The sequence below is a fragment of the Delphinus delphis genome, chromosome 16, assembly GCF_949987515.2.
Source record: "Delphinus delphis chromosome 16, mDelDel1.2, whole genome shotgun sequence".
Lineage (NCBI taxonomy): Eukaryota > Metazoa > Chordata > Mammalia > Artiodactyla > Delphinidae > Delphinus > Delphinus delphis.
The window spans coordinates 12,563,270-12,635,358 of NC_082698.1; the positions used below are offsets into that span (position 1 = coordinate 12,563,270).

General features: G+C 41.0%; 1 protein-coding gene across 3 annotated transcripts; it reads left to right on the forward strand.

Moving 5' to 3' along the window:
* The first annotated feature begins 13,776 nt into the window (after window positions 1-13,776).
* Window positions 13,777-45,502, forward strand: FAM204A (family with sequence similarity 204 member A). Of its 3 annotated transcripts, none has more exons than XM_060033994.1 (8): window positions 13,777-13,815; window positions 20,124-20,365; window positions 20,900-20,987; window positions 21,349-21,379; window positions 21,568-21,667; window positions 31,395-31,484; window positions 44,901-45,007; window positions 45,310-45,502. In XM_060033994.1, the coding sequence occupies exons 2-8, from the start codon at window positions 20,132-20,134 to the stop codon at window positions 45,359-45,361; spliced, it is 702 nt and encodes a 233-aa protein (XP_059889977.1). In that variant the 5' UTR covers window positions 13,777-13,815; window positions 20,124-20,131; the 3' UTR covers window positions 45,362-45,502. The 3 variants fall into 3 exon arrangements, with proteins under 3 accessions (XP_059889977.1, XP_059889976.1, XP_059889978.1); XM_060033993.1 differs by having other exon boundaries at window positions 13,779-13,815; window positions 20,127-20,365; XM_060033995.2 differs by having other exon boundaries at window positions 13,779-13,815; window positions 20,127-20,314.
* Window positions 45,503-72,089: the final 26,587 nt, after the last annotated feature.

The following is a 72,089-nucleotide window of genomic DNA, read 5'->3' on the forward strand; positions in this document are numbered from 1 at the left end:
GAGCTGATGGCAAAATTCAGTGTACTGATTGTGGTAGTGGTTACATGACTATATTCATTTGTCAAATCTCATAGAACTTACACTATAAGGGGTAAATTTTATTGTACTTAAATTCTACGTCAATAAACTTGACTGAAAAAAAAAGAATGAAGGTGAAATAAAGATGTTTTCAGATAAAAGAAAACTAAGAAAATCCATTGCCAGCAAAACTTCTCTAACAAGACATGCTAAAGGAAATTCTTTAGAACGCAGGTAAATGAAAGCAGATATAAACTCAGATCCACAGGATGGAATGAAGAGCATCGGAAATACTGCATAGGTAAGTAGATGTCAAAAACTAATTCCACCTCTTTATTCCTTTAATATACATATATGGTTTAAAGCAAACAAATACTGGATTGTGGGATTCACAATGTATGTGGCTGTAGTGTATGTGACAATATCAAGGATGTGTCCAGAACAGTAAATGGACCTGTATAGTTGCAAGGTTTCTACATTTTTCATGAACTGTTAAAATACTAACTTTAAGTCGTCTGTGAAAAATTAAGGATGAATATTGTAATCCCTAGAGTGACCACTAAAATATAAGACAAAGAGGTAAAAAGAAAAAGCCAGTATATAAATTAAAATGAAATCCCAGAAAGGACCTAGGAAGTGTGCTTGGGGAGAGGGAAGACGTTGCTCTAGGGATGGGCAAGGCTCGGAGCTGGGAGGGCGAGATGGCAGCGTCTGTGTGGCTGAGTTTCTGATTTGTTTGGCTGGACTGAGAACATAACCACAGAGTAAAATGTACTTTTCTTTCTTTTTTTTTTATTGAAGTATAGTTGATTTATAATGTCGTGTTAGCTTCAGGTGTACAGCACAGTGACTCAGTTGTACATTTGCATATATACACACACACACACATATACGTATATTCTTTCTCAGATTATTTTCCCTTATAGGTTATGGCAAAATATTGAGTAAGTTTCCTGTGCTATATAGTAGGTCCTTGTTGAAAATGTGCTTTTCATAACTGGAATTAAATAAGTAAATTTACCCAAAGTTTATATAGAAAGCAATTTGAAAAAAATCCCAAGACAGAACCTAGCAAGGGTACGATGGTATGAGGCAGATCATTCAGGATAACCTCAATTTAGCAAGTACGTGGTTTCAAGTGTTTATTTCCAAATAGTTACAGGAAATTCAGAATAGTCATTTCATTAGAGACAGACAATATCCTAAATGCCAATTAGATTCCCAGGTCATAGAAGATAATATCACATGGTAATAAAAAAATCAAACAAAATAATAATAATACTGAATAAGAAATGATTCTCCCTTACTTTGAATGGTGGAAACTTTGGAAAACATTCTGAAGGGCTCTTCTGGACACATTCAAGGTGAGATGCTAGTTCTTTAATTAGTTACTTCACTTTAAACTTCCAGCTTTCTTTTTCTTCGCCAGCACATCATCACCTTGTGCTTGGCAATCAGGATGAGCGTGGTGGGTAGCAGTGTTTTATGTGTCACACACACACACACAAAGACGATGAAGAATAAGACATCAAAGTTATTGAGCTAAAACTGGAAAAGAGGTTTCCAAATGGGGTACCTGTATCTACGAGGAAGAGATTAGCTGATGTGGAATTTCTATCCTGTGAACTGCAAGAAACAAAGGGGAGGCAGAGCACACTTTTTCCGTTCTCTGCACCAGAGGAAAATGTGTCAAGTCAGCCTCCAAGCAGACCACCAGGAGGCCACCTACATGACCACTGCTCATCTGGAACAGCACTGCTATTTTTTAGAATAAATTGAGGATGTTGTGCTGAAGGTAGAAGGGAGGTGAGAGGTGGCATACAACAGGTTGTTTGTCGGGGGGAGTTCCTAGTGAAGGGTATCCTCAAAGGCTGGGTTGAATTCATACAACTGAATGCAGAACATGAATGGGTAGAAAGCAGGGAGCAATAAAAGAGCAAAGGCATGAAAGCAAGAATGAAAGGGAATGAATGAATGAGTGAATGAATGGAGAAAATATTAGACTTGATGATCAGATTTGTCTCTTATCCTCCATTACCACTGCTTTTATCCAGATGCTAATCATTTATTCCATAATGGTCTTCTAACTAGGTGCCTTTCATGTTGGCTCAACTACTTCCAAATACATCTTTCATATTCACAAGACTATAACATGACTCTCCCTGGAGCACCTGCTTTTTCAAATTACTCCCTTGATTAGAATCCTCTCATTCCCTCCACTGTATCAAGGTAGAAATTGTGTGTTTGGCTTAGGGAAGTCCCGAAGAGTCTGACCCAAGCTGGTTTCTTATGTCTTACCTAAAGCACAGCATTCCTGCCATTCTGCATTTGTTGACGTGATACTCCTAAACCACCGTCCCCATTTCTCTCTTTTTTTAAAAAAATGTTTTAATCATATTTTAAATGTTTTCTACAGATAATTATCTCCTAATAAAACATAATTGCAAATAACTTGTAGTTCCACAAATCTACCACATAAAGAAACTATGCCTGCATTGCAGAGAAGGAATCCAGTCATAATGACCACCTGAATTCATAAAAGCACATGGACACAAATGTCAGGACTGGAGATGGCGCTTTCTCTTCAGCAAAGCCTTGTCTTCTCCACACATGAGGTCCTCCTTCCTCATACTCACACATCACTCCTGCTTACCTCTAATACAGTCCTCATCACACTGGACTGAAGTTGCCCAACTATGTGTTTTCTCATTCCATGAGGGTGGCATTCAGATCTGCATTTGGCAGTATAATATAATATATATATATATATATATATATATATAACATCTTTATTGGAGTATAATTGCCTTACAAATGGTGTGTTAGTTTCTGCTTTATAACAAAGTGAATCAGTTATAAATATACATATATTCCCATATCTGTTCCCTCTTGCATGAGCTGTTTATATATTTTGGAGATTAATCCTTTGTCCATTGATTCGTTTGCAAATATTTTCTCCAATTCTGAGGGTTGTCTTTTCATCTTGTTTATGGTTTCCTTTGCTGTGCAAAAGCTTTGAAGTTTCATTAGGTCCCATTTGTTTATTTTTGTTTTTATCTCCATTATTCTAGGAGGTGGATCAAAAAAGATCTTGCTGTGATTTATGTCAAAGAGTATTCTTCCTATGTTTTCCTCTAAGAGTTTTATAGTGTCCGGTCTTACATTTAGGTCTCTAATCCATTTTGAGTTTATTTTTGTTTATGGTGTTACAGAGTGTTCTAATTTCATTCTTTAACATGTAGCTGTCCAGTTTTCCCAGCACCACTTATTGAAGAGGCTGTCTTTTCTCCATTGTATATCCTTGCCTCCTTTGTCATAGATTAGTTGACCATAGGTGTGTGGGTTTATCTCTGGGCTTTCTATCTTGTTCCATTGACCTATGTTTCTGTTTCTGTGCCAGTACCATACTGTCTTGATTGCTGTAGTTTTGTAGTATAGTCTGAAATCAGGGAGTCTGATTCCTCCAGCTCCATTTTTTTTCCCTCAAGACTGCTTTGGCTATTTGGGGTCTTTTGTGTCTCCATACAAATTTTAAGATTTTTTGTTCTAGTTCTGTAAAAAATGTCATTGGTAATTTGATAGGGATTGCATTGAATCTGTAGATTGCTTTGGGTAGTATAGTCATTTTCACAATATTGATTCTTCCAATCCAAGAACATTGAATATCTCTCCATCTGTTGGTATCATCTTTAATTTCTTTCATCAGTGTCTAATAGTTTTCTGCATACAGGTCTTTTTTCTCCCTAGGTAGGTTTATTCCTAGGTATTTTATTCTTTTGGTTGCAGTGGTAAATGGAAGTGTTTCCTTAATTTCTCTTTCAGATTTTTCATCATTAGTGTATAGGAATGCAAGAGATTTCTGTGCATTAATTTTGTATCCTGCAACTTTACCAAATTCACTGATTAGCTGTAGGAGTTTTCTGGTGGCATCTTTAGGATTCTCTATGTATAGTGTCATGTCATCTGCAAAGAGTGACAGTTTTACTTCTTCTTTTCCAATTTGTATTCCTTTTATTTCTTTTTCTTCTCTGATTGCCGTGGCTAGGACTTCCAAAACTATGTTGAATAATAGTGGCGAGAGTGGACATCCTTGTCTTGTTCCTGAACTTAGAAGAAATGCTTTCAGTGTTTCACCATTGAGAATGATGTTTGCTGTGGTTTTGTCATATATGGCCTTTATTATGTTGAGGTAGTTTCCCTCTATACCCACTTTCTGGAGAGTATTTTATAATAAATGAAGGTTGAATTTTGTCAAAAGCTTTTTCTGCCTCTATTGAGATGATGATATGGTTTTTATTCTTCAATTTGTTAATATGGTGTATCACGTTGATTGATTTGCATATATTGAAGAATCCTTGCATCCCTGGGATAAATCCCACTTGATCATGGTGTATGATCTTTTTAATGTGTTGCTGGATTCTGTTTGCTAGTATTTTGTTGAGGATTTTTGCATCTATATTAATCAGTGATATTGGTCTGTAATTTCCTTTTTTTGTAGAATCTTTGTCTGGTTTTGGTATCAGGGTGGTGGTGGCCTCATAGAATGAGTTTGGAAGTGTTCCTTCCTCCGCAATATTTTGGAAGAGTTTGAGAAGGATAGGTGTTAGCTCTTCACTAAATGTTTGCTAGAAATCACCTGTGAAGCCATCTGGTCCTGGACTTTTGTTTGTTGGAAGATTTTTTTTTTTTTTTTGTGGTACGCGGGCCTCTCACTGTTGTGGCCTCTCCCGTTGCAGAGCACAGGCTCCGGATGCGCAGGCTCAGCGGCCATGGCTCACGGGCCCAGCCGCTCCGTGGCATGTGGGATCCTCCCAGACCGGGACACGAACCCGTGTCTCCTGCATCGGCAGGCGGACTCTCAACCACTGCGCCACCAGGGAAGCCCTGTTGGAAGATTTTTAATCACAGTTTCAATTTCATGACTTGTGGTTGGTCTGTTCATATTTTCTGTTTCTTCCTGGTTCAGTCTTGGAAGGTTACACTTTTCTCAGAATTTGTCCATTTCTTCCAGGTTGTCCATTTTATTGGCATAGAGTTGCTTGTAGTAGTCTCTTAGGATGCTTTGTATTTCTGCTGTGTCTGTTGTAACTTCTCCTTTTTCATTTCTAATTTTATTGATTTGAGTCCTCTCCCTCTTTTTCTTGATGAGTCTGGCTAATTAATGGTTTATCAATTTTGTTTATCTTCTCAAAGAACCAGCTTTTAGTTTTATTGATCTTTGCTATTGTTTTCTTTGTTTCTATTTCATTTATTTCTGCTCTGATCTTGATGATTTCTTTCCTTCCTCTGACTTTGGGTTTTGTTTTTTCTTCTTTCTTTAGTTCCTTTACGTGTAAGGTTAGATTGTTTATTTGAGATTTTTCTTGTTTCTTGAGGTAGGCTTGTATAGCTATAAACTTCCCTCTCAGAACTGCTTTTGCTGCATCCCATAGGTTTTGGATCATCGTGTTTTCATTGTCATTTGTCTCTAGGTATTTTTTGATTTCCTTTTTGATTTCTTCAGTGATCTCTTGGTTATTTAGTAACGTATTGTTTAACCTCCATGTATTTGTGTTTTTTACCTTTTTTTCTCTGTAATTCATTTTTAGTCTCATAGTGTTGTGGTCAGAAAAGATGCTTGATATGATTACAATTTTCTTAAATTTACTGAGGCTTGATTTGTGACCCAAGACGTGATCTATCCTGGAGAATGTCCTGTGCGCACTTGAGAAGAAAGTGTAATCTGCTGTTTTTGGATGGAATGTCCTATAAATATCAGTTAAATCTATCTGGTCTGTTGTGTCATTTAAAGCTTCTGTTTCCTTATTTATTTTTATTTTGGATGATCTGTCCATTGGTGTCAGTGAGGTGTTAAAGTCCCGTACTATTATTGTGTTACTGTCAATTTCCTCTTTTATAGCTGTTAGCAGTTGCCTTGTGTATCGAGGTGCTCCTATGTTGGGTGCATATATATTTATAATTGTTATATATTCTTCTTGGGTTGATCCCTTGATCATTATGTAGTGTCCTTCCTTGTCTCTTGTAACATTCTTTATTTTAAAGTCTATTTTTTCTGATATGAGAATTGCTACTTCAGCTTTCTTTTGATTTCCATTTGCATGGAATATCTTTTTCCATCCCCTCACTTTCAGTCTGTATGTGTCCCTAGGTCTGAAGTGGGTCTCTTGTAGACAGAATATATATGGGTCTTGTTTTTGTATCCATTCAGCCAGTCTGTGTCTTTTGGTGGGAGCATTTAATCCATTCACGTTTAAGGTAATTATCGATATGTATGTTCCTATGACCATTTTCTTAATTGTTTTGGGTTGGTTATTATAGGTCTTTTCCTTCTCTTGTGTTGCTTGCCTAGAGAAGATCCTTTAGCATTTGTTGTAAAGCTGGTTTGGTGGTGCTGAACTCTCTCAGCTTTTGCTTGTCTGTAAAGGTTTTAATTTCTCCATCAAATCTGAATGAGATCCTTGCTGTGTAGAGTAATCTTGGTTGTAGGTTTTTCTCCTTCATCACTTTAAATATGTCCTCTCAGTCCCTTCTGGCTTGCAGAGTTTCTGCTGAAAGATCAGCTGTTAACCTTATGGAGATTCCCTTGTGTGTTATTTGTTGTTTTTCCCTTGCTGCTTTTAATATGTTTTCTTTGTATTTAATTTTTTAAAAATTAATTAATTAATTTATTTTTGGCTGTGCTGGGTCTTCGTTTCTGTGCAAGGGCTTTCTCTAGTTGCGGGGAGCAGGGCCCACTCTTCATCGTGGTGCGTGGGCCTCTCATTATCGCGGCCTCTCTTGTTGCGGAGCACAGGCTCCAGACACGCAGGCTCAGTAGTTGTGGCGCACAGGCCCAGCTGCTCCACGGCATGTGGGATCTTCCCAGCCCAGGGCTCAAACCCATGTCCCCTGCATTAGCAGGCAGATTCTCAACCACTGTGCCACCAGGGAAGCCCTGTATTTAATTTTTGACAGTTTGATTTATATGTGTCTTGGCATGTTTCTCCTTGGATTTATCCTGTATGAGACTCTCTGTGCTTCCTGGACTTGATTAACTATTTCCTTTCCCATATTAGGGAAGTTTTCAACTATAATCTCTTCAAATATTTTCTCAGTCCCTTTCTTTTTCTCTTCTTCTTCTGGAACCCCTATAATTCGAATGTTGGTGCATTTAATGTTGTCCCAGAGGTCTCTGAGACTGTCCTCAGTTCTTTTCATTCTGTTTTCTTTATTCTGCTCTGCAATAGTTATTTCCACTACTTTACCTTCCAGGTCACTTATCCATTCTTCTGCCTCAGTTTTTCTGCTATTGATCCCTTCTAGAGTATTTTTAATTTAATTTGTTGTGTTGTTCATCATTGCTTGTTTCATCTTTAGCTCTTCTAGGTCCTTGTTAAATGTTTCTTGCATTTTCTCTATTCTATTTCCAAGATTTTGGATCATGTTTACTATCGTTATTCTGAATTCTTTTTCAGGTAGACTGCCTATTTCCTCTTCATTTATTAGGTCTGGTGGGTCTTTATGTTGCTCCTTCATCTGCTTTGTGTTTTTATGTCTTCTCATTTTGCTTATCTTACTGTGTTTGGGGTCTCCTTTTTGCAGGCTGCAGGTTCGTAGTTCCCATTGTTTTTGGTGTCTGTCCCCAGTGGCCAAAGTTGTTTCAGTGGGTTGTGTAGGCTTCCTGGTGGAGGGGACTAGCACCTGTGTTCTGGTGGATGAGGCTGGATCTTGTCTTTCTGGTGGGCAGGTCCACGTCTGGTGGTGTGTTTTGGGGTGTCTGTGGCCTTATTATGATTTTAGGCAGCCTCTCTGCTAATGGGTGGGGTTGTGTTCCTGTCCTGCTAGTTGTTTGGCATAGGGTGTCCAGCACTGTAGCTTGCTTGTCATTGAGTGAAGCTGGGTGTTGGTGTTGAGATGGAGATCTCTGGGAGATTTTCATTTGATATTACGTGGAGCTGGGAGGTCCCTTGTGGACCAGTGTCCTGAAGTTGGCTCTCCCATCTCAGAGGCATAGCACTGACTCCTGGCTGCAGCACCAAGAGCCTTTCATCCATATGGCAAACGAGGTTCAGATGCTGTAATTCTGTTTCAGCTGCTCCAGTTCCCTGGGTTTGTTTTTGTAGGTCCTCTTCTTTTCTTGTGTTTCCTACTTAGAGAAATTCCTTTAGCATTTGTTGTAGAGCTGGTTTGGTGGTGCTGAATTCTCTTAGCTTTTGCTTGTCTGTAAAGCTTTTGATTTCTCCATCGAATCTGAATGAGATCCCTGCTAGGTAGAATAATCTTGGTTGTAGGTTCTTCCCTTTCATCACTTTAAGTATATCATGCCACTCCTTTCTGGTTTGTAGAGTTTCTGCTGAGAAATCAGCTGTTAACCTTATGGGAGTTCCCTTCTATGTTATTTGTCATTTTTCCCTTGCTGCTTTCAACAATGTTTCTTTGTCTTTAATTTTTGCCAGTTTGATTACTCTGTGTCTGGGTGTGGTTCTCCTTGGGTTTATCCTGTATGGGACTCTCTGTGCTTCCTGGAGTTGGGTGGCTATTTCCTTTCCCATGTTAGGGAAGTTTTCAACTATAATCTCTTCAAATATTTTCTTGGGTCCTTTCTCTCTCTCTCCTCCTTCTGGGACCTCTATAATGCGAATGTTTTTTGATTTAATGTTGTCCCAGAGGTCTCTTAGGCTGTCTTCATTTCTTTTCATTCTTTTTTGTTTATTCTGTTCCACAGCAGTGAATTCCACCATTCTGTCTTCCAGGTCACTTATCCATTTTTCTGCCTCTGTTATTCTGCTATTGATTCCTTCTAGTGTAGTTTTCATTTCAGTTATTGTATTGTTCATCTCTGTTTGTTTGTTTTTTAATTCTTCTAGGTCTTTGTTAAACATTTCTTGCATCTTCTCGATCTTTGCCTCCATTCTTTTCTGAGGTCCTGGATCATCTTTACTATCATTATTCTGAATTCTTTTTCTGGAAGGTTGCCTGTCTCTACTTCATTTAGTTGTTTTTCTGGGGTTTTATCTTGTTCCTTCATCTGGTACATAGCCATCTGCCTTTTCATTTTGTCTATCTTTCTGTGAATGTGGTTTTTGTTCCAAAGGCTGCAGGATTGTAGTTCTTCTTCTGTCCCCACTTCTCTTCATCTCATGCCTTGACATCTCCACTTCCATCATCCATCCATCCTCTCCACAAACATTTACTGAGCACCTACTGCAGGACAAGTACTGTGCCTTCAAAGGAGTTCACAATCCATCAGGGAAGACTCACCTATGAAAAATAATTGTATTTCAGTGTGCTGAAGCCCTAGTTCTGCTGTGTATCAACTGTTATGAACACACAGAGAAGAAAGGCATGAACAGTATGAGTCAGGAAAGGTTTAACTTAGAAGGTAATATTTGATCTAGGTTTTGAAGAATGAAAAGAAGTTCAACAGCTAGAAAAGAGAAAGGTATTCCAGGCAAAGGAAATAGCACATTCTGAATTCCATTCTGGGACTTCTGTAGTTTCTACTTACATCATGGACCTCATAGTTTTGGTACTTATAGTGTAAAACGTATCATTTATAACCTCATTATATGTCTTGGACTACAAACTTCTTGACACGTCAGTTCATATACTTCATTTGTATTCTTCTCAAACCTTAGCAAAGTGCTAAGCATTGGGCACATAGTAAAGACCACGAAGATGTTGACAGAGTAATCTGATAATCTGTCAACATTTATGTACTCAGTTTTTTTGTGTGTGTATGTGTTCCCATAGAACTTTATGGACATTAAAATTTGGATTTCATGTAATTTTCACAAGTAATGAAGTGTTATTCATCTTATGATTTTTTAAAACATTATCTTTAGAGCAGTTTTAAGTTCACAGCAAAACTGAAGGCAAGGTATAGAGATTCTTTCCTATATGAATTGCCCCTCCCCCATGACTGATATCCCCCACCAGAACGGTATATTTGTTACAAATGATGAACCTATACTGACACATTGTAAATCACCCACAGTCTGCATTACAGTTTGCTCTTGGTGTTGCACACTCTATGAGTTTGGACAAATGTATCTATCATCATGGTATCAGACAGAGTATTTTCACTGCCCTAAAAATCCTCTGTGTTCTGCCTGTTCAATTCCCCTTGCCCCAAAACACACACACACACACACACACACACACACACACACAGTTTTTATGTGTAAGGGAAGGGAACTAATGTTTATTGACTATTGACTACATGCTAGGATGAGTGTCAAAAGCTTTACACGTGTTCCTTCATTTAGAGAGATTAATCAGGCAATGGGCTGTTTCGGAGGATGAAGGTGTTAGGAAAAGGGAAAGTAACATAGATTTCAATGCAGCAATCCAGCAATGATTGAAGAGGCTGCCTCTGATGGAATTTGATCACTCACTAGGTACTAAGAGAGATGGAGAGAGAAGACACATTTTGCTCCCGAAGCCTCTCTTTTCACAAGCTCCCACCCGGTACACATCCCACTGGGTATTAATGCTGTCTACACTTTATTGACTGCACTATGCTGGGATTTATCAGGAACTTCACTGTAAAAGGAGTAGCGTGTGACAGCAGAAAGAGCAGGAGCCTCAGAGTGCAGTGAAACATCCCCACCTTAGTTTTGCATGTTACTAGCTGTGTGACATTAGGCAAGTTTCTTAAAACTCTTGAAGCCTTAATTTCCTTGTCTGTCAAAAGGAAACAATAATAAATACACCATAGGTTTATATGACATTAGTTGCAAAATACCTAGCACCCAGAAATGCTTCCTCTCCTATCTTCCTATGTACAACCTATTGGACCTGAAGAATTTGAAAGTACCAGACATGATGAATAAAGAAAAAGTACTTTTCTTTGGCAACATCCTATATTACAGAAATTTTGTTTCCTCCAATATCAACAGTTGCTGATGTCATAGTGTTAGTTGTTCAACATATTCTTGGAAGATTAACATTGTTATTGATGCTTCAATTTGTAAATTAAAAACAAAATTCAGATAGAGAAATTGTTACACAATTCCTAAAGTTCAGAACTCTCTTGTTTCTATTCTTTCACATAAGTCACTAGACTACTTTTTCTTCAATGAGGCATTTTGTACAGATGGAAATAACTATTCTCTTTCTCAGTTTCAGCAAGAAGCACATTTATCATTTGTTCAACAAAGTCATATTCACTTTTTACAACTGAGAAATATTTAAGGGATTTCATTATATTTGGGGAAATTTTCAACAATCAGAGATTTAGCAGCTGTCAAAAAAGACCTCCACAATTAATCTTTTATAATATGAGTGTGACTTGTAATCTCTACACTAAGGATAAAAATTACTAAATATAAGGAAAAATGATTCATAAACTATAATATTTCTTGGCAAAGAAAAACTGCTTTATGCTTTTTAAGATGTTTGAAAATTTAAATGAAACTTACATGTTTGAAATTAGTGCCAGATGCAACGCAATTCAAGCACAATTCACTAGCTGCATCACATTCACTATGATTTAGTAAAAGATATTCAATAATTCTATGTTTCATAGAAATCTCACAAATACAAGTATTTCATTCACAAAATGCATGGTTTGGCAGGGTTCCAGGACAGGAATTTGCTGGAGGGAAGGTAAATTTATTGATTAAAATAAATCAAATGACTGACATTTCCTCCAGAAAACTGGCAAAATAATAATATTCAGAGACTGAAAGTCTTACAAGCAAAACTGGAAGAAAGGTCTGAGCTATTTACGTTTATTATAGGAATCCAATAATGTCATAAGAGTAAACAATCAGATATTTGAGAATTCTCCAGTTAACATTGAGAACATTTTAAACTACATATTTTTGGAGTAGGACTTTCCAGAAATCTTTGATGTGAAATCTGGTGGCTGTAAGTCTTTGGAGTACTTATAATTATATTCCCCCTCTATCCCTTGCACATTTATATGCACTAAACAATGAGTATTCTTTGATGGAACATATGTAGAAACAATCCAGATAGTTCTGAAACAGGCCAACAATATTTCCTTCCTACCTCATGTCTCAGTTCTTCCCCTTCTGTGCTCTCTTTCCCCATTTTGGTTACACCTCCACCATCAACATTTGTTATGGACTGAATGTTCGTGTACCCCTAAAATTCATACGTTGAAATCGTAACCCCAGGGTGGCTGTATTTGGAAATGGGGCCTTTAAGGAATTAAGGTTAAAAGAGGCCATAAGGGTAGGGCCCTGATCCAATAGGATTAGTGTCCTCTTAAGAAGAAACAAACACCAGAGAGCCCTTCCTGCCCCCACCCACCCCCTTCTCTCTCTCTCCTTCTCCCTCTCCTTACACGACTGCACAAAAAAGATTTTATGAGCGCACAGCAAGATGGACGCTGCCTACAAACCAAGAGAAGAGGCCTCAGAATGAAATCTACTTTGCTGACACCTGGATCTTAGGCATCCCAACCTCCAGAACTGTGAGAAATAAATTTTTGTTGCGTAAGCTACTTAGTCTGTGGCGTTTTGTTATGGCAGCCCCAGCAGACTAAGATAGCAATTAAGAGGCAACAATGTAGCAGTCACAACAGCATTTTCCTACACATCCTCTCTTTAACTACTTTTTATGGATTGGATTCAGGGAAAAACACTATTGAGGGGCTGGACACATTTGGCCAGGAGAGTTTCATACAGATCCTCACACCACTCAGCCCAGCTTCTAATCGAGCATCGGAGAATGTGAGTGTGAGAAAGGACTTTAGTAACCCAAACTTGTCATTTCAGGTTTTGCTGTGATTCTGGGGTCATAGAAAACTACTCCATACACCTGGCACATGTTCTGGAAAACAATGGGGGTGAGGTAGTTGATAGTTAAGCATTACACTTAAACATCGGTTTATACTAAATTGTGATATGTTATTGAGTGCAATACAAAATTCTTTCACATTTTTAGAATGCTTCAAAGAAAGGTATTACTGATAAGGCTAAGGCCAATACCAACTGAAAATTACTGTTGGCAAGGTAATGCCTTAAGGGGTTTATGTGTATTTTGTTACATAATCGTTACAACACTAGAAAAGAGGAATGTATTCTTATTATTATTACAGAACGTTATTTCAGAAAATGGAAGCATTTCTAAAATAGCCCCACTCCCATCACGGTCATATTATGCTGTTTTATTTTCCTCATAGAGCTTTTTTTTTCCCCCTGTTTTTTTTTCCCTTGCTTATTTTCTATGCTTCCCTAAGCCCCTTCTCAGAGCCTAAGACAGTGGCTGCCACGGAAAAGGAGCTCAATGAGCTTTTGGCCAAGGCCACATAGCTGGTCAGTGAAGCAGCTGCCACGATCACCAAACGGTAAGCGCCACTAGAGCAGAAGTAGGGATCATTTTGCTCTAAACATAGGCTGGCAGGGTGCCTGCTCAATAAATATGTACAGAAAGAAAAAAAAGTAAGGAAGGGAGCGAGGGGAAAAGGATGTATGAATGGAAACGTTCCCAGAAGGGTCTAGAGAGCTTCTGCAGTGACTTTCCGTCCTTGGGGAATGAACTCAGTTCAAGGTCTAAGCCAGCACTTTCCTCACCACGGAGTACGGGAAGGAATGGAGAAAGAACAGTCTTTAAAAACGTCCAGAAGAAAGAAGAAAACGACGAGAGAAAAGCTGGGAGAAAAGAAGTAGAAAGAAAGGAATCAATCCCTTCCTGCCTATTTAAAAGCATAGCTGAGCGCGGCCGGTTTCCATGGCGACCCCAGGCCAGAAAGGCCTTAGCCTATTGGCTGGGATTCCGGAGCCAATGAGAAGGCGCGATGTTGACGGGTCATAAGATGGCTACTGGACGGCCGGCTACGGACCGGTGAGTAGAGCTGGTGGTTGGGCTGGCTCCTGGGCGGCCCGGACTCCGGTGTGACGGACCTGGGAAGGCCGGGTGCGGGGAGCGAGGGAGCCAGCGTGAGTGGCCTCACAGCCTCTCCGCGGAGCCTTCAAACCCTTTGGCCGGGCCCGCGGGAGAGTCGGCGGAGCTGGCCTCCGCTTTGCTTGGACCCGGCGTCGCAGCGCCTTCCCCGTCCTGTTGGTGGGAGAGGGGTTCTTCGTCCCACCTCAGCCAGAGTGAGAGGGGACGAGGAGACAGACTTTCGGTCCGGGAAACAGTCTCTGGTTTACAATTGCTGTACCCGGAAGACAGCTGCAGTCAATGGGAGTGTCAGCAAGCTAGACGTCCTACATCAGAATCTGCAACGCTTAGTTCTGTGCTGGGAGGGGATTCTTCCCGCTCGGGGATCGGAGTGTGACCCTGCTGCCGGAGAGCCTGCAGAGTTACGGGTTGTGCAGCCAAACAGGAAAAGATGTACCTTTCTAGAGCCACCCTATTGCTGTCTTGCACCATGTAAGTATTCTCACAGCTGCATCCAATTTGAAATGAGCCTCCAAGTGTTATTGGTTACTTGTAAATCCTTCCGTGTAGGGTTTTGAGTCTGGGGAAGTGTTGGCTAAACAAAACACTCACTTTGATGAAAACATATGCATACATGCAAAATCCTGCTAAATAGTTTATCAGGGTAATCAGATTGGTAACTTAAATCCGAAGTCAGGCCTGTGATTCAGTTGTACTTTCTCTACCTTTTTGAGAAAAGGGAGCGTATTTATTTCATAAACATGAACAGGACATTTACATTAATGTTGATGACAGCATGCTTAAAAGTATTTCAGTTAAGTAACTAATTCCCAGTCACAGAAACTGATTATTGTGTAAATTATTTAACACAATCTTGAGATTGGTGGGTGGTGGCTTGTGACTGTCATACAAGTAAGATTAAATTCAGATCAGACAAGATTCAGATTTCTTTATTTCTAATTGAATATAAAATCTGGGAAATAAGACAGCTTCATTTGGTAAAAATGGAATTGAAATTCTGGAGTATTACAGGCAGGAGACATTTACCCAGTAAACTGCTCAGATTGAGTTTGGGTTATACACAGTTGCCTGGACTTCCAGAAAATGTGACATTATTACCCAGACCTCTGAATGTGAATTCAGGCGATTTAGCCTAGCATTTTACATAGCTTTCTGCCCTTAGAAGGTGAGAAGAAAATTCTCACTGTTAACGAATGTTAACAGAATTACAGGCTGGAGACATTCTTCAGACCCATTCTCTAATCTGTGTCACCAAGAATATATTACTATTTAAAGTCTGTTCTCTATAGAGTTTTCAAGCTATAGAGTTCTATTTTTCTAAGATAAGTGGATTACAGTGCATTAGGTGAGTCCGTTACCTCATCGGTTTAGATAATAATTCCTAGTGGAAGGGTCATTGGTGAGGATTAAGGGTAAAACGGTGCCTGTCACATTGTTTGTATGCCATGTATAGCGGTGACCTGCTTTGTTTTTCGTTTTGTTTCTGTTTCTTCTGTCACAATTGGGGTTTCTTTCCCTTTCTGCAGAGCATCTTTTAGGTGTTCTCTCTGAAGTGCAGAGTCTTACTGAAAACTAGCAAGCTTGCCTGTGGTGGCTGGGTTAGGAGAGAACCCTTATCTTCTGGGGTGTTGAGGTTTAATTAGTATTGTTCTGACTGCGAGAGGATGGAGTGTTACAGCAAAGAATCAGGTGATTCTGGGCATTTGGGCACGTATAATACTGAGATCCATAAGGAAACATTTTAGAGCAGCAGGACATCCCAGAGATCTGATCACACCCTTCATGTTATAGCTTAAGAATAAAGACCCAGACAGATGCAGTGCCTTCCCCACAATTTTGTTGTTCAGGACCAGGAACCTATCTTCTGACTTTCAAAACAGTGTTTTTTCTGCTGCTCTACCACTGGTTCTCAATCTTTTCACAACCTAGAACCCCTTTTATTATAATTTGATATCTCCATGGATGCTATATTTTGAAAGATTGTGTCCACTAAACTATATTCATTAAATTTGTTCTTGTTTTTTTTTTTTTTAATAAAAATCAGGTCTGTAGCTACCTATCAGAGTCTCTGCTGAATGAATGTGTGGTGAAGAATAATGTTTCATTGAATTTAAGTCTCCTGACCTAAAGGTGGATGATATTGTTTGAGGGATAATAAAATATATTGGGCTTTTTGAATATTGAAATTAGCTTAGAGACCTCCATTACTGTCTTCATAAAACTTTGGGAAAACCTAAGCTGAGGAACTGCTGAGCTGTGTCGTGTTCTTCTAGGTGCATTGCCGTCTGCCCAGGTGTGCTAAGTGTAGTGACTGTGTTTGGTTTCCACGGGCAAAAGAAAGCCCAGCCATTGAGACGAGGATGATACATAAATATTTTTTGTTCATCATAAATCATGTCAGCCCTGGACTAAAGATGTGTTCTGCATAGCATACACAGAATTTTTTTTGTAGAATAATTGTGGAATTGGAAAAATCTCTCCAATATGAAATGGAGAGGCTGATACTCAAAACCATAGAGAAAAAAGGGATTCTGAATGATATACATCTTCTTTGGGGCTAAGTGATAAAACTAAAATATTTGACGTGCAGGCTAAAAACGTGAAAATTTATGTATTGATACACGGAGTGTTCTATAGACCTGGCGATCATCTACACTAAAAAACTTGTTTCTTGTTCTCTGGTATGCTACGTCTCTTGAGAATGGCTGAGTAATTTTCACATGTGAAGGGTAATTTGGAGTGATCTGCTTTAAAATGAAGGAATGCACTCTGGAAGGTATGAGGTGAGCAGCACTTCAAAGAACTGGAGAATCACAATCCAGACGAACACAACAGAAGTAACAGGGGGCCTGATAGGACCAGTTGGTACCATAGTACAATACAAATGTATGAATAACATGTATGTGCTTTGAGTAGAAAGACAGTGTTTTGGAACCTAAGCCTAAAACAAGTCACGAAGCAGCCACTCCATATTGGCTGACTTGCAGCCAAGCTGCTGTTCAGGGGGGCACTTTGCACGCTCCTCAGTGAATGATCTGTGTTTGTCCGTGGCCACCAAGTTGCCCTGGTATTTGTGTGTGTGTATGTGTTTTATGGTCAGAGGAGAAGGGCACTTCACTTTACAGATATTTAGGAATTAAGTTCAGAAACACACCTTATTTGAACTTTGCCTTGCTTTATGGATTTGGACATAGAGTCCACTTTTTAAAAGTTATTTTAATTTTTTTCCCCTGTGGGCACACACAAGAAACTATCATACCAGTCAGTGGCATCCTGAGGACAGTTCTTAATGCCACATCAACAAGAACTTACTAAAAATAGATGATTTTGAGAAAGTCCAAAAGTGATCAAAAATGATTGAGGGCTGATGAGGAAAGGCATGCCCTGTCCATGGCAACTGGCACTGCTTCCCAAGGTGAAACCCATTTGGGTGCCCAGAGCACAGAGTCACCCTGTGGAGATACTGAAGCAGTGGCCCAGTGGAGGAACTGTGCCCATCTGAGCGGTCACAGCTGAAGTCTGGGCTGAGTGGTACTTGGCTGATGGACAGAAGCTTGCCATTTGTATAGAATGTTGGTTCCATGAGGTTAGGCATTTTTGCCTGTTTTGTATACTGCTGTTCCTATGTCTTGAAGAGTGCCTGGCACACAGTGGGCATGTAAAAGATGCTATGGACAGGGAGGAGAAACAGTGGCTTCGAACGTAGAACCCCAGTTGGTGCTAAGAAAGCTAACTCTGAAACTTGTTACTGTCCTTGAGTCCTGAAGTGGGATAGTGAGCCTGAAGGTATATTATGTCAGTGGCAAAGCCATGATGGAGCTTATTATCACTCCCCTCCCCCTGCTTCTCAAAACAGTAGAAATATTTTTATTAATAGCACAACACCTGTTCTTCAATACTGGCATGTTTTACACTATGTCCTTTGTGCTAACAGAATATCTCAACATAACCTCCATTCCAACTTTTAAAATCCTCAGGCCAGATTTAGGGATGGATCCAGGTTTTATCGGGCTTGGAGCTTATGTAATTTGAGGTCTCCTCTTTAAAAAAAGGAATACAGATTTAAAATATAGAAAATCAGGTATAGTGCTTTGGAAGGACCTGTGAAAAAGAAGAGCCTTGAAGCTTAGGTTCCATTTATCTTCCTGGTAATTTGCTTCTGGTTTTATTGCTCCATTCGGAAAAAGACATCAACATTTTTAATTGAAACTTCAGTCAGACTGTGGAAATCAAGGAAGTAACTGACTTGCATCAATTGCTAAGTGAATGCACCTTAAACATTAGAAACTTCAAAGCTACCTTATGGATGCTGCCACCCATGATAGAAATGATAAAAATGCAGTACCTGGCCACAGAAGTAATAATAATGATGGCAAAAAGAACTTAGCATTGATCAAGTCCCCAGAACCTCCTAAACACTGTGTTGAGTGTTTCAGTAGCTTATCATGTTTCATCCTCAGAATAACCCTGTGTGCAATATAGTTATTCCTGTAAAACAGATGAAAAAACTGAGGGTCAGAGGTGTTAAAAATGATTTCCTCATACCACTAATATATGGTGGAGTCAGGATTACAGTTGGAGTAATTAGATGTTAGAACCCTTCCTCTTAAAAAGCCAAGAGAATGTTTTGGTGAGGGTGTTTCAGAGAGCCAGCAACTATGAGGCTGGACCCAGACTGAAAAGTGAGAGCTGATTCTTTGGACTTGGGAGGAGGTCCTTAAAAGTTATCAGGCATCCATTATTCAGAGTAATGCAAAATGCCGTGATACTTTGTCTCAGAGACAATGCTGGTGGTTTTCTTACTAGGTTAACGCAATAGGGGGCAGAAAGGTTAGCAAAAAAGATTTCCATCTTTCTATTTTATTCCTTTAAGTTGATCGTAAATCTTGAGCAGTACAGCCAACTTCTGTATTCTAGGCCTCTTTTGAATGAACTGGTTTTGGCTCCTTATGTATGCTAAAATAGACTGTGTCGTGGAGATTAATAGCGAAAATGTACTCAATTATAATTTTAGCAAATGATTACAACCTCAGTTTTTAAAAATCATTTTTATTAGACTTAACAGTAGTTAATGGTTCTCTCTACCAATGGGCTGTATAACTAATGATAAGAATTACCCTGAACTTTAACTTTTTTCCCAAATACAGTATTATTTTAAAAAGCTGTATGTTTTTGTTAAATTGTTAGGATTGTACTCCATTTAGTATTACTTTAGCAAGCAGTATAAAATGTAAAACTAGGACATCCTTTTTACCACCATACTTTTCTCAAACTACCTGCATAGCTTAAAATTTTTCCTTTGAGTAATACGTTTCCTACTCTGTAGTCCCCTGAAGTTTCGTGCGTTCAAATACAGGCGAAACATCCAATTTTATTTTCTTCTCTAACTGTTACAGCTTGAAATATAGTATTATAATTCTTAAGTTGCCTGCAGTGTATATTGTTAGGCTCTTAACATTCTTGAGCAGTGAATGCTTTTACTGAATTTCCTCTTTTCTTTGGACAAGATTATCCATATATTAGAGAATCGAGGTTCTATTGTCATTAAGTCATTCATCTGTAGGTGTGTCTTGTAACAAACTTGCTGAAAATACACTTTTTAAAAATTTATGCACACAGGGCTTCCCTGGTGGCGCAGTGGTTGAGAGTCCGCCTGCCGATGCAGGGGACACGGGTTCGTGCCCCGGTCCGGGAAGATCCCACATGCCGCAGAGCGGCTGGGCCCGTGAGCCATGGCCGCTGAGCCTGCGCGTCCGGAGCCTGTGCTCCGCAACGGGAGAGGCCACGATAGTGAGAGGCCCACGTACCACAAAAAAAAAATAAAAAAGAGAAAATTTTATATACGCAGGGCTTCCCTGGTGGCACAGTGGTTGAGAGTCCGCCTGCCGATGCAGGGGACACGGGTTCGTGCACCCGGTTCGGGAAGATCCCACATGCCGCGGAGCGGCTGGGCCCGTGAGCCATGGCCGCTGAGCCTGCGCGTCCGGAGCCTGTGCTCCGCAACCGGAGAGGCCACAACAGTGAGAGGCCCACATACCGCCAAAAAAACAAAAAATTTATACAAGCAAAATATTTAAATTATCTTAATATGGCGGATACATCCCACTTTATACCAATTAAAAAAAAAGTTTAGATAGACTGTTCCCAAACCCTTGGTATAATTATTAGGTTGCTGGGGTATCTTTTAATGGTTTTAAAATTCTTTCCATGTCTACTTTATACGTCTTAATTCATTTTTTTCCCTTTAGCAGAAAAGATGTGGAGTGGGCTGCTACCTCCTGGCCTAAATGAAAGTGATGTTGAGTTGAATTCTGATGATGAAGCCACAGTAGAGAGCTCTGAACTTAACTTAGAAGAAGATAAAGAAGATGGGACCATTACAAACACAGAGGTCTCAGATATCCCTACAGATGGACCAAAAACTGAAGCAGAGGCAAATGTAAATGCATATGAAGAGTGTCCCTCTGGAATTCCCTTAAATATGTGGAATGTAGGTTTTCTCTGACGTGTTCTTATTAAAGCCTGTACCTGTGTGTTTGTGCATGTTCCTGTGTGTGTCTCTGCTGTGGTCAGAATGTATATGTTCTTGGGAGGTAAATAGGTACGGAAGATTGACTCAGAATAATTTTATTACTCTGTGGGTCTGTGGGCAATTCACTGGCCACTCAGATACTTATGTTCATTTTTGTTTTGTTTTTCATAAAAAGAGGAAGGAAAAAAACAGTTAGTAGGATTAGCTACTTGGCCTAACATAATACAGTCTTAATCTCTTTGTTGTCTATGAGCCATTGACTTTTACCCTCAGATTATCAGATTGACTTATTTGGAAATAAATGAAGATAAAAACTCAGGTTGTGAAAGTCTCAGACAATAGAGTATCTCAAGAAGAACTGAACTAGTTTCATTAAATTTGTATTTTTATAAATGTTATAGTTTTTTATTACTTAACATGTTATTTTTCAGATGTATGCTTTGCTTCAAAGCATATTTGCTTCTCTTTCTTTTTTTTTTTACTTTTATGTAGAAATTTCAAGAACTGCATACAAAACATTCTGAACAGAAAATCTCAACTTCAAGATCCAGAAAGAAAAAAAGAAAACGCTCCAGAAAAGGTGTTTTAATTTAGGTTAATTGTCAATAGTGCTAATATTAAATTGTGACCAATTGAGCTAAACAATTTTTTTTTTTGTTTTTTGTTTTTTGTTTTTGCGGTACGCGGGCCTCTCACTGCTGTGGCCTCTCCCGTCGCGGAGCAACAGGCTCCGGACGCGCAGCCTTAGCGGCCATGGCTCACGGGCGCAGCCGCTCCGTGGCATGTGGGATCCTCCCGGACCGGGGCACAAACCCGTGTCCCCTGCATTGGCAGGCGGACTCTCAACCACTGCGCCACCAGGGAAACCCTCAACAATTTTTAATAACCATAATTTTGAAATAACCGAATACTTGGTATTGACACTGTGAATTATTTTTCAGGTAAATTGAAGAATGAAGAAGAATCTCAAAGGTAGGTGGAATTTAAAATATCTGTCTGTCCTAGATAGTATTGTAGAACTTGTACAAATAGTTGAACTACTTAACCTCTGAAATGTAAGAACTAGTAGATGTAATATAATTGTAGTAACCAATTAAAAACAGTAAATGTAAAAGTGAGTACATTTTGTAAAACATGAGTTATTGTCTCTCTTCTTACAGTGAACAGTCCTCAAGTGAAACCCAGTTGAAGGAGCTTACTCAGTATTTTGGAGTCAACGATAGGTTTGACCCCCCTGTTAAAAGGAAAAAAATTGAAAAGGTAAGATCTTTTTTATTGCATCTTACATTAGCCAGTGGGAAATGTTTGTAATTAACCTTGCCTAAGGTGTTTCTCCTCATTAATTCGTTCAGTGAAGAAGTTAATGTGTGCAAGATGCTAGATAAACAAGTAAATGTATAGTTACAAATCGTTAAAAAAGCTGTTAAGAAAGAAATGAACAGGGTATAGTGAAGAAATTAAAATGGAAACTCCACTTTAGCTGAGTGGTCAGGGAAGTCCTTTCTTAGAGGGTCCCGTCTCACTAAGACCGTAGGATAGGAAGGAACCATCTGTATAAGGAATGCTACTGTAGAGGTGATAACCTGGGTAAAGATCCTAGGGGTGGAAGAGTCATCATAGAACATTTGAGTAGACGTAAGAAGGTCAGCCTGGCTGGACGGGGTCAGTGAGGAGGAGGGTGGGTGGCCCAAGGTAAGATTGGAGAGGCAGGCAGGCAGGGACCAAACTCTGTAGGACCTTAGAGGACAAGGTAAGGAATTGGGTTTTAGTCACAGTGCAATTGAGAGACATTCAAGGGTTTTAAGTTAAGGGAGTGATGTGATCTAAGGTACGTGTGAAAAGATTGCATCTTACGTGGAAGATGGACCTTGGGGCAACAAAAGCAGATGAGAAGAGGACAGTTAAGAGACTCTTCCAGGCATGAGATGATGGCGGCTTGAACAAGAATGGTGCTGCTGAAGATAGAAAAGTGGGTAGAGTTGAGGTACACTGTAGAAGTAGGATCAACAGTATTTGCCTCCTGATTGCTTATGAGGTGGTGGGGAGATTTAGGATTATGAGGGCAGGGAGAGAACCATTCAGGGTTTTACTTAAGCAGTGGTGTGAATAGTCATGTGAATTACAAAAATGGGAAAGCTTTGGAGGGGAGGTTTAGAGTGGGGCCTAATCCAGAGTTAATTCTGGGGCATGGGTAATAGCAAGCAGGAATAGAGTAGACTGTTGGTGAAACGAGGCGGGAGCTTCAGGAGAGTCTGAGCTTGAGATGCATGCTTGGGAGTTGTCAGGCTAGAGATGGCGTTAATATTTAGTAGAGGCTTGAATGAATGAATAACTTATACATTCACTTAGGGGAATGTTGACAGACTCCAGGAGCATGAAAATTGAGCTCTGGGCCATAGGGACAGAGGCACAGAGGCCTGCTGGTTGAAGCCCAAGGATATTGTATCCTGCATGTATAGACAGGATCATTGCTGTATACTACTGTGTATAGAGGTGATTACCATTTTCTGGTTAATCAGTATTTCTTATGAAAAACCTGATTTTTAAACCCGTCATTGGGTGGAATTGCCTCCTTGAGGGCACATGCATTAAGAAACTGACACAACAGAGTTTTACATGCAAACCTTTTGATTCCAAGTTTGCCAAGAATTCCTGTCACCTAATCCCTAGAACACTGCGGAATTAGAACCAGGATCACCTGCTGCTGCAAATAATTAGAGCTGTTGAGCAATCTCCTTTTTCCAAATGTTCAAGCAGGTGCGGAAATGCTAAATTTCTGACAAAGAAAGAGCACTGGTAGAGGTGAAACTGAAACCCAGGCTTTATTGCGCCATTCTCAGTTCTCCAGCTTCACTGCCCAAGGGGCTGGTGAGCATTTTAAAGTGTGATTGCTGTGCTCTTGACTCCTGTGATTCTGGTGGGCTGGGAGGAGGGATCTTGCAAGGAGGATGCTCTTGACGTACCAAACCTGTTCCAAAGCCTGAGGGAGGAGGCTTATGCTGATGGCAGCGGTCCACGGGCCATCTCTGGCCCGCCTGCTTTAGAGTCCCAACCTCTGACTGGATTGTTCTTTTGAAGGAAGAAATGGTTAAATGTTGGTTCTCATAGGAAATATTTTTTAAAGTTTTATTTGTGACTTAGGTGGTCTTTGATCTTCAACTATTTACAGTATTTGTTGTGTTTTCTCATAACTGTATTGACTTTAGAATGTCTGAATTGTTTCTTAGTGAAGTTAAAGCTATGAAATTCAGATTTTAGCCTTTCTAAAAAGTAGAAGTTTTGAAGGCATTTTTTTACAATCTATCTGTATTAGAATATTTTTATTTCCCTACATATATGAAATTGTACCTTCTTGATACTTGGAAGATAAGGCCAACTTATTCTGTGTCTAAAATTTGGAATTTGTGAAGAGTAGCTTTAATCAAGGATACTAGGATTTCATGTGCAAAATCTTTTAAACAACTCAGTTTTAGGAACTAGTGTTCTGTTTCGCATTGTACATTAGACGAATTCTAGAAAGAATTATAAGTCAAACACCATTTTAAAAAGGAATTTCTGTTTAAGGGAAGACCACTCTAAACCCTTTTATAATCACCTGTTGATCTGTTTCATAAGTTTGGCTTTTCCTAATGGTAGGCATTCCTCTGTATGAATGGCATCTGCCCAAGAAAGTCATGGCATCACCTAAACAAGGAAACTGATGCTAGCCAGGCTTGTATCTACCCAGGATGTTGCCAGCACTTAATATTCTATAAATAAGTGCAAGCGTAAGAGGAAAGGAAGGATTTGGTGAAGCCAGATTATCTCATATTCTCTTGGTAGTTCAGCTTAACTGCATGCCAGCAGGTTCACGCTCATTCTTTGGTTTGGGATCACTGTTTCACATGCGACCCTTTTGCTGTCATGCTAAAGTCTCTACTGTGAATCCAACAGAGTAAATAGACATTAAAGAATGTCCACACGGGGGGCACCAAGATAAATGCTAAGAATAAATGTAAGTTCAGCAGATAATAGCACTGCCCGAGAAATCTAGAGAGGATCATGAAAATCCGTGATGCAGTATGGACAAAACTAGCATGGATTTATAGTCCATTATTTTACTTCTCTGGAGCAGAGGCTGATCTGTTACCATATCTCAGAGACCCTTTTTAGTCTCTTTTCGCTCAATCACTCAACTCTCAAGAATGGTAAAACAAAACAAACTTCTTACATCTATCGTGTAGTCCTTTTTCTTTTTTATTCTTTTCCTTCTTTTCTTTTTCTCTTTCTTTCTTTCTCTTTTTCTTCCTTCCTTCCTTCCTTCCTTCTCTCTCTCTCTCCTCTGCTCTCTCTCTCTCTCTCTCTTTCTTTCTTTCTCCACTGCCAAGCCAAAACTGTTGCTCAACCAACGATGTGTATTTACAACACTGCTGTCACCTGCTTCCCTGACAGTGCAGAGAGACTTATATTTTTTAAATGTAATCTTCCTAATATCCAAAGCTGTTTTAAAGTGTTCTTTGTATTAAATACAGCTATAATTGTGTTAATGGCAGCAGTTCTGGCGCTTATCAATAATTCTGTAATCATAACAATTATTTTGTGTCTGTGTGGGAATTTCTTTAGAATAAATTTTACTCATTAATTTCATTATAAATGTCTCAAGTATTCTTTAGTTGAATCAGTTTGATTAGTCAGCAGTCATTTTTGAAAGTAGTTTTATGTATACTTAATGGATACTTTTTGGCAAGAAAAACCAGAGGTACTTTTAAAATTTTTGAGAGTAACTGCACAATGTCTTTGATAATTTTTGGTTGTTTATGAGAGGAAGCTGCTATTGTATAGTACGGCTTTTTTCAAACTTATTTTTTTAGCAGAATACTCTTTCTTACTAGAATCTTACACGGAGCGCCAATACAAAGATCACAGGCTGGTTGCCTTGAGTAGGTGGGTGTTGGGTGGGTAGGGTGGATGGTGGGGTGTAGAGAGGTGCCATGTTGTTCCCCTGGGATCAGGTACAAACCATTCTCTCGTCATCCTTATGTGATCCCCGTTGGGTGGGTAGTATGGCCAGTATTATTCTCACAATACAGATGAAGAAACTGAAGCCTAGCATGATTTGTCTAAGAAAACAGAGCAGGTTGAAAAGTAAAATAGTCCCAAATCTAGATTTTTCTGAAGTAACAGTCCAACTTAGTTTTTTACTTACCTGATTCAAATAATTTAGGTAGGCGTGATTTTTATGTAAAAGTAGTAGCACTTAATTCTTAGTTCTTTTTTTTCTTCCTCCTTTATGGAGAGATTACCTAATTTTTTCCCCTAGGTATTTAGGTCTAATCATAGAACAACAAACTTGAGTGGACACTTCATTTGTATTAAGGTTTGAAAATTAAATATGTTATCTGAATAAATATTTAATAGCAAAATTTCTCTAGAAATATATTGTTACAGTTTGACTTAAAGAGCTTTAATCGGTATGTTAAAAGAGACTTTACTACACACATATGGATGGTTACTCCTTAGTGTTAAACCTAATACCCATAAATTTCTTAGATATTTATAGTACTGCCTTGACGTCTGCAACAAAACTGTTAATAAGAGCTTACTTATTGCCTCATGGGAACCTGTCAGATACTGGGCTTAGATGATTTTCCACCTGGGACCAAGTTGCCATCCCTAAGTTTGTCTGTACTGAGGTATATCTGAAGCTAAATTTCGATTCCTGCCAGAAGGCCTCTTAGGAGCATGCTGAGGACCTGCAGAGTATCAGCAGTGCTTCTGTGCCCCCTGCCACTCCTGTGGTATGAAAGATGCCCTAGATAATTCCAATAAAGGTTACTCTGGGGTCCAACTTAAGACTTTTAGAAAGCTTTAATACTCAAATCTTATTTCATGAGACTACTTACTGACTTAAAGTTGAAATCTTGGGTCTTATACTTGGGTCTGAGCCCTTGACAAACTATAATGAGGTCTGTAGTAATATAGAGCTGAACCTTCTTTTTGTTTTAATGGTATCCTGATAGATATAATATAAATAGCTTATTTATTGAATGAGTTCTATGATCTAAAAACTTTGCTAGGTATTTTACTTTTTTTTTTTTTTTAAACCTTTACCATAACTTTGCAAAGAATGTGGCATTATTCTCATTTTACAGGTGAGATAACTGCAACCTTATAGAGGTTTAGGGACAAAACCCAGGGTTTCTTGGCCAGTAAGTAGAGGAGCTATAATTTGAACCCAGGTCTGACCTCAGCAACCATGTTCTTTGTAAACTATTACTAACTTTTAGTCTTAAGGTGATGGAAATGTTTTACCTCAGGGTTTTTTTTGTTTGTTTGTTTTAACATGAGCATTTTGAAAATATTTGGAATGTTAGTATCTTCTTATAGAAGCAGAGAGTTTGGGTGTGCCTATGGAACCAGAAATTTTTCAGAGCCAAAAAGAACTATTATATTTTACTTAAATAAATTGCTAAAAAAAAAAGAAAGAAAAAAGAAAAGGGAGGGAAAAAAGAAACAGTCATGTGTAGTGAAACTTCGTTGAAATAAAAAAAAAACTTTTAAAAGAGCTAAAATCAAAGTTGACCATGTAAGTGGAATTCTCGGATTTTATTTCTAGGAGAGAATTTTGGTCATCCAAGCTGATTCTCTCATTTTCTTTAAAGAAACGGAGCCTTATGAGTTAAGTACCTCCTTTGCCTGGCGCTGTGACTGTGTCCTCTGACTCCTGGTCCAGCACTCTTTCCACTATATTAGATGCTGCTTGGAATGGCTGGGGGAATGGGAGTTAGTTGATGGTGGAGAGAGAGATTTGTAATTTTAGCTAATTTATTTTTAAGTGGAAATTATACCTATCGGCCCAGCAGTTCATATAAGTTTCCAGAAAAGGGGAATGTTCTTGTTTTCCACTTTGTGACATTAACCGTAAGCTGTGGCTCTGTGGCAACCAAAGGGAGTTAAGTTAGCCAGTTGCTGCAGCGAAATGCCTCGCTAAATAAGCAGACTGCTGGTTTAGTTCCTGGGCATTGGTGGTAAAAAGAGATCTGCATTATCCTAGGGCCTGGAGTAAAGGTGTACAGCACCCAGGTCCTAAATAATCTCAGGAAGCCTAAATAATTAGAGGGAAACAAGCAGACCTATTATGTGGAATAAGCAGGACAGGCTGGAGAATGGATGCTGTTAGGTTGCTGAGTTGAAAGTGCTGGAGAGAGACGTGGCGTGCAGGCACGGCAGCAAGCAGGGAACGGTTAGGTACTGGGCATCGGAGAGGGTGCTGTGGGGTCAGCGGGTGTATAGGCATGAGGGAACCTGCAGAGATAGAGAAGGTAACATTCGACATGAGACTTACAAGGGTGGTTAAGATTTTTCAAAGAGAAACACATCCAGAGGCACAGGGAGTATGAAGAGACTGGTAGATGTGGCCAGAGCATGGGAAGTACAGCCTTGCCCAAGATGGGGCTGAGAAAGCATTTGGGGACCCTGTTGTGAAGGGATTTGGGTGCTATTCAAAACGAGGAAAGAAGTGATAGTGTTTGGAGCTGGGTAATGACATGGGATCTGCTTTAGGAAAACACAAGACTGGTTTGACGAGGGTTGAAACCTTACAAACAAGAGGTGGTGAGGCCCTGAGGAAGCACAGAAGGGAGACATGAGAAACACTACAAAAGCAGAGTGAAAATAAGAGCCAGGGATCGGAGGCGTTGAATATAACGGAGGATTCTCTCCGGGGTGACTAGGGGTCACCCCTGAAGGAGAGTCGGGGCAGGAATTGATGAGCTTGCTTTTCCACATGATAAACATGGAAGACCCTGCCTCTGCAAGGCCTTCAACATGAAGATGACTAGCAAGCAGCTGGAGACACAGGTCTTAGTACGGGGGAGAGGTCAGGTGTTTTGAATTATTTAGAGATACAAAGCAGCTTATAAGAAATAATTGAAGGCCTAGGATCGAGTATAATACTGAGGAGAGGGAAGAGTAAGAAGAAAAGGGGGTCAATCACAGAACCTTGAGGACTGCTATAATTAGGGGACAACAGGAGGAGATAAGGGGCATCAAAGGAGAGTTAAGATAGACATTTGGGGAGATAGTTTTAAGAATGAGGATGTAGTTGACATAAGAGATGATGGGAGGACAAATGGTATCATTTATGACTGTAGAGGGAGCAGTTTCAGAGGCATGATGAGGACAGAAGGAATAGAGAAGAATGGGAGATGACACGGGACAACTGATATACTGCTTTCGAGAGAGATGAAGTACCGACATAAGAAGAAATCAGTTTGAGGGAGGTGAGCTGTCATCTCATCCAGCCCCTGGTCCAGATTGGGGAGGACAAGCTTATTTATAGGATGAGAGAAAGATCGAGAAAAGAGAGAGAGAGGAGAAAATTTAAAGAGAAGGGTTCTGGATAACATGTAAGCAGGTGGAATTATGATGAGCACAGGAGGTGGGATAAGTCTTGGGAAGAGAGATGATTCTTTCTTGGAGACAATAAGGATGGAAGAACAGAGTAAGTGAGAAGCGGGTGAGAGGAAGATTATAGAAAGTACATACGTACCCTTGGTTATCCTCTTCCCTCTCTCCCACCACCTCAGCCTCTCATGAAGTAGGGGTAGAGTTATAATCTGCTGAAAAGGAAGGAGGTAGGGTTGAGGGTATTTGAAAAAATGAAAAAGACATGCAACAACTTCTTAAAGGAGTGTGGGAACTTTCAAGGGCAGAACTGAGAGCCCACACAGCTGAGTTTGAAAAGGAGCATTTAGTAAAGCCAGTGAATTGAGTCATTTGATTTTCTCTGACTTTGCTGGGACACCTAGATGTTAAAGTAGTGGAAACAAGTGGTTGGGAACAACCAAAACAAGATGTGATGTTGGAGAAAGTTGCTTAGTAGCCTAAGGTATTGCTTAGGTCAGTGGTTCTCAAACTTTAGCCTGGTTAGAATCAATGAATTTCTGGGCCCCAACCCCAGAGTTTCTGATTCAAATTTGCATTTTTAACAAGTTCTCAAGTAGTACTAATGCTGCTGGTCCAGACTCAGACTTTGAGAACTTTTGGCCTAGAGTCTAGTTTGAAAAGGTTAGTCATGGGTTGCAGGCCAGAGAGGCAGGATAGGAGACTCCAGGAAGGGGCTGAAGGACTGTGAGAATAAATACGATGGTGACAGAGTATGGGGTTCCAAATGAAGACAAGGCCGGTTCACTGGCTCCGAGGACTTGGGGTAAGTGGAAGGACAGAATCTTGTGTTTAGAGAGAATCCTAGATTGTAAAGCTCTTACATGGCCTAGAGCAAGCGTATTCAAAGTATTGGGCTTCCAGGAAATAAAGAACTTGTGCCTGAGTGTAACTCAGTGTACTACTTCCTTCTTAGAGAAAGTCTTGTTGTCCCCACCCCACACCCTTCCTCCCCTAAACAAAGTCAGCTAGACAGACCTGTGCGTAGTCACGTAATTGATTTGCGCACTGGCACAAGCTCAGTTCCTAGACTGGCATCACTCGCAGACCTGACCTGGTACACAGACCACACTTGGAGAATCCCTGGCCTTGAGTGTAGATTCTGGGGTGGGGTGTTATTTAGCAGGCGCTGAAAATGAAGGATGTTGGAAGAGTGAGTCCAGGACGTTGTTTGGACTATCAGGAGAAGAATTCTGCAGAAATACAAAAAAGAGAAATTTCTGGAGACTGGTGGATGATCACAGGACCAGAATGGGAAAAGGACAGTAGAGCAGCACGGCCTGGGCTCTGAGGCTCTGAGAGGCTATTGAATGCCAGTCTCAGGCTCCAGTCGGGAGCAAGTAAAAGAAGCCTAATCATCCTCCAGGCCCTTGGGTTGTCGAATGAGGGATTGTGAGAAGGAACAGTCTTCACTTTAACGCAGACATCAGTGACAACCTTGCTGGTCTTTGTTTCCAAAAATCGTTTTAGGCAGATTTTGTGTGGGCATTTTTAAAATCTTGTTTCAATAAAGGCTACATGGGAACAAAGTTTCTCTTAGTTGACTGATATAATCAAGCAGTATACTGCTGGAAGAGACATTCCCTGGACTTCTTTTATTAGGTCAAGGAGGGAGAAGTCCATTAACTGAAAATGTGGAAGATACACTAGATAAGCCATCGTCGGGATAAAATTTTCTTCTAAGAAGCATATATTAGACTATTTTTAAAAAGTTATATTTTTCTTTAGTAACTATTTCCATAAGCTAAAACTCAGTTATTTAACTCTAAGAAGCATCTTTCCATAAAGTATGATGTATCCTACACAGCCTGTTTGGTGATCCCATGAAAATTTTCATTGTGATTTCCTGAAGTATCTTCAACTAGTAAATAACATTTCCATAGGAAAGTACAATCATTCTTATATATAACTTTCTTCCCATGTTTAATATCCAACTTAGTACCCATCCCATCGTCAGAGACTAGGAGGGGCTGTTGAATGAAAGTCTCAAGTTACAGGAATAGGCCATAGTGAAAAGAGGCAGAGGAAAATGGTGGTTTAGAATACAGGCTCTGGGCAAACCTAGATTCATGTGATGGTGGCTTTAACATTTACAGACGCTGTGACCTTGGCCAAATTAGTGAGTCTAAGCTTCTGTTTCCTCATGTTCAAAACAGGATAACGGTATAATGTCATTGAGTTGTTATGTGGATTAAATGAGCTTTCTTATAGTACTAAGCACAGGGTGTACCACATAATAAGCATGCCATAATTTCTGACTTATTATCATTAGCATTATATTGTTATTAAGGGAAAGCGTAGTCCTTAGGGTCACAGAAGTTTGGATTTGCATCTCCTTTTTCTTAGTTCAAAAAATGACCTGACCTTGGCTAAGTTATTTAATACCTCTGAACCACCTTCTCATCAGTAAATGGGAGTGGTACCAACTACCGTATACGATCATTGTGAAAATTAAGTAGTCTAAATATGTAATGTGTTTGGTGTGGTCCTGTGACGTAGTCTTTACTAGCAAATGTTTGCCTTTCTCTCTTGCCTCTAACTTTTAGGTTTCTTTTCTTTCTAGTCGGGCCTTGAAAAGAGCATAGACCAGGCTGTGGAAGAGTGGAACATTGAGAAGGCTGAGGAGCTCAGCAATCAGCTAGCTACTCGAGAGGTGAGTCAGCCCAACTGGTGACACTCTTCTGTGCTTCCAGATCTTCTAAAATGAGCGTATGTTCTTTCTGTGATCATGAGTAAGTTCAGTATTCAAATATTTGACCTAAGATTTTCCTTTCTGTCCGTTTTCTTCCCTCTTAAATCCACCTTTTATTTCGAAATGCTGGGTTTTATTTTTGTCTTTAATGTTATTAAATTATTCTGATCTAAATCTTGTGCTGGAAATAATCCATGATTAATATTCAACCCCTAGATTTCATCTAGTTCAGAGAGCTTTTTGCCAGTTATGATTAAAAGGCTAGCTTTCTTTTTCCATTTGCATCTTTAACTCAGTTTAACTCTCCCTGAGGGCAGCCGTGTGTTCTAATGTCACACCTCTCAACATGTTCCTAACCCTTGCTCCCCAGAATGCTTTCTTACTGCATATTCTAAGTAGTTGCCTCAACCCTAAAGAATTTTCAGCCTTTTTTTTAAAACCTATAGTCTATAGTGTAAAACTAATAGGTATATTGAATATTCTTTTTCCAAGTACCAAGGCATCAGAAGGTTCTCACTTGCACCCTCTGGGAGGAATATTCCTCCAATTAGGAATGACTGCCAGGTATCGCTAGGTAAAGTCACACATAAAGAGCTCATAATTGGCATATGTTTTTTTGTCGTTGTTTTGTAAATCTTTTTTGTCCTAGTTTCTAGGAAGAAAGCTCTATCAAAGCTTTCTTTTTTAATATATCCCTACCTTCTTTGCCTCATTCTTAAACTATAACTACTCCATGGTGTTTAATTACATAGAGAATATCATCGGTCACCTGTGTAAACTCTTGGCACGTGCACTGATCTTTCTTATTCACATTTTTGTGAACATTTTTTCTAAACTAAGACTAGTGGTGAAATTACTGTTTCAGTAAATTCTTCTATGGAAACACCATTCCACTCTTACATCCGCTGATGTCAAAACATCTACCACTGGTGGCTGTATGTTGGCTTGTTTGTTTTCTCTATTTGGTTGCTGGCCACAAGTATCTTGTGGGATTTATACTTTCATGTAGGGGAGAAAACCAGTTCAGAAGCAAGGCTTAGGGATTCACAGGTTATCTTTTTTTCCCCCTAAGCCTTAAAATCAGTTGTCACATTAGATATTGATACTTCCATTTATAATGTTTATGTATATGTATGTGCATTTATTAATGGCTAATCTAAAGAAACTTAGGAAGCTGTGCGCTTGAGTTTGGGACCTAGGTGAGAAGCAGCGTAAATGGCAGTTATGTGACCTTTCAAAAATGTGAGATTTTAAAAAAGGGTTTTTTTTTTTTTTTGGTAAGATTCATTCATCCCTCCTAGCCTATGATATTCTTGTGCTTTCAGTTTGAAAATTGCTCTTTTCATCTTTAAAATAACCATATTTTGATTTCATTGATTATAGCATTCATTGAGTATAATAGCATTTTATTATTCTCTTTCCAAGTAGAAAGATTCAGGTATTACATTTGAATGCAGTGAATTTGATGGTGTGTTGAATGGTACCACAAACTCAGTAGGATTTCAGTGTTAGCTGTTAGTTATTGTAGTGGCTTCTTCAGTCACTAAGTTTCCTCAGATCTTTGCTTTGCTAAAGGAAGAAAGAGTAATGCCAGCCCTGGTCTATAACGTTAGAATGTGGGCTGCCCGTGATCCATCCATGGCTGGCTATTTTTCTTTTTGTCTTTTTTCTGTTTTTTAGCACCCATACCAGAGGCCAGGGGAATTCAGAGAGAAGCATTTACTTTACTGCAGCACTGTGTTCCTTTTAGGTAAAGTTAGTAATGCTAAAATTTTAAGAGTTGAACACTTTGATTTTTTTTAAAAAAATCTTTTATCTTGAAATAATTTCAAACTTTCAGAAAGTTGCAAAATTTGCAAAATGTTAACAGTTAACATTTGCTTTACCATTCTTTCTAATTTATGTACCTTATTTAGATTTACCAAATATGTCACTGATTTCCTTTATAGCAAAAGAAAATTTTTTTTCTGGTCATGTCTTTTTAGTCTTCTTTAATCTGGAATGTTTCCTCAGTCTGTCTTTGTTTCTCAGGACCTTAGTATTTTTGGAGAGTAGAGGCCACTTATGTTGTAGGATGCCCCTCAGTTTTTGTTTGTCTGATGCTTCCTCATGATTAGATTCAGGTTATGCATTTTTTGGCAGGAAGATCACAGACATGATAGTGTGTCCTTCTCAGTGCAAGATATCAGGAGGCATGTGATATCTATTTGTCCAATTTATTGCTTATGTTCCTTTGATTATTTGGGTAAGGTGGTGTCTCCAGGTTTCCCCTCTATAACGTTACTGTTCTTCCCTATATAATTATGAGTATCGTATGGAGAGATGGGAGATGATTTGAGACTATAAATATGCTTTTCCTCACTGTTCTTTACTTGCTAGTTTCAATATTCACTGCTGATTGTTTTCCTGCTCAAGACAATTATTATTACAGTAAGATCTTGAAAACATTATTTGATTGTACTTATCATCTTTACCTGGCAAATCAGATCTAAAATGTGCCTTCAGTGAGATACCGGATTCTAGAATCTTTTATGTATCTATACTAAATCTCTCGGTAACCTGGTCAATTGGGAATTGGATATAGTTTCCCTAAGTGATGCGCTGGGAGGGCTGGGGTTGCAGTGGCCTTGCGTCCACCAGGGTTGCATGTTCACTCCCTCCTTGTCTGCCTCATCAGTGGCCACGCGTGAGCTCTCCTTTCCCTGCCGCAGGAAGCTGTTTGTCAGAGGGAACAGAAGTAGTGCCTCCGAGGCCTCAGAAATCTGTGTTTCCTTTGAGAATACTAAGTTTCTGTGTTTTGTTTTGTCAGACTGCTATTTTAGAAATGGGAATTGCATAACACTGGCCAGGTATTTTCCATTTTAAGAGTTGTTATTTCCTGCCACACTTCATGACATATGAATGAGATTGCTTTAGGAATTTATACTATTTTTAGCACTTGTAAGGATAGTAAACATTTTCCCCAAGTGTTCTTTTTACTTGCATACAAGTATAATGCTTTGTTCTGGTAAAAGAAATGTATGTAGTGTGGGGTTAAAGAATTCTGATTAAAAGGAAAAACAATAATTTGGGCCCTATTCTTTTACATGTATAAGTGGAAAAACATTTGGAAAGTTTTTGCTGGTCAGACACAGACATTGGAGAGATACTGATGCCGTGTTAATTAAACACCCGCGAAGAATAACTAAAGTAATCAAGATGGAATTCTTGAATGAATAGTTTAGTTTGAGGTTTAGTTTCTCATGTTTATCTCCTTGGTGCGAATCACTGTGGATATGAAAGATGGGATTTTGCGAAGTAAGTAATTGTGAGTTTGGGGCAGAAACCCTTTATGAATTAAATGTATATGTGCATGGTAGGTGTCCTTTTGGAAATCAGGTATATGGGTTTTTAATCAGTACCGTTTTCTTCTTTTTAAGAAGCAGTGACTGGGACTTGCTGATAAAGCCTTTGCTCAGAGGCACAGACCCCAGAGTTCTTAAAGCCTTTTCCAACCATAATAAGTGAAACTAATTTTCGATGTTTAACATTTATAAGCCTGTGAAACCAATAGGGCGGCATCAGTATTGAGAAAAGTGAAGCCAAAAGAAGAGCCATGTCTGAGAATGGGCCTTGAAAACAGTTCCTCAAAACAGGGCAAAACAAAACAGAACAAACTGGCATGCCAGAACAAAGCTGTCAGTGCACTAGCATTATGACACAGCAAGCATATATTTTTCCAGAATCATATTCCCTTAAATTAATGATGACGTTAAAGATGTATTTAATCTGGTTTGGGGGATGGCTCAGGTTCACATGTTGGAAAGCTAGATTGTGCTATCAAGTTTGGTTTTGCCGTGTAGTAATGTGGTTGCTTTGGGACTGTCCCTCCTGTTGATTAAATCCTTCTTTGTTGTTAACAATCTTGGAGGAGAGCTAAAGTGGAAAAGTCCTGTTGATTAAATCCTTCCTTGTTGTTAACAGTCTTGGAGGAGAGCTAAAGTGGAAAAGTACACTTGGGTTTGTGTCATACTGATGAAACTGTTCTAATTTGAAAACAAAAGTTCTTTTTTTAAACAATACTATTTATATATATATGTCATACGTGTACATTCACACACGCACATGCACACAGGTGTCTGAGCACATTCGTAGCTCGTTAACCTCAGGCCTGAATTGGAAGGACATTCCGTTCATTGATAGTGATCCTCGAAAATGCCGTCCTTTGGTGCTTGCCTTTTCTGGCACACCATCTTCGTTACAATCCAGATCATACCAATTTGTAGAAACCAGGAGAAACAAGTATCTCAAAATTAAGTGCTAAAGCCTAGATTTAATAAAGTAAGCTGCACTTCAGCTGAATCTCCCATTTTGGAAAGAGAATTTTTCTCTAGGCGTCTTTGTGGTAGCCTGCTGTAGATAAAAACCAGCGTGGTTTGGCAGCAGACAGTGAGTTTCTCCCGTCGAATGAGTCACACCTACGTTAGCTACATCTGTTGCTTTCAATTATAGCTGTACAATGTCAGGGCAGAAATGAGCGGGGAAGGGAGGTGGCCTGTGAATTTGGTTTGCGCTTTGTATACCTCATGCCCTTAAAGGTTGCCTTTTCTGTAAGTGACTCAAATAGGATGGCCTTCGGCAGCACCAGCTAAACTTAATTCCTTGAAAACATCAGTACATACTTCATGTTGTAATGTTATAACCATTTCGTATAACTTAGAATAGTCATTAAAAAAATAATTTGCAAGGTTTTAATATTCCCATCTGAGATATTTTGGTTATAATCTGCTACCATCTTTGCTAAGGCCAAAACCTTTCAGTTTGGAGTAATGAATAAAATGTTTCACATTTTAAAGCTCTTTTGCTGCAACTTCTGGATGGAGGCCTAAGGCAATGACTTCAGCCTTTAGTGCTGTTAAGTATAGTATTTATTTAGAACCTAACCAAGGTATCACAAGTATAAAATGATTTTAAAAAAGTATCTCACTTTGATAGTATTCTTTTTATAGATATAGATAAATATTACATTGGCAGTATGAATTAAACTGAGAATTTAATTTTAACTTTATTAAATTTACTAAATAGACTACCTAGATTTTTGGATTCTAAACATAGGTAAACTTAATAATGTTGAAATAGTAATAGTTTGTTAATATTTAAATAACAAAGGTAGGAGTGGCCTTTTTAGAAACTAATGTTTGAATTGATTGAGTTGTATTCTTTCCTAGCTCAGTACATTAAATACTCTCTAAATTTGGGCAGATTATTAATTTGCCTAAGTTCTATTTTTAGAGCCATTTCCTAGAAAATCTGAAGGCATTCTCATTGGAGAGGGATACACACACACACACACATACACACACACACACACACACACATATATATTTGAGGAGATAGCATCTGTATTTTATGTTAACATGTGAGAAGTGGTCCTTTCTCAGAAATATTTCAGATGCTACAGCACTTGGCCCTAGCATTCAGAACTTTTCCAGTACCGTTCGTTGTTAGGCTTTAGCTTCCCTGGGAGGATTCTGGCTACAATTCACCCTTTTCATTTTGGTTATTAATTTTATGTCGATGTACATGCTATGTTGTCTGATGGAATAAGAGCTTGAATTCACTGCCCGCCCCCCCCGCCCCACGCGCAAAAAAGAAAAAAACCCTGCCCCAAATAGTACAATTTTGACAGATTTATCCATCAAAAAGTACCTGGAGCATTCTCATATCTAGAGTTCAGAATTGAAACATCTGTTTACATTTTTGAGATAGAGATGCTGCCAAACTTGATCAGTTTGAAGTTACTTCTCATCAGTGCTGTTTTCAGAGCTTCGGTATTTTAGGAAGGGTGTTTGCATCACACACAAAAAAAAGACTAAATTGAAAGACATTATAGTGAAGCAAGTCGTGTGGTTCTAAACTCTTTATTCTGTATTCCAGAGAGCAAAATTGTTTTCTTCCTGTTTTTGTGACTAGTTTTAGAACTATCGTAACAGCCATGATTGCAAAGGTAAAACGATTTGTTCAGGTATGAAGCTGAACGTGTATTCCAGTTAGCTATTGTAAGAATTTATCATTAGAACCCATGAAGGCTGGCAGGTGCTTTCTATTTTCTTAATTATTGTGTTTTCCAGCCACTGAAGGTAAGGTAAACAAAGTAAAAATGCATTAAATAGTACTCATTTGTACATATTAAGAGTTTAAAATTAAATATCTCCATTTCAACATTTTATTTTTACAGAAAGGAGATTTCCTTTTTTGCTAGTACCAGGGGTGTATATGAAGAATATATTATTTCAGACAAAGTCATCTAATGCCTGCAAACTCTGGCAAAATTTGTTTTATGCCCCTATTTGAAATTTTCCTACGCTGACTTCCATCCCTTACTTTTTCTTTCTTTCTTTCTTTTTCTCTTTCCAGTTAGCAGAGTGTAGGACCAGTTTCTTTGTGGTATATTTCACTGATTAGCATTGGGAGAGAATCTAGGACACGAGGGAGAGAAAACCCTCACTGAACAGGCTCTTGTTAGTTGGCAGTGATCAGCCACCTGGGGAAGCCGGCTGCGCTCTGCCTGCCGCGGAGGGAGGGGTGGGAGGGGTGTGTGCTTCCATTTAGGATCATCTAGAACTGACTCACTTTCATTAACTTTGGTCATTTCTCAGTGGTTTTTTAATTTAGATGTTCCGCTGTGTGTCATTTTGTAGTCTGTGCATAGTATGCGGGACCTTTAAATGGTGATTTTAATTCTTTGAAGCCTTGTTCTCCTTAGTTCTTAAAAGTAACTCAGTTATTTCATATAGATGAACAATTAGCACATCGTATGGAAAATCTGCTATGCCTATCCAGGTGAGGGAAGGCCTAGTTGAATTCCTTTACGTGGAACCTAAAGATACGTTCTTTCCTGTAAAAAATGGTGTACATCCTTGAAGTTGGAGCATTTTAGAAATGCTCCAACTTCAAGAGAAAAATAAAAATGGTACCGAGGGATGGGTTTTCCTCTCAGGCTTCTAGGTGTGCTTTTTAGATCTCATTGCACTGAGGACATTTTCTTTTAACCTCTGGGGAATGATTGGGTGATCACCTAGAATGGTGTTCCTTATACTCTCTTTTAATTATGTTTATCTGTGCTTTTAACAAACCTTAAAAAAAAAATTCAGATGTTACAAGTCTAATTAAAGAGACAGACAAAGCACAGTTTATACTGTAGATTTTTTCTGCAGTTCAATTAATCAGCATGTTTTCTCTTTTAATTAAAACCATTTTAGTAAATTAAAGCCCACAGCAAAACACATATATAATTTGTTTGTAATTAGCTCTTAATTGGTGGTAGTTGAAGCTTAGCACCCATGGTTTCTTTCTTCATGATTGCCATTTTATTAGCAGCCAGTCATTAATTAATCTTTTTCTAATTAGCTTATAAAACTGTTGATGGCACATTATTGTAAATGTGATTTTAAGTTCAAAGCTTGTTAATAAGCTTTCTTACTTAGAAGAACAGAGATAAAGAAATTGCTGAAAACAGTACTACAGTTCTTTAAAAAACTGTCTTTCTGATGGGGACTGTGTAAAGCATCTAACAGCTTATGGTTAATTTTTTAATGCTTTTTTCCCTTATGAATGGAATAAGTTGCTTGAATATAAATGTCTCTATCCAGGAGTGATTTCAACAGTATAACATCTTTTCTCCCCGCTTTGGAATACTGTAATCTACATATGATTTGAAGCCTTAACAGTTATCATTAAACCAGGTGTTATATAAACTATTCCGCTATGAAATCAGAGTTGAGGATATGAATCAAAGTCTATCTTCTCATACCTCATGGACCAAATACAAAATTTTTTTATAAATTGCAAGATGAATCATACACACACACACACACACACACACACACACACATACGCATATATATGTAATATGTCTATACAAATATATCTTATAATGTATTTTAAAAACAGGGTTTGTTGGGTTATGCTTTGAAATAAAAACCATTTGGATTTAACTGATAATGAAGTTGTAGGTATAAAAATAAATAATAGGTGTTTGTACAGTTGTGCACACAACATAGATGTAAGTAGTACACAAACATGCAAACCTGTGTGTGCACATTTTAAGATGACAGTGAAATTGGGCTGTTTCCTCTAACAGAGAGAAAAAGACTTGATTTACAGTCAGTGTTTAAATGACTGGATATGGCAGAGCTTATTTGCTGTCCTCAGAGCTTTGGCATCTCAGGTATGACCGTGGAGAGAAAGGTACCGATCCGAGTGGAGACATCCTGAATTTACTATAGCACCTGCCATGTTAAATTGTGGTTTGAGTGAAATACATTAGCCACATCATCTTCTTTATTGAAATATACTAGCGATTTCATAAAACTCCTTAACTGCATGGTGTTCTGAGCTGTTAATATTTTTGCAAAGTTTTGAAAGTTACTAAAAAAAAAAAATAAAGCATCATCAGTCCTTGGAAGTGCTTTTTCTTCTTTGCTTTTTGAACTTTGCATGTTATTCCAACTTTGGCTATTTCTCTGCTTGTTTCTAAGAAGGCATTTTGTGATGCCATGCAGGAGACACTAGAAAGGGATAGCTGACAAGGAAAAAATTAAAAATTGGATAAAAAGTAAATGAATAATGTCATATTACCAAAAAGATGAGAGGCTAATTTGTGCCGACTTTTTGCTAATTTTGTTCAAGCCTCAAAATGAGGAGCTGTCACCCGTTCTGTGTAGCACTGATGACAGTGCCAATGATCCATGAAATAAGCTGCCGCTGGCTTTGTTCTGATAAGAATGAACAAATCTGCACAATGTTCGGCTCCCAGAATCTCATTTTCATACTTGCATGCAGGCGAAAAGAAATAAGCTGTTTGCAGGCTTGATTAATCAGACATTGGAGGGGTTTTTGTCTCTTTGATCTCTTTCGTCTCCTAGGTAACTTGCTTGACATTAATGTTGAGCTCGAGTAAAGACAATCATGAATTGTCGACCAAACTGATATAGAAATTAAAGACCTTAACACTTTAAGTGCTCCAGTAATGGTTCCGCTTTACTTCAGAAAACATCTGTTTTCATTTAATTAAAGAACAAAAGAGAATGGCATAAATATTTTTTCATAGAGACCTATTATTCCATCAAAAGTTAAAGTATGATAATTGGTATTTTTAAATAAGTGCCTTGAAAGTGTTCAGAAGGGAGGAAAACTTCATAAATCTGTTACAAGCTAGTAATTCAAAGGTGAGTAAAGTATTTTATGAAATGGATAAGAAGTTTACAGTGATGCTAGATTAAGCTGTTTGAATCAGATGCTTCAAATGATTACCGGCAAACTTCAGTAGGGCAAGGTTTAGTGAGAAAAATGAACTTTATTTTGCGAGTTTGTCTTTTAAAAATCTCTACTGTGTTACAAGATGTGCCATTATATCTATTTTACAACCCAATATGATTTGCGCATGCTAAACCTGTAAAATTGAAAGGAATTAAAAAAATGTCGCCGGGTGCATTTGCTTGAGGTTATGCAGACGCTTTTACAAATCTTCCAAGTGGCTGTAAAGATGAATGCCTCAAGGGTCCAGCCAGGGCCCTGCTTTTCCAACCAGCTAAAGCCCTTATCTTAAATCCAAGCAAAGTACCATTAATCTTTTTGAAAGACCTTTTATGGCTTTTAATATATCCCAAATTAGAACATTTTACACCCTTGGTTCCTGAAATATGGTGATAAAAAGCCTTTAGAGCTTAATTTTCCTTACCGTTTGCTCTGACCAATTTGCAGTTCTTTGTGATAATGTTTAGACACCTTAATTAAAATGCAGCAAAATATTGGATGTTCTATATGGAAAATGCTGATACTTTGGCTACACATACAAGAAATTCTGTATATATTTTTGTTTGGTTAAAAAAATTTCTTCCCACATTGTGTTGCTATAGTTATCTGATGACCTGAAACAGTTTTTTAATATAAAAACCATTGACCAAGCTTTTGTGATGTTTACATTGGGCACGAAGGTGCATTTTTCTTTTTAGAGAAGCAGAAGGGGGATCCTTGTGGGCCTATATTGTTTGTTTGTAATACGGAAACATAGCACGGTATTCTTTTATCTTCTGGAACGTGGGCTGGTCATCTTGCCTGAGAAAACATGTTTCTTCTCAACTGTGTCTTCTATAGAAGATCTCATGATCCTTCCATATTTCCAAATATTTCCATTCTTTTTACTTTCTCCACAGGAATAAGTGAAACATTCATTTTAAGCATGGGAAGGACACAACATTGATAAGACTTTTCATCATCATTACAAGCTAAAAGATTCTTTCTGTAAAATGCATAGACCAGGCTTGTTTAATGTTCATCAGTTAAAGAACATTTCATTGAACCTAACACCAGGCAAAATACAGTTAGAAAATATACCTTTCCTACAAACAGGTCTGCTTGAACGTATGGCCTACGTACCTAATCATTTACTATATTTAATTAGTCTACAAAGCGATGGAGCCCTCTCATGTAAATACATGTTTCTTACATTGTAATGAATTCTTTTTAACAAGTTTGTGCTATGTCTTCTGTGGCATATGTGCTCTCAGTCTTCACTGTGATGCTGATTGTGCTGGGTTTGTCCTTCGTGTTGCTAGAAAACTAAAATCTTTTACATTGTAAGAGTATATGACCACGTTGAAGAGGCCCCACTTAAATCACATGACCACGGTCAATGTCCAGACACACTGAGATGCTCTTTGGTTTGTCTATCCCCAAACCAGAAAATCCATACTGGGAAATTTCAATAAGCTAAAACTGTAAGCTGCGTCTTAATTTACAACAGTTTTAGGAAATAATTTTGTCACGGGGTTAATGGTACATGGCAAATATAGTTCAGGTCATTTTTGTTTCATGCTCAAAAGTATAGGCTCAATTTAAATATAAGATAAACTAGCTGAGTGGAACTTTAGTTAGGGGGTGATCCTGGCAAAACTATATCATATTTCAAATTTGCATATGCTGTCTAAAACATAGGAATATAATTAGATAGGCAAATACTGAGTTCTGTGTTTTATCTTTGGGAGGTGGGGGACAGAGAGGAGACTAAATATCCTACACGAATGTGGAGAGACCCAGTGTACCTCTTAAACCCAGGCGGCAAGCTGCATGTTATGACAGTAGACAGTTCATTAGGTGCATTTAGTGTTCCCCTGATGTCCCCAGCACCCCTGTGGCCAGCCGCCTCGCAGCCAGGTGGAATTGTGAGTAGTTCTGACCAGACGGCTTTGAGCAGAAACGCTGTGTGTCGCTTCTGCACTAAAGCATTAAGGAGCCAGTGTGAGACCCTCTGGCCATCTCCTCCTCTGCCACAGCGCCTTGAAAGCCACGTGCTGAGATGTTGGCACCACAAGATGGGGAGACCTGCCAGTCACAGCTGACATTAAGTGAAACACGAAATAAAAGTTCAGCCCCTGAGATTTGGGGGTTTGTTTGTTACTGCAGTTTTGACTAGCCTAACCAGACAGGCGTAACTTGATGTTTTTACATTTATGACAAGTGAATGGTGTTTCAGTTGATAGGAAATCCATCTTCGTGCTAAATGATTCCAGAGCATTCTTCCAGAGCTTCGTTTTCTCCTTAGACGATGATGCTACAGCCCTTTGATTCTTAACCTTTTTTATAGTTGACTTATATGAATTTTTCTGTAATAAAGAACTGGAAATGAAAAGAGAGCCAAAAGAACAGGTCGGGGATTGAAGCAGTCAGATGTAACTGGCAACCCCTTCTCCCCAGCTGCCCCACCCCCCGCCTGCCCCGAAGCCCTCTTTTTAACAGCTGTATCTGCAGCGCCTGCAACAGTGCCTGGCAAAATAATGCATTTGTGCCCTTGTGATATTGATTGAATGAATGTCGTCCTTGTGAAAAAAGATGCTGCTGCTAGTGTTGGCTTGAGTGTCAGGAAGGCTCCGAGTTGGTCTGCTTTCCCAGGTGGGCTCACAGCCACAATCGACCCTCCTTCCTTCAGTGGCTTTCCTTTTGGTGTCGACTACCTCAGCACGCCGGCTTGATTGTCATATTGCTTCCATTTACTTACCTTCTTTATGTGTATTCTTTCCTAGACTGAAAAATCAGATCTGTATTTGTTCTCATTTATAAACCCCGGTCAGTGCTTGATGACTGCTTGTTTGTTTTATTCTAAAGGAAACTGTTCTCCAAGATGAGCTGAAAGGAGTGTCGGGCATGTCAAACCTCACTTTCCTAAGTCGGCTTCTCTCCTTCCACACAAGCCCCTGACTGCCTGCCGTGCCTCACTGTTGGCCAGCAGGTCCCTAAACCTTGGGCTGTAATACTTTGACTTGGGAATAGCTTCTGGGTCCTTGCCTCTTGTCCACAAGTCTGCTGGCTACTGAAATGCAGTAGGCTGTGTATAGAGAGAGAAAAGGAAAGAAGTACCAGGAAGAGATTTTTAGGCTTTGTTGTTTAACCTGGGTTCTTAACAGATACTTTTGAGCCATCCATATAGGTGGGCATTTTTAAAATCAGAGCCCACCAAAACTAGGGGATTACCATGCCTGTCCTGGAGACGCTCACCGAGGAACAGCTCTGTGGCCAGAGAGCTGTACCATAGGTTATGGCACAGAAGCTGAAGGGCTAGAGAAATAAAGAAATAAAGACTTTGTTGGGTTGAGTTAGTGAAGTCTTCCGGGGGTGGGGTGAGAGGAGGCTTTGTTCTGCTTCAACCTTCTAGCACTGGGGCAGATGGGTGTAAGGGGGGAGCATGCACGCACGGGCGACTGGCAGAGGGAACACTTCGGTACTGTGGTCCTGGTGCCCCGCCTCTTTGCCTCTTGGCACCCCTTGTATTCCTTTTTCTATCAGTGAGTGACAAGCGATTGCCCATCACACAAACTGTGTTTATGAAGTAGTAATTAGCTTTCCTGTGTTTTATTAATCACATCTATGACTGCCAATCTGAGCTTCTGATCAGCGTGAGATAACGGGTACACCCATACTGAGTTTCTGTAATTCTAGCCCAGAGCAAAGAAACTGGATGTCTCTGTCAGCCTGTGCAGCCTTATCGGGGTAAATTCCTGTCTGGCCTACTGAAATGCTGAAAGCGCTTCAAGATCTTCATCCACAGCGCCCGTGGACCCTCGACGGGCCGTAGTGTGGGAAGGAGTTCCATCTGGGAGACTGGGAGGCTGGTACGGTTGGGATAAAGGTCTGTGGGGGGAGAATAGCGGCTAGCTACATCTTTGTATTTGTTGTAATGCGGTGGTTTTGGGGGCCGAGCATAAGAATTTCTATTCTTAGCATGTCTAAAGCAACGCCGACATGGGTTTCATACCCACAAATTCTCGAGTATTTGTATCACTGTAATTCTTGTATCAGCTAGAATATTTATTTTCACTTTTCCTCCTGTGTAATTCTTAGCTTGGTGTAAAAATTGCCAAAGCGATTGCCTGCCACAACTTTGTAAAAGCCAAAAAGGATGCTGAAAATTCACAGGTTGCTCGGAAAAAGAAGAAACTTGCCTGGGGGTGAGTTCAAGATTTTTTAAATTAGTAATTCTACTAAATTCATAGGAATTACAGAAATCCTGTGATATATTTGGTGAATCCAGTTTGTGTGTAATTGTTATTCATTTTATTCTTTGTATCTTTGCTGCATGTTTATCAGATTATAAATATGGAGGCATTTCTTCCTCCTGTTCGATGTTTATTTTGTAATTGATGGAGTATGTGAAAACTTTTAAAGTTTATTTTACTTTGGCGCTTAGTAAACATGTTACTTTAGGAAAGTATTTAGAAATAAATTGGGATTTTCGTATTCTTCATTTTAGGTTTGAAGCAAAGAAGAGGTGGGAAACCAAAAGCAACATGGGATATATGTGACTTGCCAGAGTCTTCAAGACCTTTGAGACTTCACTTGAGTCTTCAGTTGCTTAATTTACTGGAAAGATTTTCCTGTTCATGTTAACTATGTTGGAAAATTGATGGAAATAGAAAAAAATAAGCATAAAATTTGGAAGTTGATTATCAAATCTTTTTTCAGTCTTTTTCTAAAGAGTTCATCCTGCTGAAGTGAATGAAATGGAGCATTCTGTTGTTTGTACAAGAAATCTAAGCATACATACAGGAAAAAAAAAGATAGGATTTTATTTATTTATTTATATAGACCTCCAGTATAAAATCAATTTTACTTTTCATCCACTTGGTGTAGCATAGCCAATGAGCTCCTTGTACTTTCTTATCTGTACTCAGTGTAACTGCACTTATTCTGGAGCTGTGTTTTTAAGATTGGCATTTGTTTATAATGGATTAGTCATAAGTGCAAGAAAGATACTGTCTTCACAAATGACTTTATCTTAATGTTATAAAAGTAATTATTGGTTCTTTATTGGAGACAGTAGAGTTGATATTTCACAGTCACATAATAAAAGCAATTGATTAATTTTTGTGTACCTTCAGATTAAATATCACAGTTTGTAAAAAGGACAGAATGTAGTATTTAGAGGATGATTTAAATTCAAGTTCTCTGCCTGGAAGTGTCTTCCTAAATCTCTCTCTCAGCCATGTCGTTCTTTAAATTATGAGATAGTTCTTAGAAGAGAAATTGGTATAATAGTATTAGACAGTTATAACTCAAGACAGTGTAACTCTGAACCTTCTAAGAACAAACATGGTTTGATTATTTTTTCTCCTCTTCCCCATCACTCCTGGAGAGACTGAGTGAGTGAATGAGGATAACGGGGATTGGTGCCCTGGGAAGTGGTTTTCACTGAAAGTGTGTTTCGTAGTCTGAACTAGAAGGGGCTTTGAGAAATTGTCACAAGCTGATGGACAAGACCACAGCTGGATGTTGTGATTTGGGGGTAGGCCTAGGTATTTTGGCACCTCCTCTTGGTGCCCAGTGGAGGTGAAGGACTGCTTATTGTGGCTTTCATCAGGTCTCTTCCCTTCTTCAGCTTTCATCAGAGGTGTCTGCTGTCCGACACAAACTCTCTAGGTTGATAATATAAATTCAGGAACATAGAAAATGAGTCATGATGATATTACTAGTAGTATTATTTTGTTATTTTTGTTTTATTTTATTCTATTTTTCTTTGTGGTACGCGGGCTTCTCACTGCTGTGGCCTCTCCCGTCGCGGAGCACAGGCTCTGGATGCGCAGGCTGAGCGGCCATGGCTCACGGGCCCAGCCGCTCCGCAGCATGTGGGATCTTCCCGGACCGGGGCACGAACCCGCGTCCCCTGAATCGGCAAACAGTAATCAAATTTTACTTATTTGTGGTGGCATATTTTTTTATTTACTTACAAACAGTTAATCAAATTTTACTTATTTGGGGTGGCATATTTTATTTTTCTGTGTTCTGGAATAAGTGAGCAACTAATTGCTATTTACGAGAACAAAAATAGTATCTTGCTTCCACTTAGGTGACAAAAGCCAGTATAATAGAGAAAGCAAGATTTTAAGAGATTGTGTACCTTCTTATAGAATTCATAATGGAGAGAGAGACTAAATATTGGAAAATCTAACATTTTATGATTTAATATTCCCTGTTGGGTTCTGTGGATATGATCATACCCTGCTTAGCTACAGCATCTTATTTCAAACTCCTTATAGGTGAATACAGACTTAGAGTATAGGAAATTTTCCTCTGAAAAAATGCTTCATGGGGGAAATATCCGCTACACAATCCAGTGGTTTTGTCTGAAACATGAAAAATGTTCGCTTTGAGCAGGCAGGTAGTATGAGTATTCTCATGCATAGGGCCCCAGCACAGGCACCTCCCTGCAGTCTCTGCCCCCCTTTCCCCCTGGATCCACTTCCTTAGAGCAGTGAGTGACCCCTGCAGGCACATCCCCACTCTGCTTGTGCTGAGGCCTTGCCGGAGTGGCCTCCCTTAGGGTCTGATTTGGGAGCCCCTGAACCCAGAGTTCCCCTGACCCTTCTTCTTCCGCCTGCTCTGGGGCCAGAGGTTGCCCCCTTCCCGCACTCAGAGGTCCCACGTGGATGGGAGCTTTTTCCCTGAGTAGATGGCATTATGGTGGAATCAGGTAGCAGGGGATTCATTTGATAAGAGGAGCCATGACGCCTAAGGCCCCACTCTTCGGGGCCTGGGTTTTGAAAGGCTCTAAAACGGTGCAGCCGAGGAGGGGGTGGGATGGGAAGAGGGTTTGAGGGAGAGGAAGGGACTGGTTTTCTTGGGTTAACCCTGCTGGCATGTCATTTGGGAACACTTTACTTTTAATCTGTTTTAATTTGAATTAGACATTCTACTCATTAAAGCATTAAAATGGGGACATTATTCTTAGAAAACCCAGGTTGCCCCCAAAGTGTAGTCATTTGTCCTTTCCGTCTGGTCACAGTGAAATAAAGATTCTTTTTGGATCAGTAATAACTTCAGTTCCCGAAGCTTTAACCTGTACCTTTACTACCACCAGAATGACTGAGTTAGATTAGTGATGTAAATGTCAGGTATTGTTAACTGAGATTAATATGTTTCAGGCCATGGGTGTGGCATTAGTGTACTGCAGTTTACTGTTTGAGTGCTTCAGGCTAAAACGCCTTACTAAAGAACAGTAATTTTGAGCTTTGCAGCACTGGTTCTGAGAATTAAAGTTGATAGTGCATTCTTCTTTGGGAGCCCTCAGGGTGTTTCTGATTTTCAGCAGAACATTCTATTCTTTCACCAAAAGAAGAGTTTGAATATATAATCTCAGGTTTGCTGTAATTAGTTCTGATGACAGACTTAAAAACCTTGGCCAAAACTGCAAATCAGTAGTTAAGCAGGTTTTTGCGACTGATCATAAATCTCAAAACTCCATATTTTAAACGTGCTTATTGTTTTTTAGAGAGACAGCTGAGGGAGGAGCAGGCCAAGGACAGGAATAAAATGTTACCTGAACTTGACTAACAGCTTAAAACCGCACCTTTAAAATCTCCTGATTTCCCTGATACCTGTTGTCTAAAATGTTATCTAAATATTTTAATAACTTAGCTTATTCTTCGGTAAGACAAGTTTGAACTTAATTTTTAAAATATGAAGGTTGATTTTCAAATGTTCAAATTTTCGTTTGTCAGGTAAAGATACCACATTTTTAGAAAGGTATGTCCTGCTACACTATAAAAAATATATGAGGTTAATATTTAAATAAGATGCCAGTTGTGAGTAGTTTGTTTTAAGAGGTAATGTGTGAGGAAACGAGTATAACATTAACGTCAGGCCCCATTTTGGAAAATGAACTTAGTGAAACCCGGTAGTCAAATTCAGAACCAACCAAAATACTCAAGTTCTTCCACGTTGGCAGACGTCGCTTTTATTTTTAGAATCTGGCAGAGCAACAAATGCTTTGCATGTCAGTTTAATGTTTTTTGAAGCCAACTGTTTATTCATTGGCTTAAAATTTACACTCTAGTAAAGTCTTAGCCTTGACTTTCACGAAACAAATAGTAATATTTGGACAAAATATGTACACGAAAATCTTTTTCCAAGACCAAATGTAGATTGGTGTTTGTGGTATCAGTGCTTTCTAACATGGTAATGGATCTGAAAATGCTTTGAAAAGTCTAAGTCGTTATAAACCCAGGGCATGCATTCCAAGGAATTAATTTTGATTATGAAATAATCAGAGCATCTTTCTAGGTTTTCAGATTTAAATTAGTGAGAGACTTTCTGCTAGAAAGTAGACTCTACATGGAGTAAATTTCAATGAACTATCAAAAGATTCTTTTATCAATTTATTTATCCTTGACCTTAGTAGCATACTGAGACAATGGGATCCATTTTTCCATTTTTGAGGTTGGGGTGCTCTGTAGACTTTGTTAAAATGAGCAGAGCTGCATTCTTTAGTTTTTATTATCTTGTCCTCCCTCCACGTTTCTCACCTTAAAAGACACACGACACACGCGCGCGCACACATTCAGTGTTGTAGCTGTAATCAGCACGAAGACATACTGGGAAAGGGATTCTCAACTCCAGTCGAGAACATGGCAGCATGTAAAAGATCTAGATGCCATGAAGAAACTTAGGAAGGAGTCAGACTGTTGTGCTCTCGTGTTAAAATGAAGTGTGCAGTTTCTTCAACAGCATCTCCTCCTAGTCTCCTGTGAGTATTCTGGAGATATGTGTTCATTTTGCTAAAATTTCTCCAGATACGGCAGTGGTGCCACGCTAGCTCTTGTGACCATGATCCCTGGAACACAACTACAGGCCTTTGGTGGGACTATCTATTAAGTGCCATGTGATACGCTGGGTTTTTAGATATGCTTGTAAAATCAAGAATTAGCTGAGGGATAATTATCTTTTTATTAATATTAGTAACTCCCTTTGTAGATTCAAGTAAAACATAAGAATTTTCCAAGTAGGAGGAAATTTAGAAAAAAATTGAATTTTGGTACATGCCTTTTATATCCAGACCAGGTTTCTTAAGGAAACACAGAATAAAAGGGACTGAGATGGGAACGGAGGGTAGTGTCCAAGAGAAGCCTTGGCTCCTGGGTGCTCCTGCCTGGGGTTCCTCCTGTGTCCTTACTGGTGTCATTCTAGAAGGCCCAGCCCACATCTCCTCCGGGGCTCATGGGCTGCCTCTTGCTGAATTGCTGCAGGGGGCCAGCTATGTGACGGGTATGGAATGAGGTAATCTTTTCCCACTTCTAATATCTGAAAGGTGTGTCTGTCCAGTTATTACTTGTTCATTGAACTGAAAGGTTTAGAAACCAACATCTGCGGTACAAGCTGTAATTATTGATGTCTGTTTCATATTCATCTGTAAGTTCTGACATTTGATCAAGAAGTTAATATATCACTTCATCTTCAGGCTGCATATGCCTCAGCTATAAACGTTTTATTTTTTGATGGATAGTATCTAATTATGACTGCCCAGAATAAAAAGTGTTTTCATTTGTGAGTGATACTAGAAGTAATTATGAATGTCACAAGGAGTAGTGAAACAAGCCTTGCGTTTCTTTGAATTCCTCCCTACTTGATATCTGAGAGACATTCACTGAATGTTAGACACTAACTCGTGCTGATGCAAAAATGAATAAGCACAGTGTGATTGGGAAGCATATATAAAGCGTGTGTTGGACAACTTGATTTTTAGGTAGGCTGTTAACACAAAGGAGGAATCTACATGTAATAAATTAAATAACTTAGACGTAAAATTTTTAGCTCTGTGGGTATACGTTCTCTCCAGGGTGTGAAGTCTGCTGAGCAGCTGCTTACGGTCACTCACTAGCTTAGCACTCACCTCACAGTGAGTGGGATTGACACCCTGACTTTCACCTTATTTCTTAGATTCATGCAGAGGTGAGGGTCACCGATGGGGTGAGACTAGGGGGTGAATGCAACTGTTTTGCACAATACTCCCTAATTTTAAGCTTAAAGTTTTTCTTAGGCTGTAGCAACACGTCCTTTATACTCCAATGGCTGTGTCACAGTGCCTGCCCATGTTAGGGAAATGTTAACTACTACAAGAAATATGTCCCCAAACTACAATGACTCAAACACAATAGCACTTTATTTCCTGCTCAAGGGACAAAGGAGGATGTTCCTGTCACCGGGGGGCTCTGCTCCGTGCACTCACTCAGAGATCCAGGCTGACAGCAGCTCTCTGACTTTCTCTTCCTAGCAACCCTGGGGGGTCACCATCCCAGTCAACTGGAAGGGAAGTAACCATAGAATAGCAGTCAGGGGAGGTGATGGGCCTGGCCTGGAAGGGGAATACATTACTTCTGCTCACTTTGTACCAGCTAGAACCTCATTACTTCACCTAACTGCGAGGGAGGCTGGGAAACGTATACCGTTTCCCAGGAAGGGGAGGAAATACATTTAGTAAAGAGCTAGCGGTGTCTGCCACGTGTGGCCATCGCATGTGACCTTGACTTGTAGTAGCCAGGTGTTACTGAGGCATGATGTTGAAAACCACAAACTGCTATTTGTGGTTTGATGTAAGCATTTTGCTTGGATGTGTTCACAGTGCTGAGCAAAATAGCCGCTCAGATTGCCAGGCAAGGCGCCTGGTAGAGGTCCCGAGCATCTCCCACAATGTATGGTAAGTGCTGAAGTAGAATCACATTTCAACAAGACTCAGATGAGAATGTAGTTGCCACCCGTGGAAAGTCAGTCGAGGTCATGGCAGAGGCGATGCTTAGTTTAGGTCGAAAAGGATAAAACTGGGACTTCATACAGGAGACCAGTTGAAGCAAGATCATCCCAGGCAGGAGGAGCAGCATGGCACGTTGGAGGTGCAGCGAGGAGTTTAGCAGTGGGGTAGCGTGGGAGTTTGGAGGCCGAGCCGGAGAACCATGGTGCTGGAGAGGGTGGCTGGAGCCCCCCTGCGCACAGACAGTGAGACGCGTGGGGGAGTTTGGACTTGTGTCTCTAGGGAGTGAGGACACATCAACTCATATTAAGCAAGCAAGAAATGCATGTTTGCATGATGAGAAATGGGTTGGGAGGCAAACCTGAAGATAGGTCAGTTAGGGTATTTCAATAGCCCAGGGAAGAACTGATGAGAACCTAAACCAAGGCTGTGGGAATTGAGGGGAGAGCATGAATGTCGGGCGTGTTCGGGGGAAGACTTGACGAGACTTGCTGACTCTTTGCACAGGGGTGCGGGAGGGTTGGGTGCCTATGGACGGTGATGTGGGATGAGTGAGGCAGGTAGCAGAGAGCAGGAAATGTAGGTCGTATTTAGTAATTTAGTCGTATTTCGTCGTGTGAAATCAGACATTTAGTAATAGGTCATTTTTAGCAATGCTGGTGATACTTAGACTCACTGTGGCAAGGTTCATGTGGAACTTCCTTCCGGAAGGTCAGAAGAGAAGGTTGTTGCAGAAGACAGGAAAGAGGCTTATTTGAAAGGTGGTGTGTCAACAGCAACAAACACTGCTGAGCCGTCGAGTAAGATGACAGCGGCTTCAGAAGGCCCTGGTCATCTTGGCCAAATCAGAGATTTAAATCTGGATCACAATGATTGCCACCTCAGATCAGGTTTCTAAGAAGCAACGTCTCAGATGTCTTCTGAAAGTGATGTATAAAGGTGTGCATGTCTGGAAAAACCTGTAAGGGAGAGAGTGAACCCGATGAGGAAGGGAAAGAGCTGGTTAAGCCTTGGCGCCTTATGGCAAAGGAGACAGCCTCTCCTGCCCTTATCCCAGTCGGCCAATGGCTGTGGGCCTTCCCTGGGGCGTCACTCCCCTGGGCAAAGCGGCCTCCCTCAGTGGAGGGCAGTTCTCTCAAAGAGGGACAGCCGGGCACTGGTAGCAGCTGAAGCAGCAGCTGGGGGATGGATAGGCCCACCCAGTAAAGGGAGATGCGGGGAGTGTGGATGCGTGTACGGGACAGGACAGACAGTCGTCGTCATGGCAGTTGGGCCCAGCTCTATCCGGGGGAGATTCTTTGGACAAACGGTGTGGGGTGGTAAACTTGAGGTCAGAAGGGTTTACGTAATCCCCACCTTGCCTGGTGTCTTGATTACATGAGAAATAGAGACGCCTGATAGTGCTGGGTAGAAGCCTGCTGGATTTGAAATCATAGGTGTTGTGATTATTGATTCCAATAATAAGTGAAACCCCTTAATAACCCTCCCTGAGATAATATGAAAACTGAGCTGCTTAAAGATTTAAAAAACTCGTGAGCGCCTGCAACTGTGAGTACACGGTAGAAATTGAAACCATCTACTACTATAAGACATGTGCTTAGGGCTTCCCTGGTGGCGCAGTGGTTGAGAGTCCGCCTGCCGATGCAGGGGACACGGGTTCGTGCCTCGGTCCGGGAAGATCCCACATGCCGCAGAGCGGCTGGGCCCGTGAGCCACGGCCGCCGAGCCTGTGCGTCCAGAGCCTGTGCTCCGCAGCGGGAGAGGACACAACAGTGAGAGGCCCGCATACCGCAAAAAAAAAGATATGTGCTTAAATACCAATATATAGATAAATGTATGTACATATATTGATACATACAGATATAGAGAGGAGGAGCTCCCGTAGTAAGTTCCGTGGAATCTTGGTCCATTAAGAAGAACAGGTTTCTGTGGTTAAATACATTTGGGAAACACTGCATGTTAGCACCACTGTGACCTTGACGGTGCACATCATCAGCACATCAGGGCCTCTGAGAGGTCAGTAACCTCCCGCTGCTGTTCATCACAAGCTTCTCAAATTTGTTTAACAATGTGATCTTTCTTCTTTTCCACCTACCACTTATTAACAGTCCACGTGAATGAATCCGTGTATTTAACGCTCCGGGAAACACAAACCTAACTGTACAACACCTAGAATGGTAACATTTTAGACTATCTAACACTGCTTTTGCTTCCGGGAACCCTGTCTGGGAAGAGCCTCTGTGCTTTCCCCCTCTGTGTTTGTGCTGAGCCCCTCCCCTCCCCCTGTCTAGCCAAATCCATCCTTTATTTGAGGCTCATCTTATATCCTCATTCTCTCAAGTTTTCCTTGGTATCTCCCCCCAGGGTGTGGAAATCACATTCTCTGAACGCTTATGTAGATTTCTGAGTTCAACCCAGACCTACTGGATCTCTGAGCATGTGGTTTGGAACTGTTTTTGTTTGATTTTCAAGGTCTCCAGTGATTCTAATGCAGCTAGACTGGCGCAGGATTACAGGCCAACATTTTATGTGAATGGAAAGATGGTGGATGGATGGATGGGTGGATGGGTGAATATATACATACCTGGTCCTTCCAGTTGAACCATTTGAAGTCTTGTCTTGATGTCCGTATTAAATATACATGACTCATTGAGAATATAAGCCTTGGAACTATCGTATTGTTCTACTGAAAAAAACTTTTAAACATGCTGAGAATCAGTACTGTATATGCTCCTGCCTCAAAGAAACACCTTAATTCTACATACATCATATAAAAGTCTTGCCGGTTGAAAAGCTAAAATGTTTTCATTACACGTTCCATACTCTGGGGAGCATCCCTCTAAGGAAGCCAATACATATTATACTTTTTTATAGATGAGGAAACTGCGATGCCGGGAGGCTAAGAGAGAACTCTCAGTCTGTGCCTCTCTCTAGCATGCAAGAGCTGGGATTAGGGCTTAGGCCAGGCCTTTGCTCTTTATTCCTCTTCCAGTGATTCTTCTTTTTCTTTTGTGGTACGCGGGCCTCTCACTGTTGTGGCCTCTCCCGTTGCGGACGGAGCACAGGCTCCGGATGCACAGGCCCAGCGGCCATGGCTCACGGGCCCAGCCGCTCCGCGGCATGTGGGATCTTCCCGGACCGGGGCACGAACCTGCGTCCCCTGCATCGGCAGGCGGACTCTCAACCGCTGCGCCACCAGGGAAGCCCCAGTGATTCTTAAAGTGTGATCCATGCACTACCAGCAAGCAGAAGAATCACTTGTTAAAAATGTGAACTCCAGGGTCCCTCTCTGGGGGTGGGGCCTGGGATTCTGCATTTTAATAAGCTCCTCTGTGATTAACGCACATTAATTCTGAAGGATTGTTGTCTTGGAGTAGCACCTCCTTTCTACACAGGTAAGCTGGGATGGGAAAGACAAAAACAAGCCAGTGAAACTTGCACGTCTTATCATAAACCATAGGGAGGGAGGGATACCTCAGTATAAATACTGAGTCTGGGCTTCCCTGGTGGCGCAGTGGTTGAGAGTCCGCCTGCCAATGCAGGGGACATGGGTTCGTGCCCCCGTCTGGGAAGATCCCACATGCCGCGGAGCAGGTGGGCCTGTGAGCTGTGGCCGCTGAGCCTGCGCATCCGGAGCCTGTGCTCCGCAACAGGAGAGGCCACAACAGTGAGAGGCCCGCATACCGCAAAAAAAAAAAAAAAAAAAAATTACTGAGTCTAATTCCATTAATATAAATGCTCATATTCCCCAAAAGCCTGGCTCTACTCATAAACCATATTCATTAACAAAGAAAAAGGAACAGAAAAAGAAAAGTTCCGTGTCAAAGAACTCAATTGGAATCCTCACTTGGGACTCGCTTCCTTACCAGCAGTGCTCAAAAAGAAAAGAAAAGGAGAAAATCTAAAGTCCGTGTGCATAAAAGTTCCATTCCCCATGGCGGAAGGCTTAATTAACGTTCTCAGATGTTTCTCTGCAGCTTGGAAGACATTTTTATGAAATTCACATATTACTAGAAGTGGCTCCAACAATTCTCGAGATCAGAAGCCTTGTAAGTGGCCTCGCTGCATCAGGAGCACGCCGCCCGCTTCAGGTCCTGTCCTGGCTCCTTTCCTTCGAGTCTCGTGGTGGGAAACACTGACTGCTCCTGGATGGCACTAGAGTGTTTTCCACAGTTACGGTCAAATGACAGAATCCGGAAGAAATGGACTTCCCTGCATTTGCTTTCCTGAGTCTTTCAGTAAATATGTGTTGAGGGCTTGTTATGCTCCAGGTACAATTGTAAGCACTGAGGATACGGCAGTGAGCAAAACAGGAGAATCCTGAGCTTCATGGAGCCCATATTTTAGTGGGAAAGACAGATCATAAACAAACTAGACAACATCACAGTGGTTCCCAAGGTGAGATCCTGGACCAGCAGCACCTGGGAGATGGAGAAATGCATGTTTTCAAGTTCCAGGCCAGACCCGAATCAGAAATTGGTATAACAAACCCTGCAGGTGACTCTCATGTACACTCAGTTTGAGAACCACTGTGCTCTCGTGTGGTGAGAAGCTATGGAGAAAAAGACAGTGTCCAGAGCAGGTGTTGCTGATACCAGCAAACGTTAAAACGGTGAAGCGGTTACACCCTGGACTCTGGAGCAGCCCAGATTCAAATGCCAGCACTACCACTGTGAACTGTGTCACCTTCAAGCAGGTCACTCAACGTCTCTGTATCTTGGTTCTCCTACTGAACAATGGAGCTACTAATAGTACCTATGTGACAGACCTGTGAGGATGAAAGGAATTGATGAATATGAAAGTGCTCAGATCCGGGTACATAGCAAGTAATATCCTCATGGGGAGACAGTTCTCTGGGGTTTCTTGCATTACCCACATCTTGCAAGCAAGGCGGAGCTACCCTTTTGTTGCAGGCTATCTTTGCAAGGATGTTTGTGTATAAACAGCCTTGGAAGATTGAGATAGTGTCTCCCTCTGGATCAAAGAGTGGCCATGCTTACTGTCCAGTATGATAAAGAACGTCTTCCTTTGGAGCTAAGGCAGCCATGCCTGTTCCCATTATAAAGATCTGGAGCAGGTGTCATCTGGCCCTCTTAGTATCGCACTATTGGAATCAGTGCAAAAAGTGCTGAGACAATGGCTACTGCTTGTGAGTAATAAATTGTCCTTTGTCTCTGATCCAGGAGTCCAGTATCCTCTACCAGCATCCATGAAACAGTGGCAGGCTGACTTGCTGACTTTAAGTAGGGCGAAATCTCAGCCCCTTCATAGTTCTTGATGATACTTGCATGAATGTTTGGGTGTGCGTTAGTATTACTGTTATTACTCCCCACATGTGCCAAATTTCTGGAAGAAACAAAAATATAACTGGTGACTTCAGCCTTCAAAGAGCTTCCTAATGACCCAAAGAGGTTAAATATCTGTATAAAGATGACAAGAAAGACAGTAAAATGGGTTTGAGTCTAGGCTCTGGACTCTCACTCTCTATGGGAACTCTCTAAGCCTCAATATCTTATTTGTCAAGTGGCATTAGTAATGATGCTTACCTTGTGAACTTGTTGTGGACATTAAGATAACACACGTAGAAAGTTTAACCCGAGACCTGGCATTCAGTAAGCACTCAGTTACCATTGGCTCATATTACTGTATTAATTTTGTGTGTAAAATATGGTCAGAGCATTTTCTATCCTCTCCCTGGATCTTTAGGGAAGTCAGACCCAATACCGTACCGTATTCCAGGCAGAAGCTGCTTTTCAACTACCCAAACCCCAACTCAGTGTATTCTTGGATTCTGCCCCCAAAATTCTCCAAATTAAGCTCCTATAGGTGGGGTGGATAAAGGACTGACTTTAGTCAGAAAGCTCTCAGTTCATATATAATTTGAGTTCATATATAATATGATAATAATTTGAAGTTTATATGGTTGTTTGTAAAGATTTTATTACTGTACATAAAACTCTAGCACATAATATATATTCAGCCAATGTTATTCAGTCCCCTTGGCTGCAACAGCATGGTTTAATGGACCATTCCTTTTTCATGACTGCATCCCTAGGACTTTTCACAATGACTAGCACAGAGTAGGTGTTCAATAAAAAATTTTGACTGACTGAATGAACTGAAGTACCTGCTAATTAATAAATTCTTATTTTCCCTTCCTTTGGAGACATTTTTGCTTTAAAATGTCCTCAGTATATTTTTCTGAAACCAAAAGATTCTTGACAAAGGTCCTCAGCTTCCTCTCTGCCACTGGCTTTTAAACTTCTGGAGGCCACAGACAGACCCTCTCTCTGAAAAGACACATGTGAACATATATACTGTATTCTGATATGATTCCAGTGGTTCTTGGATCTCCTAAACACTTCCTATCTAGAGGACCCTACTTAAAACTCCTGTTCTAGAGTACCCAGCCCACTAAGATAAGAAGGCCAAGAAATCCCGTCCCCTCTATCTGTCCCAAATCAGCAAGCTAGTATGGACAACCTATAACACAGTGGCTATTTCATCTCTTTAGTCAAGGCCACATAAGACCTACTTCCAATTACTTGTGTTTTAGAAGAGCAAACCTTAAAGCACTTCAGATATTTTGGGTTCCTTAAAATAGATTTGTGGGTTCTGAATAAGCTCAGGGAAATGTTATTGTAAAAATAGGTTCATTCAGTCTTACTGATCATGCTTATCATCCTGAAAAGTCTTAACATACTTTCTATAACTATGTTTCTGCTCTCCCTCCATTCTCCAGTTGTGAGAATACCCAATGGTCAAAGATTTACCAGCCTTCTCTGGGCCCTAGAAAACTGGGCAGTCAGCACCCTCCTGGAAGCAGAAAGGAGGACTGGACAGGAGAAGACTTTCTAAAACTAAATCATGTCAAGTGCCTTGTTTGACCTCAAAAAATACTTCACCAGGGTTGGTAATTGATTGACAGGGAAACTCAAAGGGAGAAATGGGGAATGGATGAAAATACTTAAGTAAAACTGCCCAGAGGAAGAACCTGAGAAGTTCAGGCATAGATTTTCTGCAAAGATGAAAGTATAGGCTTTAGCGTACTCAAGAATTAGACAACGAGTTTTCTCCTTTTGGAAGCTAAAAAAAAAGAATGATCTGCTGCCCAAGACAAAGAAGAAAATGATTTGGGCCCAGAGGGAACTGTCACTCATACCTACACTGTCCAGGGGGCTAGAGAAGGATTATAGCCGCTATTTTGGCTTCTCTAGAGTGAAGCAGCAAAACAATGTCTAGTAGTTGCTAGGCAACCATTAGCTCATTGCTGCCCTTTTCCATTAAACATTATCTCCCTTCTTAGATTGTTTTAATTTATTTTTTTAAACAGGAAGAGTAATGCAACAGAGAATTATCAGTGTGACCTAACAATAAAAATGCATTTGAGGTAAAGGTTTTTGCAAAGGTTAGATCACTCTTGGGTGGGATGTTAAAAATAGTGACCGTTGACTGAAACCTCTTCCCCCAAATATTTCGTCACTTGACCTCATGTTTCCCGATGCCAAAAATAACTGGAGACATAACAATAATCTCTGAACGTTGTAAACCTTAAGGTCAGACATTTTTGCATTGATCCAGTTTGAATAATCCTCTCAGTGCTCTGCTATGACCTACCTCAAGCTAGAGCTTGTCCTATGGCAAGTTTCTCTACCGGAAAAGAATGGTTGTTAGAGGTGGTGAAATGGAGTTCTGGCTCTGATCAGCTTTGCAGACAGCTGAAAGCATATTACTCACAGTATCTGAGCAGAGACAGGGAAATACCTCCTGTTTATGTAAGGAACAATTTCTGGAACATAAAAATGAAAAGTACCTGAAAGGAGACAGTATGAGTCTTTGTTCAGAAACCCATGTGCCTTCAAGTTTTAGAGATACATTTGTGACTTTTCCAAGAGGATGAGGTGGTACCCAGCAAAAGGGTATAAAGTCAGGATTAGGAGAGTTACTGGTAGCCTGCCATGCACTATTCACATAGGGTCTTCTTTATAAATTCCAGTGGGTTCACTGTCTAGCTCAGGGGACCTGTCTGGGAAGGGATTCAGGGAAAGAAGATGGGCTGATTCCATGGACTGGGGCTCAAACACTTAAAGCCGCACATATAAAGTTAGTTTTCTCACTTCCATACACACCCAAGATAAGGAGATGAGAATGGGTGTAGGGCCTGGGAGAGTCAAATATGCAAATAACTAGGTTCCAAGACTGGTTCTCTTGCTCACAAGTTGTGTGACCTTGGGCAACTTTCCTGTGTTCTTTGTTTGTAAGTGAGGGTAATAATATCTACTTCGTCAGGGCTGTTATGAGAATTAAACAACATAATGGATGGTAAATGGCAGCCACCATTATTATTATTATTACTTTATTGTTGCTACTAACACCACCTCACTACCAACACTGTTCCTCTACAGTAGAGAAACATGGCTTCTCGCTGCCCCTTTCAGATGTCTGTTATTCCTCCCGGCTGCCTTTAGTGTTCTAAATGCAACTCCATCTGGACTAGAAGAGTATATACACCATGTAATTCCAACTATATGACCTTCTGGAAAAGGCCAGACTTTGGAGACAGTAAAAAAGATCAAGTGTTACCAGGGCTGGGGCTGTGGGGGAAGAGGCGAGACAAAAAGGCGGAGCACAGAGGATTTGGGGGGCAGAGAACATACTGTGTGTGGTGTTACAATGACGGATATATGCCATTATCCATTTGAATGTACAACACCGAGAGTGAACCCTAAGGTAAACGGTGGACTTTGTGTGATTATGATGTGACAATATGGGTTCACCCTTGGTAACGAACGTGCCACTCTGGCGAGTGATATTGATAAGGGAGGAGACTGCCTGTGTGGGAGCAGGGTATATGAGGTAGCTCTGTACCGTCTTCTCAATTTTGTTGTAAACCTAAAACTGCTCAAAAAAATTTGTCTTGGGCTTCCCTGGTGGCACAGTGGTTAAGAGTCCGCCTGCCGATGCAGGGGACACGGGTTCGTGCCCCGGTCCGGGAAGATCCCACATGCCGCGGAGCGGCTGGGCCCGTGAGCCATGGCCGCTGAGCCTGTGCGTCCGGAGCCTGTGCTCCGCAGCGGGAGAGGCCGCAACAGTGAGAGGCCCGCGTATCAACAACAACAACAGAAAATTTGTCTTTACATTAAAAAAAGAAAAGAAAAGAATGTAGGTTTCCCTCTTGCAGTCACTTTCCTCTTAAAGTCCAGTGTAGGAGAAAGATGTCATCGGAGTCACCCAAATAGATAAAAGTAATTGGGGTAAACGGTGTAAAGGAGTTCTCAGTTCCAGGAGAGGCCACGATAAGTGGACGTGACTGGGTCAAGATGCAGGAGGACCTGGGAGACTTCCCTGAGGACAGGAGAGTGGAGCTCAGCTCTGAAAAGGCGAGAGCAGGAACACCGGGGAACAGCCCAAGGCCCTCTGGTGAGGGGGAGGGGACACTCTTAGAGGCTTAAGAGGATTGGGGTGGATAAGCGAAATCCAGGAGTGGGGAGGTCAGGGGCGAAGCTTCAGGTCAGGAGTAGAATAAGCCCACGCAGCATGTTGAAGACCTGCGATCACTAACATTGGTCGAGCCCACTTGCTGTGGAGGCCCAGGGATCTCAGGGTCTGCCAGCTGCAGGGGCCACCCCTGGACCCAGCCTGGCCCTGATCCCTGCGGCAGCCCCCTCCGCCATGCTCTCAGCCTCTGGGACCATTGCTGGTGGCCCTCTGCCTTTCTGCACGTCCATCTTCCACTCTTTGGAGCTTCACTTAGTCGTAGCCTTGCCCTCTATGGTTGAAGAAGTTTTAGTTGCTGCTTTTACACCTGCTGTGATCCCCCATTGTCCCAAAGGGATAATGGTTCTGGAAGAGGCTATAGTGGGTGGGAAAACCGTGCTTAGGAATGCAGCAGCTGGACCCCCGGCTGTCCAGAGGAGCTGGCCCTTCCCATCTCAGGACGACTGGACTCCTCACAGCCTCGCCACCCTCCTCCTGGGCTCTTTGGGAGGATGATTGTTCCTTGTCCTTTGGTGCCATGCAGACACGCAACACTTTAGGAGAACATCAACAGAGCGCCGGGAAACACCATGCTACAACGTAACCCACACTGTCATCACGTACATGTTTTTGTGATCATCAGTTATTTGAAAGGATGTACTCTAGGTACCTCCTGAGTGATTATGGGGTGGGCCAAAAGGTTCATTCGGTTTCTTCTGTAAGATGGCTCTAGTAGCACTTAGTTGTCTCTAACTTCATTCAAGACGGTTTTGTTAGATTGTATGTGACAGCTGTCATATCCGTGTGCATTTAAAAAGACTTAAAATTGGTGAATTTTTGTGTAGCCATTTTAATATTGAAGACCGAAGAAAAAAAGCAACATTTTCTGCACATTATACTTTATTATTTCCAGAAAGGTAAAAACACAACCGAAATGCAAAAAGAGATTTGTGCAGCATATGGAGAAGGTGCTGTGACTGATCGAATGTGTCAAAAGTGGTTTGGGAAGTTTTGTGCTGGAGATTGCTCGCTGGCCGATGCTCCACGGTCGGGTAGACCAGTTGAAGTTGATAGCGATCAAATCGGAACAATAATTGAGAACAATCAACGTTATACCACGCGGGAGATAGCCGACAAAGAATGGATAAGCAAAAGGTCATAGATCCACACAATGGAATATTATTCAGCCATAAAAAGCAACTAAGTACTAATACATGCAACAACATAGAAGAACCTTGAAAGCATTATGCTAAGTCAAAGGAGCAAGATACAAAAGGCCACATATGATTCCATTCATATGAAATATCCACAAGAGGAAAATCCAGGGAGACAGAGAGTAGATTAGTAATTGCCGAGGAGGGAAGGGGGGTATGGAGAGTAATTGCTAAGGGATACAGGGTTTCTTTTGGGGGTGATGACAATGTTCTGGATTTAGACAGTGGTGATGGTTGTACAACTCTGTGGATACACTAAAAACCACGGAACTCTATCTAAACTTTAAAATGGTGAAATTCATTTATGTGAATTATATCTCAATTTAGAAAAGAGTAGATATACTGGCAGGCCATAACCATGTTTACATTTACTCAGCTGTTAGTGTTATTGTTTAGACAAATGTTCTGCAGATGTGGTCATGAACCATCTGTACTTTACTGAAGGTAACTGGTCAAACTGCATTTTCCTGATGCCCCATTGGAATGGAGGCAACAGAATCTGCATTTCTAATAAGCTCTTGAGTAATTTATTTTGCACAAAAAAATGCCTCAGAGGTTAGGATTTTGGTTTTGGGCTTTTAAAAAATCTTTTAATAAACAAGAGATACCATTTGGGCTCTAAGCTCCTAATAGGAAAAACAACTATTAATTGCAGACCAGAGGTATCATTCTGAAATCTCCCCACATCATCATCCTAGGAATTTCCCTCATCTCCCTCCCGTGTTGAGCTCTTATTACCTGCACTCCACATCTTCCTCTTGTTTTTTTTTTTTGTGGGGGGGCGGGGATACATGGGCCTCTCACTGTTGTGGCCTCTCCCGTTGCGGAGCACAGGCTCTGGAAGCGCAGGCTCAGCGGCCATGGCTCACAGGCCCAGCTGCTCTGCGGCATGTGGGATCTTCCCGGACCAGGGCACGAACCTGTGTCCCCTGCGTCAGCAGGCGGACTCTCAACCACTGCGCCACCAGGGAAGCCCAACATCTTCCTCTTTCTTAATCTCCTGTTTTGGTGGCACTCATCTTCGAGACATTTCTAAGAAAGGGTGCAGAGAAGAAAAATTTTTCTGAGAACTTGCCTGATTGAAATTGCCTTATTCTACCCTGTAATTGAATAATAGACTGAGTTTGAAATTATAAGTTGGTATTAATTTTCCTTCTGAATTTTGAAGGCCTTATTCCATTACTTTTTCTCTTCTGGTATTGCTGTTGAGAAATCTGAAGGCATCGTGATTCTTGATTCCTTGTGGGTGAACTGCTTTTTCTTTTCTTCTTTTTTCATTCTCTCTGGAAGCTTGTAATCTCTTCTCTCTGTCTCCTGTGTTCTGGAAGCTCATGTTCATATGTCTTTGCAAGGTCTTTTTCATTCATTGTCCTGGGCCCTTTCAATTTTACCAACTAATGTTTGTCAATTATGGGAAACTTTTTATTATGGGAAACTTTTTATCTATTTTAAATTCTTAGAGCTCTTTTTACAATTCTCAGAATCTCCCTTTTTATAGTAATCTGTTTTTGTTTTATGGTTGCAGTATCTTAGGTCTCAGAGGTTTACTTCTAATTGCAAATTATCTGTTTCGACCAAATTGCTTATTTATGTTCATTTGTTTGGTTTTCTTCTTTTGCATTATAATCCTTGGTTGTCTGGTTATATTTAAGAGTGGAGAGATGACATGCTGATTTAAAGCTCTGAGGGCATGTGGGGAGCTCAAACACCACAGCCTTATCTAGGTAGGATGGTCTAACTGGGCTGTGATTTCAATGACAGTGTTTTAGGTCTTTCCTTTCAGACCAGTCAAATTCTCCATAGATGCCACCACTTTCTCCTTAAAGGTTGAAGTCTTGGCTACCAGCTTTGTGGGACCTAAATGAGTCAATGGGTAGGCATCTCAACTTCCAGCATGTGTACCTTCCCTTATCACCCTGGCCTGGTATATGTTTTCCCTCCCTCTACCATGTCTAATATCTCTCAGTCCCAAGACATCCTGTTCATCTCCTCCAGGGAGAGGGTGGGGAAGGATATCAGCTTAAAAGCCAAATGCTTGGGCTTCCCTGGTGGCGCAGTGGTTGAGAGTCCACCTGCCGATGCAGGGGACACGGGTTCGTGCCCCGGTCCGGGAAGATCCCACATGCCGCGGAGCGGCTGGGCCCGTGAGCCATGGCCGCTGAGCCTGCGCGTCTGGAGCCTGTGCTCCGCAACAGGAGAGGCCACAACAGTGAGAGGCCCGCGTACCGCAAAAAAAGCCAAATGCTTAAAAACAGATTTTCGATCAATCCTCCTTACTTTTCCAGCCTCCCTTCACCCCCACGTCTAGAGGTAACTGGAGCCATTAGAATTTCTTACCCTTTGTGCAGTGAGTGGGTCTTGGCTTTTCTCATCAGCCCCTAAGGATCCAATCATCTCAGGTTTCTTCATTGTTTCCAGCTTCTATTAACTTGGTTGCTAATGACTCTTTTTCTATTTACTGTCCTTGTAGATATGTGCCTTTAAAAGAGGGTTTTAGTATTATGGTGGAAGGAATGAAAGTAGATAAGTTCCATCCACCATTTTTGTCCAGAAATCTCTCTTAGTTTTTTAAATCAACTTCACGAAATGTGATATCTGTATAATAAACTGCACCCGTTTAAAATGTGCAATCCATTAGTTTTAACAGAAGTATATGCCTGTAAAACCTCTACCACAATTAAGATACGAAACATTTCCGTTGCCCCAAATATTCCTTGTGCTCCATTTGCAGTCCAAGCCTCCTTCTAGTGTCCCAAACAACCACCCGTTTGCTTTTTAGCACTAGAAATTAGTTTTCATTTTCTAGAATTTTCTATAAATGGGATCATACAATATTTACTCTTTTGGGGCTTCCCTGGTGGCGCAATGGTTAAGAATCTGCCTGCCGATGCAGGGGACATGGGTTTGATCCCTGGTTCAGGAAGATCCCACATGCCGCAGAGCAACTAAGCCTGTGCGCCGTAACTCCTGAGCCTGTGCTCTAGAGCCCGTGAGCCACAGCTACTGAAGCCAGCGAGCCACAACTACTGAAGGCTGCACGCTTAGAGTCCATGCTCCGCAACAAGAGAAGCCACCACAATGAGAAGCCCGTGCGCAGCAATGAAGGCCCAGTGCAGCCAAAATAAATAAATGTATTTAAAAAAAATTTACTCTTTTTGTCTGGCTTCTTTTACTCAGCATAATGATTTTGAGATTCATAAATGTTTTGCACATACCGTTGTTCCTTTGCATTACTAAGCAGTGTTCCATTGTGTGGATAAACAATTTGTTTAACCATTCTTTGGCTGAAGGACTTTGTTTCTAGTTTGGGGCTATTGTGACTAAAACTGCTATGAAATTTGTGCACAAGTCTTTGCATGGAACCTCTCATTCATTTTTAATTTAACTATTTCAATAGCCACATACTGGGTCTTACTGTCCCAACATTTTTCTGTGCCAGTACAGCCTACACGTTGCTTCCAGAACGTTCTTCTCAAGGCACAACTCTGATCCTGTCATATATTTTATGATGTCTCACAGTCTATAAGTAAAAGTCAATATTATTTTATTGCCAAGAACATTCACATATCTTTTCACATCACTCATAATCCACCTTTCCTTTGGCCACACCAAACCCACTCTCACCCAGAAACCCCCTTCACACTCCTGGACTCCTGGACCTTCCCCCTATTCTTCCAGGAGAGCCTCACCCATCACTGTACATGAGTTGCTCTGCAGCTATTACAAGTATGGAGGATGGGCCATTGCCTTCATGAAATTCAAGTTGGCTGTCTATCCCTCCTTTAATTCTCCATGACCCTTTATATACCTCTCATGGGCTCACAGCACTTCACACGGACGTGGCATTCTAGCTATTGAGTAAACAAGTGAGTGCATTTATAACTGTATGTAGGACATAGTCGACAGGATGCGGTGTATCCTGCATCACGGGGAGATGAAACAAAACATACGAGTTATCCAGGTGACCTAAGTGTAATAACGTTGAAAATAAACATTTTATGGAAATATTTCTCAAATGAGTTACAAACGCCTCTGTCTTCTTAACCAGATTTAACTGAACATAATTGAGACCTTGTAATGGTTCCGCGTAATCACTAGAATCATCATTTACAGATTCGTATGGTGGTGCAGACGCCCACGGGCAGCTGTGTGTAGAGCCTTCACACCTTCACTAAATGTCCCCAGATGGCTGCACTTTTGTACTTTTATTTCCTTTCTCTATTAGGCTGTCATTTCTTGCCACACACTGTCTAGTTGCTGTCTTATGTTACTTGTAATTACCAACATGATGGCTTGCAGGGTAAAGAAATGGGGTCTGTTCCACTGCATAGACTTATCAATCCTTAAAGATGACGATCATGTGGTTGTGATAAAATCATCCCAGGCGTAGAATAGAGAACGGCTCAGCAGTGAGGGCTGTTTGTTAGTTTACATAGATGACATCCCCAACAAAGGAAAGGAGGCCCAGAAAGGAGTGAACTGATGGAGATGACATGATGGTTAGCTACAGAGCTGAGACCAGAACCCAAGCTCCCTAACTCTTGTCCCAGGATTCACTCTTTCTGCACAATATATTTACAGAAAGTAGAGTTACACAATTCTACCCTGGTTTATACCTACATTTTGGGTGACTGAGTTTCTGGAAGCATCACCAGAAACATGGGATAGGTGTAATTTGACCATGTAAATATTCACCAGTATGGATCTCCCCACCTTCCAATGAGCTGTTTGAGATAACAAGATTGAGAACAGGACCAACAGCTGTCAAAGGGGGAAAGGGGCTGTTCCTCAGTCCGTCTGTGTCCCTAAAGAGGACAGCTGCTGAATGTGCCAGAGGTTAAGCCATCAAACCGTGTGGGCTCAGCCCCAAGGGCTCCCCATCGGTTCTTCCACATCAGTGTTCAGCTCTGGGTGCATCTCCAGGTAAGAGAGGTAAAAAGTCTAGTGAAGCCAAACCGTATAAAGAGCTGTGCCTGCTGTGCAGACACTGCTAGTTGCCTGCCCAATGTCTAGTGCCATTTCTTTCTTGCTTATATAACCTGATGTTAAATACATCATCTCCCAGCCTTCATTGCAGCCAGGTGGCCACGTGATGCATTTCTGGCCAACGAATGGACAGGGAAAAACCTCGCCAGAGGGAGGTGTACCGATGTCTGTAGTTTACTTTGGAATGCCTCAAAAATCAATCCTGTGAATTGATGGATGGATAGAGAGCTGGAGAGCTGGAAAGAAATGTGATAAAGCAAATATGGGAAAACGTTAATGGTGGAATCTAGCTGCTGGATATCAAATGCTTCCTGTAAAATATTTCCAACTTTGCCATATGTTAGAATTCTTTTTTCAAAATAAAATGTTGGGAAACAAACTTCCCACGGAGAAGGCTTTTGGTCTTCAGCCTCTCATCTTTCTCCTCCTGTATGTGGAAAGTACCATGGCTATCTTGTAACAGCGATGGCTGGTTTGACGTCTACAGGACTGAGGAGCAGAACGACAGAAGGCTGTGGGCCCTTGATGAATTCCTTGAGCAGTTACACCAGGAATTTCCTTCTACACCTGTTGCTTCTACCTGTTGCTCCATGGGCCACAGAAATCCTCATATGTTTGAGACCATGTTGGCTGGGTTTTCAGATATACTTGGATACTCTAGAAAACAACACTTGTTTGAAAAGTTTCAGACACAGAGTGCAGTAGTAGAGGGAGACAGCCCCACACTGCTTTTTCTCCCGGTGCTGTTTGCAATATGTTTGCAATGCGTATGTTGAACCTTTTCCTCTGTGGTCCAGAGTCTGTGAACCTTGTTCTCTTTACATGGACTTGGACAGCAGTGGCCTGATTCCCAAGGGAGGGTCTGAACTCTTGGGTGGGCAACGGCAGCACAGGCTCTTGGGGTCAGAGATGGCCAGATTCCTCATTTAGGAGATGCAGCCGAGGGGTCATTACTATGGACACAGCTGTGGCTCTGCACGGGGCAAAGCCAAAGTGGAATATGTGAAAGCAGAGTTGTGATTCTCCGTCAAGGACTGGCCTGGAGCTAGGGATATCCCAGTCAGGCTGCTAACTCGAAACGTGTTAGTGTCCCTGGGGTTCCCCGACGTATTGCCAACATGGGCTAATGTCTAACTTTAAAAGCGAATTCCAAAAGTATGGCCAAATAGCAGAACTCCAGCTCCTTTTGTTAAAAAGCAAATTACATTAAGAGTTCTAGTTCAGTTATAGACGGATTTAAAAAAAAAAAATATATATATATGTATATATATATATATATATATATATATATATATTCGATTTCCAGTATATTTTCTAGAAATGGTCCAGCAGAGCATTTCTTCTCTCTTCCAGGCCAGGTGAGGTTTTTTCATCTGCCCCTGTCTCAAATCTGTGTCTCTTAAAGCTGGATTCACCCTCAGGGAAAAATACCACTGGCCTTTGATTGTTTCCATGTGGATATGGTCATCTTGCTTCCTGTTCTAGCAAGTGTTGAAGGTTAATACTCCCATCTTCCAAGTCAGAAGTGGTTCAGAACCCTCTGCGTCTCTGCAGAGATGCTCTGCATCTCCACTGCTCCTCTCTAGCTCCAAGAAAAAAGCTACTCACATGATGTTTCAGGTCAAGAGCAAGAAAAGGATCTCAGGATTGAAAGGGCTTCTAGGATCTGGTCAGGACCGGCTGTGTTCTGTGCCTGTTGTTACAGCCAGCGAATGTTCTTCCCTTCACTCAGGCCTCTTGAACTCTTGGTACCTGCACCACCACAGTGTTTGCTGGTGTGTGATCCAGAAGACAGCATCATGTCAGGGCACTGATGCCGTGGGAAGTGCAGCAGGACCCAGCAATTGTTCTTCCCGTCCTGGGGCTATGGGGCCTCCAGAGCAGCCAATGCCATGGTCTGACTCTATGCAGGTCATGTAGAATGGCTCTGTCCCCCAGTCATGAGGCTCTGGGGTGAACCTCTTGGACGCTGGTGGGTGTGGGTAGAGAGATTCCATCCAGATCCCCTCGGAACTGGGTGGTCAGACAGTGGAGGGGCAGCTGCAGCTTCTAGGTCATGAGTCTGACCACCAGCCTTAGAGATAGCAACCCTGGCCTCCAGGCATGCGACGGTATCTGATCTGGGATGGGGGAAGGCCAGGGTGTGAGTGCTCCTTGGGGAAGCCTCTTTGCCCAGGGAAAATTCCCTAATTTACCTGTTACATGCTTCTGATGCCCAACTCACTACCTCACCCTTCTTAGCTCAGACCCTATTATCCTGAACATCTTCTCTCCACTTTCCTTCTTAATGACAAGGTCCAAGGAATCACAGGGACTTAGCTTCCTCCTACTCATCCTCCAGAACTCAGATTAGATGTCCCTCCCTTGAGAAGCCTTCCCTGACTCAGTGTCCTGACCAGGTGCCCTGTCCTGTGCACCATGTGGTTCTGCACCACCTCCACCATGAGCCTTAGCATATTCTGCTGTCATTCCTTGCTCTGTGTCTGTCTCCCCCACTGGACTGCAAGCATAGTGGGAGCAGAACTGGACCTCTGTATTAGACTGGATGACCTTGGTCAAGTCACTTCTGTTCTCTGGGCCTCATTCATTTATTACAACTACTTTTCTGTTGTACAAGGGCTGAGTTGGGAAGTCACTGAGGTTACAAGATGGGTGACTCAAGGTCTCCAGTCTCAGGTTGCTTTTGTAGGAAGTCTTGAATATAAACAAACAAACAAAGAAAACACAAGCAAGCATGATATTCAAGCTATTTAACCACCAGGAAGGTATGGGCATCCAACACTCAGCACGCTCATATGGGGGCATCCCAGCTGAGTGTCGCCCCTCCAAGAAGCATGGCACCAAAAGCCCACGGCCATGGTATAGGTGTGCGCAGCAGAGGTCAGCCAGTGCTAGCCTGGCCCATGGACCACATTTGACCAGCCAGCTGTTTGTGTAAACAAAGTTTTATTGAACACAGCCACGCCCACTTGTTTACCTATTGTCCATAGCTGCTTTCGTGCTACAAGGGCAGAGTTGAGAGGTTGCAACAGAGCCCAGATGGCCCATAAAACATGAAGTATGTACTATCTGGCCTCCTATAGAAAAGTTGGCTGACTCCTGGATTAGATAACATTGTATTTTTCTCCGTGATTTCCTGAGCAGGTAGAACACACAAGTCGCATTAGATGTGGTTTTCTTTGAAGAGCTCGGCCAAAAGTCTGCGTGTCCAAAGCAGACAGTGAATGCCATTCCCTGGGATGATGGGGAGTGGAGACCAAATCCTTGGGATACAGAATGTAGGCTGAGCTCTGTCCTCCAGGGAAATTATTTTTCTTCTGTACAAAAAATTCTGCCCATTGCCTTAATGAAGCCCATTAGGGAGTTGCTCATTGTACCAGTTGGGGAGCACATATTTGCATTTAAAAACAGTGAAGCTTCCAGGAAGTCATAGTCAAGAAATGTGCTCAGACATGTAAGAGCTGATCCACATGCAGACGGAAGGGTCTAATGGGCTTGGTTGGACTGGCTTGGAAATCAACACTGCATGCTTTTTCCTTGCAGACTCCAAGAGAAAGAATCAGTAGGTTGGAACCAGGTTGGCTCCATGAGAGGCTGTGGTAATAGCAGGCTTGAGCAATCCTGGGAGAATGGGATGAGGCCCCGAGCAAGGACAGAGATTGGTGGAGCTCAACTGGGCTGCTCTTCACTGATGTCTTCCCCTTGATACCCTTCCTCCTCTCATACCATCCCTTTTCAGTCTTTTCTGTTGAATCCTTAAAGGCGGACCCCAAGTCAAGAGATCTCTTGTTTATCTTTGAACCACTGTGGGTGATTGCATTATTGGCCCCAATTCCTTACCCTTCCCTGCATTCATCCTTTCCTAGTGACTTTGTAGTTCTCCCACCATCTCCAAGAACAGAGTGGGGAAATATAGTTTCATGCTCCTTGAATTTTGGTTTGGCCATGTGACCTGTTTTTGTTATATATGGGTGAGAGGACAGTGTGACATGTGACAGCTCTGATCCTGAGCTTGTGTACCTATGTGTTGTTTGGTACCTCTACCATCACTATAAGAAAAACATGCCTACCTTAGGCAGGATGTCAAAGGAGGATGAGAGACATATGGAGTGGGTTGCTCTAACCAACCAGCAGTCCTGCAATGAGAGCTGCCAAGATGTCTGAAGCAGAGGCCTCAGCTGAGCCCAGCCTAGATCAGCCAAATCCAAGTGGATCCACAGATGTGAGCAATTATAAATCATTGATACTTTAAGCCACTGAAAGTTGGGTGGTTTGTTACACAGCAGAACTAACTGATACCAACCTCCCACAAGCTCTGGAAGAAAGGGTCTATCAGAAAGCAAGAGAGCTGTTAAATGAAGGGTCAGGACAAGTCCACCTACTGTGTTAGAAGCAAACATGGATAACAGCTAAGATGGATAGAGCCCTTCTTTATTCCTGGGTAAGAAAGGAGGAAGGAGAGGAGCAGGAGGAGGAGGAAGGAAGAAAAGAAGAAGGAGGGAAGGAAAGAAGGAAGAAAGGAAGAGAGAATTGGGGGCAATTGATTGAGGAAAAAAAAAAAAAAGACAAGCCTATAGCTTAAAAAAAACAGAAGGGAACATTGCCTGAAGATGCAGAAGCTAATTCTTTTGAAAAACATTTAGCTAAGGAAACAAAGCTTTTAGATAGCTTCTGCTTGATACTTGTAATAAAATTGGAGAAAATATGGACTTTTGAGAATAAGAAATTAAGTGTAAGATAAGACAACAGTGTTAGCCGTATGCACTCTCTTGGATCACTTACTCAGGTGCGCTTGCCAGCTGCCATGCTGTGAGGACACTCAAGTAGCCCTATGGG

Coding starts and splice junctions, on each gene's coding strand:
- FAM204A (XM_060033994.1), top strand. CDS start 20,132: ATGTGGAGTGGGCTGCTACCTCCTGGCCTAAATGAAAGTGATGTTGAG. Junction 21,380..21,567: donor AATGAAGAAGAATCTCAAAG/GTAGGTGGAATT, acceptor CTCTTCTTACAG/TGAACAGTCCTCAAGTGAAA. Junction 45,008..45,309: donor AAGAAGAAACTTGCCTGGGG/GTGAGTTCAAGA, acceptor TCTTCATTTTAG/GTTTGAAGCAAAGAAGAGGT.